The sequence below is a fragment of the Dermacentor variabilis genome, chromosome 2 (assembly GCF_050947875.1).
Source record: "Dermacentor variabilis isolate Ectoservices chromosome 2, ASM5094787v1, whole genome shotgun sequence".
Taxonomy (NCBI): domain Eukaryota; kingdom Metazoa; phylum Arthropoda; class Arachnida; order Ixodida; family Ixodidae; genus Dermacentor; species Dermacentor variabilis.
This window is the reverse complement of record NC_134569.1, coordinates 172,575,551-172,647,639: the sequence shown is the minus strand read 5'-3', so window position 1 is coordinate 172,647,639 and position 72,089 is coordinate 172,575,551. Positions and strand designations below refer to the sequence as shown.

At 49.6% G+C, this 72,089-nt stretch overlaps 1 protein-coding gene across 1 annotated transcript; it reads left to right on the top strand.

The window, feature by feature from the left end:
- The first annotated feature begins 11,948 nt into the window (after positions 1–11,948).
- LOC142571072 (lactosylceramide 4-alpha-galactosyltransferase-like) lies at positions 11,949–55,972 on the top strand. The gene is made up of 2 exons (XM_075679367.1): positions 11,949–12,042; positions 54,949–55,972. Exons 1-2 carry the CDS (start codon positions 11,970–11,972, stop codon positions 55,779–55,781), a joined length of 906 nt encoding a protein of 301 aa, XP_075535482.1. The 5' UTR covers positions 11,949–11,969; the 3' UTR covers positions 55,782–55,972.
- Positions 55,973–72,089: the final 16,117 nt, after the last annotated feature.

Below are 72,089 nucleotides of genomic sequence, written 5' to 3'. Positions count from 1 at the left end.
TGTTAGGTAAATAAGTGATGGCTGAAGCAAAGTCGGCTCGATTGGTTAGGATCAAATCTAAAGTGTTGGCTGTGTTGACAGAGATTCTGGTAGCGTTAGTGACTAATTGGGTAAGTGAAAAAATAGAGCATAAATCAAGAAAATCGCTGGCATCGGATGAAAATGGAGATAGGGTGGGAGGCTGGGTAACCCAAGAAATACTCGGAAAGTTAAAATCACCTAGTAAAAACAAGGAAGCCGATGGAAATCTAGTGTGTATTATGTTAAGTTCGTCATGTAGGTCGTTAATAAACGAGCGTGGAGAAGAAGGAGGACGATAGCATACGCCGAATATTATTTTCTGATGGTCAAGAGTAACTGATGCCCAGACAGTTTCCAAGACGCTATTAGTGTAGATGCATGATGACGGTATGTCTTTCGAAATAGCAAGGAGTACGCCGCCTCCCCGTTGATTAGTTCGGTCAGTGCGATATACTGCGAAGCGGTGTGCGTTGTGAAAGAGTTCATTATCGTGAATTTGAGATGATAGCCAAGTTTCAGTAAGTACGATGATATGCGCAGAACAGGTGTCGATTGCCGATGAAAGAGAAAGAAAAGTTTTCTTATTCAAGATACTTCTGATGTTAGTATACAGAATCGTAACATCAGATGGCGATGATGAATGACCACTGCCCCTCTCGCGCCCCTAGGACGCCCCATGTGACGAAGCGCTTGATCCTTGGGGCGCGTGTTTGGATGGCTGCTCGATTTCATCGATTGTGTCGTTAGAAGGATTGTACATGAAGCATTTGCCGCGTATGTATAGCTTATTGTAGCGAAGGCGAAATTTGGGTGATCCCGGATGGCCAATTCCAAATTCGGTAAGTTTTCGTCTCGCAGTTCGAGTGGCGGGTGAAAAATCTTCGCTTATTGAAATTTTGTGTTCCTTGAAATCATTGCGATGTGATAGGATTAGTTCTTTTATTTTGTAGTTGGTAAACTTCGCAATGATGGGTCTGCATTTATTAGCGGAAAATACCCCTAAACGATGGACACGCTGAAATGGGTCATTTGGTAGCGAGTCAAGAACCTTCGTTAGTGCATTGGTCAGTGCGCTTTCAGTTTGTTGCCAAGTTTCAGATGAATCTGTTAGTCCATGGAAAATCAAATTATCGCGGCGTGATCTGTCCTCCATATCATCTAGGCGCTTTCGTAAAAATTTATTTTGTACAGTTAAGCTTTCAATACATTCTTGCATGCCTACAAACTCATGGCTGAAGGTATCAAGAACTTTCCCTTTCTCTTCTAGTTCATCCAGGCGCTTCTGAACGTTAGTTATTTTTGTTTCGATGCTTTTCTGCCCAGCCTTAATGGATTTAATGTCTGCGGTCAGCTCATGTTGTGCCTTCGAACTTTGTAAGGAGCGGGAGTGAACATCTTTGAGCAGTTGAAAAATTACGGTCATCTGTTCTGCAGGGTCTTCAGGGAGTGATTCAATTTCTAATAGGGATTCGGATCGAGTGGTGGGGCCAGGGTTCGTTTCTATGTCACCGGAGCACAAGAGTAGGAAAGCCATAGAAAAGCAATCATGCACAGTTTCACACAGCACCCCTGGGCACGGGAACAGCAATAAGCAGACGTCGTCGCTTTTCTTAGCGTACAAGGAAAACGTACACACCTGCATCGGAGCAAAGCGAAAATCAGGAGCCATGCTTCTTGCAATGTTCCCGTGCCCACTGAATCCGAGGACGGAGTGGCCACAGCTTAAATTCCTTGCGGGCGATGATGCAGTCGTCGATGGGGTTGAACGGCCGAAGGCGAGCGATTCCATCGGGTGCGCAGGGATGAAATATTTGTTGAAAGGGCCACGGTCAGGCGGTGGCGGTGGTAGCATCTGAGCAGATGGGCATGAGGGAGATAGCGATTCCGGTATCAGCCAGGTGAAGAAGAGCGTCAGTGTAACCTGCATCGGAGCAAAGCGAAAATCAGGAGCCATGCTTCTTGCAATGTTCCCGTGCCCACTGAATCCGAGGACGGAGTGGCCACAGCTTAAATTCCTTGCGGGCGATGATGCAGTCGTCGATGGGGTTGAACGGCCGAAGGCGAGCGATTCCATCGGGTGCGCAGGGATGAAATATTTGTTGAAAGGGCCACGGTCAGGCGGTGGCGGTGGTAGCATCTGAGCAGATGGGCATGAGGGAGATAGCGATTCCGGTATCAGCCAGGTGAAGAAGAGCGTCAGTGTAACCTGCATCGGAGCAAAGCGAAAATCAGGAGCCATGCTTCTTGCAATGTTCCCGTGCCCACTCATGTCTCCATGTCGTTTTTGAATTCTCTCCATTTACTTTGGGAAATACCCGTTGTGGTGTTTTCTCGACTTCGGGGGAATAATGTTGCGCCGCTCAGCACGTGGTCGCAGCGGCCGCATAACGATGAGGGCTATACCTTTAAGCAACCGTGTCCCAGACAATGAGAATGCACGCTAAAAATTAACACGTCGTCACAATTCATTCGAAATTTTCCACGATGTCTTGCCTCATAATCGAATCGTAGTTATAACGCGTAGTACCCAGGAATTTAATTTCATGTTTCATACTTTGGGAAATGAATGGCAGTCTCTAGCACTTTGATCGATTATTTTCTCCAGCTCTATTTGCACCGAAGTATTCCTGCAAACATATGCGCCAAAATACTTGACGGTACTTTTACTCACATCCGCTGTCGCGTTTTTCATCGATGGCTGCTATGGGCTCACTCCTCTTCATCATGCATAGGAGCACAAACAGACCAGGCGTCTGGCTAACATCAGTACCTTACCTCTCAGTCTGGTCCTCCACCAATAGCTGTTTAGATGTTTGGTGATGTCGTCGTTGGAATAGGAAAATCTTTTGCGAGCAAATTGCGCAGGAAGCAAAACTCGCATTGGGTCGTGAGGATTTGAACTTGCAATGAATGACTGAGCTGGCAGTAAACGGCGAAAATTTTCCCGCAGTTGCAATGTGCTTATCCTCCTATTCTCAGGATTTCCGAAAACAAAGCAGGAATACGAATCAAAAGCCGCGGATATTCGCGCCAACAATGATGAAGTAAGCTGTTAGTCGGAATAAAATTTTAAATAAGAAGGTTGAGGCCACTAAAGACAAACCCGTAGTGATGTGGGCAACAAAATTCTGTTAAGGACATTACCATCATCATCATCATCATCATCATCATTACAGTTACGCACGATACAGGATACAAGCATCACCAAAATGCTTTTGTTACTATTGTCTTGAGTCAGTTGACCAAAACCTGTGCATGAGAATCTCCTGATTTCATCGCTTGAACCTAAGCATCGCCATCTTTTCGTATCCATTCACCTCCTCTCAAAGGCCAATGATTATCTCACCTATGCATATGCGACCTTCACTATTGCATTTAGGTATCTCGCTCTATTTGTTATGGAACATCACCAATCACCTTATATTCATTTATTTATTCATTCATTCACTTATTTATCTATAAGGATACCTGAAGTGGGGCCCCGGCCTTGTTCTTTTACGTGAGGAGGGTGAAGTGCTCATAGATACAAACCGACAACTGGACCGGAATGGAAATTATAGGAAATACAAGTATGAATGAGAACGCTAGATGAACAAGAAGCAACAAGTGCTAAATAGAAAAACAAGCACAATTTCTCATATATATATATATATATATATATATATATATATATATATATATATATATATATATATATATATATATATATATATATAACGAGTAGCGCGATAGAAACGTCACGAGTTGTCGGCTTAGGAGAGTGCAGGAGGTGCCGTCGGTCGGCTCACTTCTCTCATTAACACATTTAAGGAACATCTGCATGCGCTTGACGTAGCTTCTTTGCATCAACACTGCTGTGCAGATGTTTCTGAGCTACATATTGCTGCCATCCTCAAACGCAGCCGGTCTTATTCACCACCAATATCTGCAACATTTCTTCTTACAAAGAAGTCTGCGCTATATGGGTTCTCTAAAGATTCCGTGCTTTTTAGTGCTCACCGCGATTTCTGCCATTGCAGTGCTCTTTTGGACTTGCAACGAGAAATACATGAGTTACTCACGTGGTCCGTCAACCGAGTCATTTTGGAAGCAACCGACGCAGAGAGCGAAAGGAAACACAGGTATGTTTAGGGCATGTCCCCAGCGCAGGGAGTGGAGCAAGGAATTCCTGAGTGCTTCGCAAATGAAGTCCGCGATCGGTCTCAAAGTGTAGTCGAGGTGTCAGCCACTCGACAGACGGAGTGGCGGCAAAGGACGAAGTAGTGGGCAGATATGGACAGCACTTGTCATTAGAGGTGTCGCTTATTTGGATAGTCGGCATAAACACGAAAGAGTAGGAGTTTTATTTGCAAACATCTGTAAGGATATCGACACGTTTACTCTTTTGTTTCTCTATTGGCTTATTTTCCCCGGATAGCAAACGTTAAACGTTATCGCTCAGCGTTAGACGCGCCTGCATCTTTTGAAACATGCGCGAATGCTATCTTTTAATCTACTTGTTGTGTATGTCTTCACCAAACCACGTATTGTCACATTGTATGCGCGATATGCCTTGTGTAGTTGTTTCTGGAAACCACGCGGGCACGAGCGATTACACTAGAACCTTCGACAAATGATGTATATATAAAAGCCAAAGCGTTTGACCCGCTGATCAGCTTTCGAACATCGCCGACTGTCGTTTTGCTTTCAGCTTGTAGCGCCCGCCGATGCAGCAACGCGGGCAATCTATAGCCGGCGCTCTCAGCCGGCGCCTTAGTGTCGATTGCGAAAGAAGTGAATAACCTTGGGAGACGTGTGCTGGAGGCGCAACAACGGCACACGCAGTGTCGCTCTAGAAGCCTACCACGTTGGTCGCCGCAGCTACCGCTTGGTTCGCTTCTTTCGCCCGTCTCTCAGAATAAATGTAGGGATGGCGGCCCAAGAGCTGTGCCTTCGTGCCTACATTTACATTGACGATGGCACGACTTGACGACCGCCATCACGTCCTCTTACATGTGTAAGTTGCTTTTGTGGGTAGTGCCGCTCTCTCGACAGCGCCCCTCTCTCGGTAGCGCCACAGTAGCGGCGCTACCGCAAGGCTTCGCCACCGCCATCGATGACGCGAGCTGGGGCCCGGTCTCTCGGTCTGGCGTGGCGTCACACCAGCGAGCGCCCTCTCTAGGTAGCGCCGCAGCAGCGGCGCGTAAGGCTTCGCCTCCACCATCGATGCCACGAGCTGGGGCCACGTCTCTTGGTCTGGCGTGACGTCACACCAGCGAGCGCCCTCTCTCGGTAGCGCCGCAGAAGCGGCGCGCAAGGCTTCGCCTCCACCATCGATGCCGCGAGCTGGGGCCCCGTGTCTCGGCCTGGCGTGACGTCACACGGTCACGTGACGCGCAGCTGTTTAAGGAGGCGCCACGACCACCGATGGGCCGGAAGTGCGAGCAGTATTGCTTTCGCAATGAAAGAAACTGAAAACCTGGTGGAACAGGGAGATACGAGAAGCGATCGCCGAATGACAGAAAGCATCCCGAGGCACAGGCAGCCAAAAAATAAGCGCAGTTGCCGCAGTATGAAGGAGCTAGTAGATGGGAAATATACCTGAAGAAAAAAGGTATGGTTCAAATACTGGTGCAAGCAAAGATAAAAGGTGAAAGTTAACATTGGTAGTTAGAAATACGTGAGAAAAGGAAGGCCGCAGCTAGAACATATTGAGCCACGTAAAATTATTAGACAGAAAGTCTGCAACAATACAACAATTCATAGACGAAGATGGAAACAAACTAGAGGATGAAGCGCCACTAAATTGCATCCTTAAAGTAACAGCCGAATTTTCCGGAGGCAACGAAGACGTTGTGCTTGAAGAAAAAAAGAGCATGAAAGGGAACCAAATGGAAAAGCAGATATGCCGACAAATTTGAACTGGAAGAAAGCCGGTGAAAAAATTACTAATCGCACATGCGCAGGGCTAGACGAGATTTCCATTCAGCTGATTAATGAACAAGGACCAAAAAGAAAGAAAGCTCTGGTGAAAGCAGTGGAAACACCTTTAACATATAGACGAGTACCAGACAATTGGCTACGAAGTAGAATGAATTTAATTTAGAGAAGTAAGGAGGAGAAAGAATTCACTTGTATAGACCGTTGGCCATTATATCAGTGAGATAGTGGTTAGCAGTGCAGGCAATCAAATTAAAGCTGTAAGCATGGGCAGAGAATAATGGCATTTTGGGGGAGCTTCAGAATGGCTTCAGGACACGTATTGATATCGTCAGGCCACAAAAAATCACACCAAGGCCAACATTGGGGAGAACATATACTTAATGATTCAATTAAAGAAATCAAGAATTTAATGGATGAAGTTGATGAAGAAACAACTTTCCCCAGGTGGGGAACGATCCCACATTTGCCTTACGCGTGTGATGCTCTACCAATTGAGCTGCCACGCCGTGGTTCCCCCTACGTTTTTGGATATTTATGTATTACTATTAGAATGAACCCTGCGAGTGTTAGGCAGCGCCACCACTAACGAACATTGGCGGTGGATGTGGAACATCCTTTCTTCCGCAGGCGTTACGAGCACGTGATCCTTTTAGGTGAAGGCAACAGTTCAATAGATCCGCGCATGCTACCTGAAGGCATAAATGTTGCCCGATTCGATACCCTCGTTATGTAATGAATGAGGAAACCCTCGGTTAACCCCTTTCTTCACGTTGAGAATGGGTAGGTGTTTGGATATTTGCTGTTACTCACTGTATTGACATATCAAGAGTGGAGAGCAGACAGACCATTATGTGTGGCCTTTTTAGACATTGCAGGAACATATGACAACATAGACCGCACAACTTGGGGAACATATTGGAAGGGCAAGGCTTAGGCGACGATTGTCTGCAGTGTTTGAGAGAGCTTTACCTAGAAAATACCGTTTGCGCTTAATGGGAAGGGATGAGGAGCGAGGAGAGAGTTGATATCAATAACGAACTGACGCAGAGGTTCTCTTCATCCCCACAGCAGTTTATGACGTACATGGTGAGGATGGAGAGGGCGCTAGAAGGAAGGAATATCCGGTTTAATCTCTCATACAAACAGGCGGGTACAGTAGTAGAGCAGCAACTTCCAGGTTTAATTTACGCGGACGACATTGTGTTGTTAGCTAACAAGCAAAGTGATTTGCAACGGCTGGCTAATATCTGTGCACAGGAAGTTCGAGAACCTAGGTTTGAAATTTAGCATTTGAAAATCAGGCGTTATGGTATACAATGAAAACAACGAACAGACAGTGGCAATACAGGGCCAGAAAATTCCTCGGTTAAAAGAATATAAATTCCGTTGTATATGGATAAACAAAGGCAGCATACATATGGAAACAGAGGAAACAACAATAGCAGTAAAGAGGCCCGGGAAGAGAAAATCAGCCGTAATGAAGCACAGAGCGCTATGATGCTACGATAGGTACGAGGTGCTCCGGGATACTGTGGAAAGGGGTATTGTTTCGAGGCTTACTTTTAGAAGGGCGGTTGTTTGCTTGAAATCAGGGGTACAATCAGGACTCGATGGTAACTAAAGGTCAGTGGAACGGAGCGGATTGGGCGCTCACGGGAAGACTACAAGTGAAGCTGTGCAGGGTGATATGGGCTTGACAAGATTTGAAGTGAGGGAAGCCCACAGTAAAATTGATTATGAACAACGACTGAAAAATATGGAAGAAAGTAAATGGGCTAGGATAGTCATGAGGTATTTGTGCAGGAAAGACATTGATTCATAGTGGAGGAAAAGTACTACAAAGCTTACCAGCTAGTATGCAACCTGTATGGTGAGCAACACGGCAACAAAGAACTTCAAGCGGAAAGTCAGAGAGAATGAGAAAACCTCATGGGTGGCGGCAATGGAAAAGAAGCCTACTATAAGCCACTACTTAAGGGCAAAAAACGAAATCACGAAAGAAACAATTTACGGTATCTCAAAGGGAAGCTCATTACTTTTCGACGCAAGATCAGGATACCTTATAACACACATCTATGAAGCGAGATTTAAGAAGGAAGAAGCATGCGCTTGCTGCGGTAAAGCTAGGGCAACGATGGAGCATGATTTATTAGAATGTGAAGATGTCTGCCCAGAAGTCGGTTTAGGCACCAGCGGCCTTCTTGGCGCCCTTCGGTCCGGCGAGAACAGGCGAAAAGTAAACACGTCCACAATAGAGATTAGCAACTGGTGATGGGAAGATTGGTGGGAAAAAGTAGGAAAACGACGACGAATAAAAAGTCAGAAATTTAGGTTAAAGGAATTCATCGTGGGTTTCCTTTTTCTTTATTTAAACACAGCTAGGACATTAGGCAGCATACGGCAGAAGCTTGGTGGCGCACCCACTCGCCCGGTTACAAAGGGGGCGCTCATATCGTTAATCCATACATCCACCACCACAGGTGCACACAGGAGTGTCCACTCTAGCCGGAGGCAGTCTCCGGCCATTCAGAAAAAAAAAATCAGTTTTGTTCGGCATATTAATGTATCTTTAAGGCTTACACCTCGATTTCGCGCATTGAGTTCGAGCGGTTTCGGAAGGTCACGTCACACACAAGCAAAGTGGTCGCAGCCCAAAAACTTTTGACGAACACCAGAGGGCTAATCGTGAAAAGGTGCCGGATAAGAAATAATAACTTTTCTTTTGTTCGGTTATTCATGCATAATCAGTGCGTACACGCAATACCATATGGGCAGCTATCGCGGTTTCTTGAATGCGCTTCACCGACAGGCGATGTGGGGGTGGCCAGAAAATTTTTTGACCAATTGTAGAGGGCTGATTGCAGAACTGTAGAGAAAAAATTGGAATAGCCTTACGTGATAGCTCCCCTAGGTGCGTATGCTGCTAGTGACACTTGTGATTTGTGCCGATGCCTATTCCCACATTCTCATGTGGCCAAAGCTACCAATATACTATATGGCCGAGGTGGCGCACCTGTTGCATAGGAGTTGAACGTAAGATGTTAGTTTGATGACATCGCATTCGCAGAATTGCGAAGTGAGTGCTTCAGGATAAATGTTTTTCACGTTTTGGGGGGAATCCTGTTGATGTGCCATCACCTAGGGGAACAAACGTGCTATGTAACCCTATCCAGAGAATATCTTCTAAGTCAATGATAGCTGCGCAGTCTTCACGGTGTTGTCAGCGCACCGTACGTATAGGCTTATAGCACTTCACTGTCAAGTTTCTTAATTCATATTACATTGCGTAGGCCTATTATAAACGCTTGCTGCACTGCTGGAACTTCTTTTCTTTTTGCTCCCTGTACACGCAGCAGAACACACCTAACATAGCATAGCACGTCTGACAGTTATACCCTCTTGCGCAGCTTTACGCGAAAAGAGGTCACAGGAGAACTTTTTGTAGAAAGTTCCGTTCCATTTGTATCCATCAGCACCGGCATACGCGTCAATTCCATACATGCTTGCCTGCAGAAGGTTCCTAAGTAAATTCATGCATTGAGTATGCCTGTAGTAGCGAATAAAACGAATAATCTTAAAATAAATACAGTAACAAAGTAAATTAATTTTAAAGTTATGAGGTTTTACGTGCCAAAGCCACAATCTGATTATGAGGCACGCTGTAGTGGGGGACTCCGGAAAACTTCACCACCTGAGGTTCTTTAACGTGCTCCTCAAATTCAAGTACACGGGTGCTTTCCCATTTCTCCACCATCGATAAAGCCGTCGCCGCAGCCAGGATTGAATGTCACGACCTCGTCCGTAGCAGCCCAACATCAAAATAACGAAGGCGGATGTTCATAATTTGAATACAAAAACATTTGAAGAGAATCTATCCACGTAAAGCTGCAGTTAACGTTACCGAAGAAAAAAACATCGGTGGCGCACCCCCTGCTCCCAGTTGAGCGGATTTTCTTAGCAGCAGAGACGGGACAACTGAGAGAAGAAGCTGCCACTGCCAACTGAGAGAAGAAGCTGCCACTGCATGAAGGCCAAATGTCATCAACTTTGAGGGACCAGGGCCTACGGAAACTTCACGAAGATTGACGTCAGTGCTCCCCTTCTGTTTTTCTTTACACGGAATTTAGCATCGGCGCTCTGGCAATTGTAACGTTCGTTTCACGCTGAAAACTATTGTGAATGTGGCTCTCTCCTTCAACGATGAATGGTTTGACGTAGGAACGACACTGCGCGTTGTATTGCCGATTTACGTTCCATTGAGCTCTGGAATTTTACTCGCGTGGTCTTAATGTTTCACACGAGAAAGTATTGGTATTTCTACTCACAGAAAGAGCCATGATAGGGTGCCAACCGCTATGCCGCATTTCACAAGTCACTATCGTAAGTCTTTTGTTGCCTATGAAATCAATAACGCATCACCAATGTGTCCATTTCGTTTTTGAATTCTCTCCATTTACTTTGGGAAATACCCGTTTTGGTGTTTTCTTGACTTCGGGGGAATAATGTTGCGCCGCTCAGCACGTGGTCGCAGCGGCCGCATAACGATGAGTGCTATACCTCTAAGCAACCGTGTCCCAGACAATGAGAATGCACGCTAAAAATCAACACGTCGTCACAATTCATTCGAAGTTTTCCACGATATCTTGCCTCATAATCGAATCGTAGTTATAACACGTAGTACCCAGGAATTTATTTTAATGTTTCATACTTTGGGAAATGAATGGCAGTCTCTAGCACTTAGATCGATTGTTTTGTCCAGCTCTATTTGCACCGAAGTATTCCTGCAAACATATGCGCCAAAATACTTGACGGTACTTTTACTTACATCCGCTGTCGCGTTTTTCCTCAATAGCTGCTATGGGCTCACTCCTCTTCATCATGCATAGGAGAACAAACAGACCAGGCGTCTGGCTAACATCAGTACCTTTCGTCTCAGTCTGGTACTCCACCAATAGCTGTTTTGATGTTTGCTGATGTCGTCGCTGGAATTGGAAAATCTTTTGCGGGCAAATTACCCAGGAAGGAAAATTCGCAATTAGGTCGTGAGGATTTGAACTTCCAATGAATGACTGAGCTGGCAGTGAACAGCGAAAATTTTCCCGCACTTATCTTGTATAATTATTCATAATCGTCATCATCATCTTCACAGTTACCCGCACTACGGGATACAAGCTTCACCAAAATGCTTTTGTTACTATTGTCTTGAGTCAGTTGACCAAATCCTGTGCATGAGAATCTCCGGATTTCATCGCTTGAACCTAAGCATCGCCATTTTTTCGTAGCCATTCACCTCATCTCAAAGGCCAATGATTATCTCACCTATGCATATGCTACCTTCACTATTGCATTTAGGTATCTCGCTCTAATTGTTATGGAACATCACCAATCACCTTATATTTATTTATTTATTTATTCATTCACTTATTTATCTATAAGGATACCTGAAGTGGGGCCCCGGCCTTGTTCTTTTACGTGAGGAGGGTGAAGTGCTCATAGATACAAACGGACAACTGGACCGGAACGGAAAGTATACGAAATACAAGAAGTATGAATCAGAACGCTTGATGAACAAGAAGCAACAAGTGTTAAATAGAAAATCAAGCACAATTTCTCATATATATATGTGTATATATATATATATATATATATATATATATATATATATATATATATATATATATATATATATATATAATGATTAGCGCGATGGAAATGTCACGAATTGTCGCCTTAGCAGAGTGCAGGAGGTGCCGTCGGTCGGCTCACTTCTCTCATTAATGCATTTAAGGAACATGAGCATGCGCTTGACGTAGCTTATTTGCATCAACACTGCTGTGCAGACGTTTCTGAGCTACATATTGCTGCCATCCTCAAACGCAGTCGGTCTTATTCACCACCAATATCTGCAACATTTGTTCTTACAAAGAAGTCTGCCCTATATGGGTTCTCTAAAGCTTCCGTGCTTTTTAGTGCTCACCGCGATTTCTGCCATCGCAGTGCTCTTTTGGACTTGCAACAAGAAATACATGAGTCACTCACGTGTTCCGTCAACTGAGGCATTTTGGAAGCAACCGACGCAGAGAGCGAAAGGAAACACAGGTATGTTTAGGGCATGTCCTCAGCGCAGGGAGTGCTTCGCAAATGAAGTCCGCGATCGCTCTCAGAGTGTAGTCGAGAAGTCAGCTATTCGACAGACGGAGTGACGTCAAGCGACGAGGTAGTGGGCAGATATGGACAACACTTGTCATTACAGGTGTCGTTTATTTGGATAGTCGGCATAAACACTAAAGAGTAGGAGTTTTATTTGCAAACATCTGTAAGGATATCGACACGTTTACTCTTTTGTTTCTCCACTGGCCTATTTTCCCCGGATAGCAAACATTATACGCTATCACTCAGCGCGAGACGCGCCTGCATCTTTTGAAACATGCGCGAATGTTATCCTTCATTCTACTTGTCGTGTATGTCTTCACCAAACCACGTATTGTCAGATTGTATGCGCGATATGCATTGTGTAGTAGTTTCTGGAAACCACGCGGGCACGAGCGATTACACTAGAGCCTTCGACGTATGATGTATATATAAAAGCCAACGCGTTTGACCCGCTGATCAGCTTTCGAAGATCGCCGACTGTCGTTTTGCTTTGAGCTTGTAGCTCTCGCCGATGCAGCAACGCGGGCACTCTATAGGCGGCGCTCTAAGCCGGCGCCTCAGTGTCGATTGCGAAAGAAGTGAATAACCTTGGGAGACGTGTGCTGGAGGCGCAACAACGGCACACGCAGTGTCATTCTAGAAGCCTGCCACGTTGGTCGCCGCAGCTGCCGCTCGGTTCGCTTCTTTCGCCCGTCTGTCAGAGTAAATGTAGGGATGGCGGCCCAAGAGCTTTGCCTTCGTGCCTACATTTACACTGACGATGGCACGACTTGACGATCCCCATCACGTCCTCTTACATGTGTAAGTTGCTTTTGTGGGTACAGATCGCTGAATTCCTAACATATCCTCGTTACCAGCGATTCATATAATCTCTACTATCGATAAAGGTATCTTGCTGTAGCGTTTGCTTAATTCGTTTAGGCAAGACATTTAAAAGATTTTATAAGCGCTTTTCACGATGTTCCCATAGATGGGCACCGCCATGTTTATTCACGTGTTAACGCTGAAGTTGCTTGCTTCCACCGGCCTCTGCTGCCTTTTTCACCATAGCAGCTTATCACATTGGTGCAGGCGCACCTAGCTGCTGTTAGGCTGTGGCCGAAACTGAGTTGATGAAGAATAAACAAAGCTTTGGCCGTTACTTCAGAGGACACAAAACTGCTGCATATCTCTAATTCATTGCTTATTATGCCTTGTCCAAAGGGTGGAACGCGTGCGACATCCGCAGTGCCTATTAAAAAGGAGTGGAAACTGCATTCCAAAACAGAGTTGTGCATACTTTCCAGAGATAAATAACATTGGTAGCACTGTCTTTGGCGGCTGGTTTCTTTTTATTTATTTTTGTTTTGCTTTGTACATGACAACTTCTTCTAGTCACCTTGAGGCGGATTCGACGTATCTCAAATCAAGGTATTTTTTACCACTTCCAGAAAAAAAATTCACCGACAATTACGGTACTCGCTAATGCGAAATTGGAGCGCAGCTGTAAACGTCTTTTCATTTCTAGATGTATTGGTTGTCGTGGGCAACCTTTCTCGTGTGGCCCATTGCAAACGTAGGCGAGTTTGGCGCGACTGCCTTGCTAATCGGGAGATCGCAAGAGGCAGCGCGTGGGTGACGCGGGGGCGCGATTCACAGCAGCCGCCGCAGACATACCTCCGCTCATTCAGCGCTTTGTTTCTACACATGGTATCGACGGCGTCATCGGTGAACACAGGGCACATGCTGCTCTGGCGCCAGCTCTGGGCCATTGTCGCCGCCGAGCCGGTTATGCAATGCACTACGCTTTACTTGTGATGTCTTCGTCAGACCCTCCTCCTCCGTTTTCCTTCTTGCGCTCTCCGCTATCACCATCTTCCATCACCCGCTGAACTCCGCGTTCCCCCTTTTATTCTTAGCTGTGGTCATTGGCTTGGTTAAATAGAAGATGCAGACTCCGACGCTCGCTGCAGGAATGGGCTCCCAAGAGCAGCGTTATAAAATCACTTGTTTAGGTGACTCGTGAATATCGTATGAACACGAAAATGGCATTAAATGATACCTTGTCATAACGATAATGCCTAGCAAGAGCAAGCAGCTACTGATTAAAAAATACGAGTGTAAGCAGCCGTGAACCGGGTGGAACGTTAGTCTATGTGTCGCTGTCGACCTCTGGAGTGCCACCTCCAACTGCCATCTATCGGCCGCTCTGCGTGCCGTGCCCGAGTGCGATTGAATTTAATGCGCTTGTGACCATTTACCTTAATGTGGGTGGAAGCATCACTCGGTTAGCAGTACATAAGCAAGACATGTTTAGAGTATTGGTAGAAAAATAAACATGGGAGAAATTGATAATAACGAATCCGTAGCAAGCGTAGGAAGTGGTGCAAGGTAGATGGAGATGTTTTTAACAATAGAAAAAAAGACTAAAGAGGCGCATACAAAAATACTGGAATCAAAATAATGTATCGCGTACCTTAATAATTCAAGCAGGCTTGGTGACAAAGTGTCCGATGTTTCCAACCCTTATAAATGCTGTAAACTATTAGAGGTTTTTCTTTTCATGAGCCGTACGCAATGCCTTCTGGCATACCTAGGCACATATCATTCACATGAATTTCACACGCCCTAGATAAAAGTCTCTGCCGAAGGCATTCTCTAAGTGTGCAGCCTTTTTTTTCCAGGGTCAACAAATCGCTTGAGACAATTAGGAGCGAGGTCGCCATTGAGCAACATATTATTTTCTCTAGGCATAGGCTATGCATACCATTGGAAATAATTTTTAGTTGGCTAGCTTCTCTTCGAAAAATAACAAATTTTGTCCTGTGCATGTATTTACATATTTTGTGTCCGTGCATGATGTTCGTCATGTCTTGTCTCGCCATGTCGCGAGACCAGACCGCAGCGTCCCCCATCTCGGTTCAATATCCAGCCAACAACCGGTATCGCAGTCCCGAAATCTTCTCTTGCTTGCCTGGTGAGGACGTTGAAGGCTACGTTTGCCACCGCTCAATGTCAATGGGAATGTCAATAAAGCATCATCACCATCATAATCAATTCTGCTTGAACATAGAATGAAGGAAGAGATCAAGAAAGGTGGCAACCAAGTACATGATAATTGAAAATTTACATAGGCAAGTAGGCTAATAGGCAGCAGCTACGGGAGGTGCTCTGGCACCCATGCCCCCTCCAGAGCTTTCCGTGGGGGTGGGGGATCAGAGGCCAAATCCTGCACTCACCTAAAATGTCCTTACCAGAATTGTGTTGCCGACATCACTTCGGGTTTGTTTTTAGTGACCTGAACCATCTCATTTAATATTTTATTCCGACTAACAGCTTACTTCATCATTGCTGGCGCGAATATCCGCGGCTTTTAATTCATATTCTTGCTTTATTTTCAGAAATCCTGAGAATAGGAGGATGAGCACATTACAACATAAGTGGCGGCTACCCCATCGGAATTTCAACTTCAACATTTTTTTTATTTTCCCTGCGAACATCATGCACGGACACAAAATATATAAATGTATGCACAGGACAAAGTTTATTATTTTTCGAAGAGAAGCTAGCCAACTAAAATTTATTTCCAATGGTATGCATAGCCTATGCCTATAGAAAATAATAGGTTGCTCTATGGTAACATCGCTCCTAATTGCTTGAAGTGATTTGTTGACCCTGGAGGAAAAGGCTGCGCACTTAGAGAATGCCTTCGGCAGAGACTTTTATCAAGGGCGTGTGAAATTCATGTGAATGATATGTGTCTAGGTATGGCTTCTGTTTCCAGAAGGTATTGCCTACGGCTCATGAAAAGAAAAACCTCCAATAATTTACAGCATTTATTAGGGTTGGAAGCATCGGCACTTGCATGAACATGTCGTAATTGTGTATAATTCACTTATTAACCGAAATGAGGCCAAGTCGGATTCATGAGAAATCACAATGAATAGCTGTCATGCGCTGCAGCGTTTATACTCGTACTTACAGTAAAACACAACAAAAATTTAAAAAGAGGCTGCCGTTTCACCGGAAATGGAAAGCAGTATAGTGATAGTTGACTATAAGACAATACCACAAAGGAAGATTACATCACCGAAAGCCGCCAGTCTCTTAGTGATGCGAAGCGACTCCGGTTCTAATTTTAATTGTCTCCTACTGTGAGTACTTGTAAATAGGCGGTCATATCAGTGAAAAACTGTTCGAGGTCACAAAGTTTCTTCAAATGAAAATGGTATTGAAGGTGATATTGTAAGCATTTATGCAGACATCATCTTCATCTGTACAAAGTCATGATCAATCAACGGCTTGTGTTCGTTTTTGCATCGGTGCCATTTTTCCTTCTTAGAATAAAGCGTCGTCTCGACCGTGGTATTTCAAGTGGTGGAGGCGCTTTAAGATCCCTTCGACCTCAATCAACTTTAATATCTCTCCTATAGCTACGTTCGGGACGCCGCTTAGGCCAAGAGGCTGCCATGTCGCGAGACCAGACCGCAGCGTCCACCATCTCGGTTCAAGAGCCAGCCAGCCCACTCCCAGCCCAGCCAACAACCGGTGTCGCAATCCTGAAATATTCTCTGGCTTGCCTGGTGAGGACGTTCAAGACTGGCTCGACAACTTCGATCATGTCAGTGAATACAACTGGAACGAGACATCGAGGTTAAACAACGTTCCATTTTACGTCTCTCAAGTAGCCAAGACATGGGTTCCTGAATCACGAGATAGACTTACGTGATTGGTTGTCTTTCAGGGAGCAGCTACGGCGCATTTTGGCACCCCCACGAATTGCTCGGAATTTGCCAAAAAGAGACTGTCTGTGCGCGTCCACCATTATGGCGAGTCGTATACCTCGTACATTGAGGACATCCTCGCGATTTGCCGCCGTGTCTGCAGTGTCATGCCAGAAAGTGACCGCGTGCGACACCTTCTTAAGGGTATAGATTCTACTGCCTTCAACGCACTTGCTCCTCAATACCCCTCAACGGTGTCGGACGTCGCCTCCGTCTGTCAGCGCCTCGACGCCTTGCAATCAATCCGCTTGCAACCGGACTTTTCCGATAACCCCGTGGCAAACAGTATTGAGCTCCGGTATATCATTCGAGCCATAATTCGCGAGGAATTGCAAGCGCATGACTCGCCCCCTTGCAGCAGCGCTCATGTCCAACCTGCTTCTACTGACCTGCGCGGCATTAAGGAGGAATTGGCCTCCCTGCAGAACGCCCACCATACCAACGCTTCTTCTTGCCCACAACCGGCTTCTTACGCCCAAGTTGCAGCAATGCCAGCCTACCTCCAGCCTACCTCAATGACACCACCTGCGTCTGCTCACGAACACTTGGCACCTTTAGTCAACCGAGCTCCCAACCCGCCCTACTACTCTGCCTGGCGTTCGTCGAGGCCTGTCTGCTATTACTGCGGCTTTCGAGGACATATTTCCCGGTTTTGCCGACGCCGCCAGCAAGAGGAACGTCGTGGTTACGCTGCCTTTGAACGCGATGAGCCACCTTCTCGCGTCTACCGCACTTATGACGATAATCCTCCCGTTCGCCGATCTCCATCGCCGGCCGACTTCTCCAACACCGCACACAACACACGTGCCTCTAGACGCCACTCGCCATCGCCGCCATCGCCGCTCCGACGTTCTGTTTCGCCACTTCAACCTGTCTCCCAACTACATGTCCAGCGGCCGGAAAACTTACCAGTGCAGTTTTTGGAGGGAAAACTGCACCGCCGCGAAGTGTTCCAAGTCCTCCTGAACGTCCTTCGAACATGTTATTCGTGTCTGTGGAGGGTGTGCGTTTGTTAGCTCTGATTGACACGGGAGCTACTATATCTCTTATGCGTGCGGACCTGTGCTCTCGTCTGCGGAAAGTGAAGACGCCTTATATTAGATCATCCTTGCTTGGGCCTAATGGAGCAATCATTCGATCATCAGCCCAATGTACAGCACGCGTATTCATTGATGGTATCCTTCGTCACATTAAGTTCGCGAATTTATTCCCGTGTGCTCATGAAGTAATTTTAGGTTGGGACTTTCTCTCGTCAGCCTCCGCTTTAATCTCTTGCTGTCAACGTGTAGTCCATATGACGAAGACACTTCATTGCAGCGGGAGTGCCGATGAGCCACGACTGCGTTTTCTTACTGCTGCCGATTCTGCACTGCCTCCCGGCCACGAGCAAATCATAAGCCTCTCTTCTACGGACCAATGGCAACGTGTTCATCACTCTTTTCGGCCGCTGTCTTGCCCGTGGGATTGACTTCCCTCCCTGCCTGGTGCGGTTCAAAGAAAGCTCTGCATTAATCATCGCTTTAAACGCAACCACTGAGACAATCATCCTGCCTCAAGGCTCCGCAGTGACCTGTTATGTGGATACTCAACCAGTCTGCCTACTTCCTCTTGCCGCCTTGCAAGCTCTTCCTTAACAGTGCAAATGTGCTTCATGTGCCGTTGCTTCCGTGATAAGTCCTGACCTTACTGCTGCTCAGAGTGAAGCGTTGCTAAAATTGCTCACAAAACATCAGGCCTCCTTTGATACGGATATTTCGTCACTCGAACAGACTTCCGTTGCCTTCCATCGTATCGACACCGATGGCCAGACTATTGTACGTCGTCGTTCCTACCGAGTCTCTTTGGCCGAACGCAATATCATCGACGAGGACATCGCCGATATGCTGAAAAGAAACATCATACGTCCCTCCGCGAGTTTTTGGTCATCACCCATCGTTTTAGTGTAGAACGATGGATCAGTACGATTTTGTGTTGACTACCATGCGCTAAACACGATGACCCGTAAGGATGTATATCCGATGACCCGTATCGCTGACGCTCTTGAGTCCTTGCAAGGCGCGCAATACTTTTCCAGCCTTGAGCTTCACTCCGGCTATTGGTAAATTCCAATGAACGAAGTGGACAAAGAAAACACCGCCTTTTGTACTGCGGATGGTGTTTACGAGTTTAACGTATTGCATTTTGGTCTGTGCAATGCTCCCGCCACATTCGAAAGAATGATCGACACTGTTCTTCGCGGCCTCAAGTGGAAAACTTGTCTAGGTTACCTCGACGACATTGTTTTGATTTCCTCGACTTGTACTGACCATCTCCAACGCTTAGATAGCTCACATGCCTTTCTAATGCAGGACTTCAACTAAACACGAGGAAGTGCCGTTTCCCTAGCACAACGATTAAAGTCCTGGGTCATCTCGTTAGCAAAGACGGCATCCAGCCCGATCCGAACAAAATTTCCGTCGTGCTCAACTTTTCGCGCCCACTTCGTGCAAAAGAGCTGCGCGGCTTCGTTGGACTCGCCTCATACTTTCGACGTTTTATCCGGAATTTCGCCAGCATTGCCTCGCCCGTCCACAAGCTCCTTTCTAGTTCCAGTTCCGTCGATTGGAACGATCAGTGTGAAGCCGCGTTCCAAGAACTCAAGCGCGCACTAACATTCCCACGTGTTCTTTGTCATTTTGATGACAAGGCACCCACATTACTGCATACTGACGCCAGTGGTCAAGAAATTGGTGCCGTACTGCTGCAGCGCGACCACGAATTTTGCAGAAAGGTTGTTGCATATGTAAGCCGCGTTCTCACTTCCGCGGAAAAGAAGTACTCGATAACCGAACAAGAGTGTTTGGCTGTTGTCTGGTGCATTCAGAAAGTTCTTCCACATCTCCACGGTCGACATTTCACGGTTGTAACCGACCACCATGCACTATGTTGGTTGCCGACAATCAAAAACTTGGCTGGACGCCTTGGCCGCTAGATACTCCCATTACAAGCATATGATTTCTATGTCATATACAAGTCCGGAAGGAAGCACCAAGATGCCGATGCTCTTTCACGATGCCCATTACCACCCTCATCGGAGCACATCACATCACCTTGTCAAATTGGCCGCACGCAGGACACATCGTCTAACACCGATTTCTTCCTTGATTCCATACACCGCCCTTCAGCGCTTTCCGCTCACCAGCGCGCCGATTCTTATTGCCATGGTATCATCAGTCGCCTTAGCGGTATTTCATCGCTACCCAATGCCAGGCTACGGAAATAGCTCAAACTATTCAAGTTTGAAGACGGCGTGCTCTACCGGTCCATTTTTCACCCGGAAGGCCATCGATGGTTTCCCGTTCTACCGCGCTCTCTTCACGCTGCAGTTCTGCAGGCCTCACACTATGACCCTACGTCAGGCCACTTGGGCTACCACAAAACATACGAGCGCTTACGCAGCCGATTCCTTTGGCCAGGTCCTTCCACTAGCATAGCTAGATATGTTGCCTCGTGCACGCTTTGCCAACATCGTAAGCGACCTACTACTGCTCCGGTCGGGACGCTACAACCACTTCCTTGCGCAGCAGAACTCTTCTCTGTTGTCGGCATTGACCTTTTCAGACCACTCCCGCCTACTCTAGACGGCCACAAACGGATTGTCACTGCTGTTGACCACTTGACCCGGTACGCTAAAACAGCCTCAATACGTTCAGGAGCTGCCTCAGAAGTATAGTGGCCTTCTTCTTGTAGGCTATCTACTTACGTTACGGGGCGCCTCACGTTCTTTTGAGCGACCGAGGCAGGACATTTCTTTCAAGCACTCATAAGTTCCGCAAGCGTCCAACACTGTGCACAAGACAACGTCTAGCTACCACACTGAAACCAACGGCCTAACAGAGCGATTTTCATCGCACGCTGTGCAACATGCTATCCATGTATATTAACCTGACCATGGTAACTGGGATGCGATTATTCCATTTGTAACATTTGCATACAACACGTCTGTTTAACGGACCACCGGATACTCTCCGTTTTTCTTAGTATACGGCCGCCACTCAACATCATCATTCCACGTTTCTTTCTTCTCTGGCCCCGTCAACGCTTCACCATTCATTTGCTACCAGATTATGTCTCATCTTGCCCAATGTCGTCGTCGCGCACGTATGAACATTGAAGCCAGCCAAGACGATCGCAAACATCGGTACGTTGCCTATCACCGCGTCACTTCCTACCGCCCTGGGGACGATGTGCTCCTATGGACTCCTGCATGAACACCCGGTTTATGTGAGAAAATTGAGTCTCGATATATTGGCCTCAACAAAGTCATAGAGCAGACCTCGCCGGTGAACTACCACGTTACACCTGTTGATGCCACAACTGACCGACGCTGCCGCGGAACAGAGATCGTGCACATCTCCCGCCTGAAACCCTTTTACCTTCGTTCCACCATCAAATGTGTGGCCAGATTGGCCGCTTCGGTCAACGGGGGAAATTACTGTAAGCACTTGTGCAGACTTCATCTTCATCTGTACAAAGTCCTCATCAATCATCGGCTAGTGTTCGTTTTTGCATCGGCGCCATTTTTCCTCCTTGGAATAAAGCGTCGTCTCGACCATGGTATTTCAATATTTTTTTGCTGATGACGGGACCCTGCCTCCACGGTCGCTAGCGTCTGTACCTGCCTTCGCTTCTATTGATTCCGGCGGTTCATTTGATGCCATCGTTTAACCACTGACCGATTTCTGTGCTAAGGCGGACATAGTAGTGCCTAGTAAAACTATGTCCCTGGCCAATAGAACCACATCTATGTTGGCACTGAAGCGCTATGTCGTTCCCATACAACTTTCGAAACACATGAAGCTCGCTGCCTTCGAAGAAATCACGCACAGTTCTGTTGCGGGCGTCACCGACGAGACCGATCACCCAAACTAACAAAATATATGCCGGCTTGAACTAAAAATTTGGCACATATGTTACTGTTCACGTGAACGTGACGTCTTAGTACAAGTGACATCCCGACAAACTTCAGTGCTTGACTTCTGGCAAGGTGAAAACCGCACCACTCTTCCATCTTTGCTCACTCGCCATCGGATTGACAACTGTACAGCTTACCCTATCCAGCTGCAGCCTTATGGGCTGTCTTCATCGGAACGGAAGATTATTGCTGAGCAAGTGCATAAGATTTCAAAGAAAAAGGTCATGCAAGAGCCCTCGAGCCCGTGGGTAGCACCGGTTATCTTGGCGAAGAAAGGTATAGGTGCCCTTCCACTCTGTCAAGATGGATGACCACCAAAGCTGTGTATGCGGGCCCCTCAACGCCAACTTCACCTTCGCCGCGGGTCGGGCTGGTATTTCACTATCTCCAGGATCGGCCTACGTATGCGGAGAGCTCAACGGCTGCTTCATCTCCACCACCGGTCGGGCAGGTATTGCACTATCTTCGGGATCGGCCTACGTATGGGTAGTGCTTAACGCCTGCTGCACCTGCCCCGCGGGTCGGCCCGTTAAGGCACTATATTCGCGATCGGCCTACGTATGGAGAATGTCTAACGCCTGCTTCACCTCCGCCGTGGCTCGGCCTGGCATTGCACTCTCTTCGGGGTCGGCCCGCGTATGTGGAGTGCTTAACGCTTGCTTCATCTACGCCGTGTGTCGGCCCGGAATTGCACTAACTTCGGTATCGGTCCACGATGAGGAGTGCTTAACGCTTGCTTTACCCCAACCGCGTGTCTGCCCGGCATAGTACAATCTTCGGGATCAATCCACGTACGGGAAGTGCTTAACGTCTCTTTCACCTCCGCCGAGCGTAGGGCCGGTATTGCACTAACTTCGGGATCAGGCCACGTACGGGGAATGCTTAACGCCTCTTCACCTGCGCCGCGGGACGGGGTGGTATCGCACTGTCTTCGGAATCTGCCTACGTATGGGGACTGCTTAACGCCTGCTTCACCTCCACCGCGGCACGGCCCGGCCATGCACTATCTTCGGCATCGGTCCACGTACTGGGAGTGCTCAACGGCTGCTTCACCTCCGCCGTGCGTAGGGCCGGTATTGAACAATCTTCGGGATCGGCCTACGTATCAGGAGTGCTTAACGCTTGCTTCACCTCCGCCGCTTGTTGGCACGGCATTGCACTAACTTCGGGATCAGTCCACGTACGGGCAGTGCTTAACGTCTGCGTCATCTCCGCCGCGCATAGGGCCGGTATTGCACCACCTTTGAGATCGGGCCACGTATGGGGAGTGCTTAACGCCTACTTCAACTCCGCCGTGGGTCGTCCCGGCATCACGCCATTTTCGGGATCGGCGCACGTATGTGGTGTGCTTAACGTTATCTTCAACTCCGCCGCGTGTCGGCCCGGCGTTGCACCATCTTCGGGATTGGTGCAGTTACGGGGAGTGCTTAAAGCTTGCTTCACCTCCGCCTCCTGTCGGCCCGGTATTTCACTATCTTCGGTATCGGCCCACGTATGGGGAGTGCTTAACGCCTACTTCTCCGCCGTGGGTCAGCCCTGTATTGCACTTGCTGCATGATAGGCCCACGTATGGGCAGTGCTTAATGCTTGCTTTACCTCCGCCGCTGGTGAGCCCGATATGGCACTATCTTCGGGGTCGGCCCACGTACGGGGGCGCTTAACGCTTGCTTCTGCTCCACCGAGTGTCGCCCCGGCATCGCACAAGCTTCGGGATCGGTCCACGTACGGGGAATCCTTAACGTCGGCTTCACTTCCACCGCGTGTCGGCCAGGCATTGTACTATCTTCTGGATCAGTCTACGTATTGGATCGTCTCAAGTATGGGGAGTGTTTTTGCTTACCACGCCAATAGCGACGCGAAAATTTCCTTGGACGGTAAAGGTATACTGCTTCGTTGTAAAAAAAAAAGATGGCTCTTGGAGGTGTTGGATTGATTACAGGCAGCTAAACGTGCTCGCAAAGAAAGGCGTGTGCCTACTCGCACAAATTGATGACGTTCTAGACCGCCTGCATTCTGTCCGCTTCTTTTTGTCATTCCATGTAAGCTCAGTGGCGCGATCGGATACCTTTGTTCGATACGCATTCTGTTCGGTTGCTGCAACGTCACAAAGTGGCTGATGGAAAATTTGTGAGAAAGGGGCGGAGAGATCAGGCAGTCGGCAAGTGGTGGTGGCTGTACAAACTTTATTTAGTGAAGGCCAAAGATGAAAATAAAAAATATATCATGTGCCGTTTCGTGAGTGGCCGTCAGGCTGCCGGTCTTGGCCTCCAGATCATGTCTGGGGGCGACTTCCGCTGCCCAGATTGTTAGCCGTAGCTGGACATCCGGCTCCGAGCTGGCCAAAGCTGCCTCCCACATCTGCAGACTAGACACATCCCAAGAGGCAGGGGCAGATTGTTTCAGACATGAATGGAGAATATGAGCAAAGTCTGCTTGTGGGTATCTGGAGAGCGTGTATTCGGGTTAGAATGTACCGGGCTGAATAAAGGCAACTCGGGCATGAGAGCGGAAAGTTTGGACCTGTAAATGGCGCCACATGCTCTGTTGGAGCTTAGACAGGAATGCCTGCGGGGAGAGAGGGACAGGCGATAGTTGCGGTATGAAGAGCGATGTCATGGAAGGTGACGGTGGAGTCACGCGTGTCTATCGTGGAGTGGAGGGCGCCAGCTCGGTCTGTCATCTCGCGAGCGATGGAATTTTCTGCCTCGTTGCCAGGGTACCCCGCGTGAGCCGGAACCCAGAGGAGTTGGATACAACGAGAAGGGTGAGGGGAATGCTCCAGGATGCTGAGCGCACAGGAAGAGATGCGACCCTTCGCAAAGTTGTGGTGTGGAGCTTTGGAGTTCCTGAATATGAAACAGGCCGGGGTAGCGGCAGTGGCGAGCGCCATAGCTCCTTCTTCTGCGGTAGTGAAGTTGGGGGCTAGTACAGTAGCAACTTTGAGAGGAGAAAGTGTATGGGAAGTGGTGGCAAGGGCATAATTTGGGTGGAAATTGTATGGCGCCGCACTGGCATACACAGCGTTGAACTGTGTGACGTACTGGTGCCAGAGGGTGGAGGCGCGGGCAGAGGGGCGTGCGGCGTGGATCTCAGGGTGCATGTCCTTGGGAAGAGGGTAGACAGTGAGCATGGCAGATACAGAGGAGGGTAGAGGGTGGGTCACACAGGCAGCGGACGCAGGCATCAGACGGAGGGAAGAGAGAAAAGCTCTGCCAGAGGGGTGCGAGAAGTTGTGCCATGCGGTGGGCCCCCACAAGCTCTGAAAGCTCTGAGTGTTGTGAACGCCCTTCGCCAGCAGACGAGAACTGAGCCTTCCTCGCCTTCCTCGCCGCAAAAGAGAAAGATATATGGGAGGGAGTAGACTAAGCAGCGGAGGACGAAGGCCTGGATAAGACGACGGATGTCGTACTCGCGCATGCCTTGGTGCCGGTTAGCGACATGTCGAATAAATCGGACCGTCTGGTGGACGGTGGTAGGCGGGAAAGGACAGCAGTCTGTTGCCTTTGGATTGGAGGAGAATACCAAAATTGGGAGGCAGGAGACAGAAGGGACGGGGTGCGCGTCAATAATGACGCTAAGTTTGAGGGACAAGAAGGGGGCCGTGCCTTGAGCCGCGAGAAGCACAAGCTCCTACTTTGATGCGGAGCAGGGCAGCCCGGCTGCGCGAGCATGACCGGCGACAACGTGCGCGCCCTCCTGGAGGACGGCCTCCTTCTTTCCAATATTTCTGGTGGTCACTCAGAGGATGATATCATCGGCATAGAAAGCATGGGACAGGTTAGGAATGGTAGTGAGAGCGCGTGCCATGGGAAAAAGGGTGGCGTTGAAGAAAAGGGTCGAGAGGACGGAAGCCTGGGGGTGCCCTGATTTCCAAGAGTGAAATTTGGAGAAGAGAAAGGGCCGAATGACAGCTTAGGCTTGCGCCAGGATATGAAATCCGTGATATAACCATGGATACGATGACACGTTAAGGGTGGAAAGAGCGTCTAGGATGGCGCAATGGAGGACGTTGTCAAAGGCTCTCGTCAGGTCCACTGCCAAGGCCGCACGAGTGCACTTGGCGTGAAAAGAGTAAAGAACCTCTTAGGAGAGCTGGAGCATTAGGTCATGGCTAGAAAGGGAAGCGCGAAAGCCGAACATCAGTTCAGGGAAAAGGTTGTTGTCTACAAAGTTCTGCAAGCGATCGAGAACAACGTGCTCCATGAGGTTGCCGAGGCAAGAGGTGAGGGAAATGGGGTGGAGATTTTGGATGTCTATTTGTTTTCCAGGTTTGGGGATGAAAGTTACCATGGCGTGGGCCCACTGGGAAGACAGTGTGCTTTCATGCCAATGTTTGTTAAAGATGTCAGTGATGGCCTCGAGCGATGGGGTGTCCAGATTACGGAGGACCTTGTTAGAGATTTGGTGGGCCCCTGACGTGCAGGTGGTGCGGAGCTTATGCAGCGCGGCGTGAATATCTCCTCCATCTCCGGAGTGGGGACAGGCTTGTTGGAGGAGCGCCTCTTATGTGGAGGGCTGTGGCAGGAGGAGGCGGCACGACAAGACGGGGCCGAAGAGGAGGCGGACATAAGGGGGGGGGGGGCAGTGGTGGCGTGGGTGGGCGAGCGGTGGGTTGTATGGCTTGGTGAGGAGAAGAGGCCAAGGAGTGAGGGCGTGCGCGCAGCACCCGCAGCTGTTCCTTCAGTTAGGCAATCTCCTTGCTCTGGGCTGCGATTTGAGCTTTGAACTCTTCTTTTTCGTGGTCGGGGGTGGGAGCCTGTGATCCCCAGCTCAAGTGGGAAGCTGTCGATGGGGTGTCTTACCGCGGTAGCGGTGGAAATTAGACGGAGCGGCGGCAGGGGCTGCGGTACCGGCCTCATCGCGAGCTGGACCATTGACGGCGGTGGGATGAGCGGGAGCCCTTGGCGGATGGTGTTGACTACACTGAGTTGGGTAGCGTTGACTTGGGACTGGATGTGAGTGGGAGCGACCTCCCCGGCTGGAAGCAGAACTATCACGGGCGGGACCCCGTGACATGTGTGCTGCTGCACAAGATGCATTTAGGAATGCAGTCAGCGCGGTTCCGTGCCACGTGAACAGTTCCACAGCGTGGCAAGCGTCCGGGCCTGGGCTTGGTACATAAATCGGAGCGGTGACCCCGACTCGAACAATTGACACGAGCTTCAGCCTTGGCGCGGAAGGGGTGGCAGATGAACAGGCTGTAGTTGAACACCACGGTACAAGGAACTTCTTTCGTGCCGACAAAGGTGATCAAGATGGAGCGGGTGCGACCCATCTGCCTTGAGTCGGCGATGGCGTAAGTGCTGCTGGGACTCATAGCCTGCAGGTCCTTGATGACCGCCTCTTCGTTTTGATTGTCCACGGTGTTGTAGATTACGCCGTGGAGGGCTTTGTCCGGTGCGGCCACATAAGCGCGCAGTCGGCACAGCTGGCTGGAGCGATGTAACGCAGAGGTATGCACATACTGCCGAGTGCGTTGCTCCCAGGGCGTACTGACGGTGAAAGAGTTATATGGTTTTATTCGTACGCGGTCCTCCGTAAGGGCGGCGGCGTACCAAGCGCTGGCGCTGGAACAGAGTGAGGCAAGGAGGGCCCAATTGGTGGCTGTGCGGAGGTCGAGGCCACCCCCGGATGGAGGACGATCTTGTACCTTCCGCTGGGAGTCGAGGCAGCGGGACGTGGCGGCGTAGGCGGTGAGTCTTCAGCGATGACGGGGGTGCCATGGCGGGCTTGAGGTGGGTGTTCGTGGCTGAAACGGCTTTTTTTGGATAGGCCGCACGATGGGCTTGGAGCATTTGGAACTACCGGAGGTCGTTATCAAATTCTTGTCTGGAAATGGGTGTACCCTCGACAATACATTTCATAAAGGCGGCTTCGAAGCAACGGGAGCAAGTGGCGGCGCAGCGGAGGGCGGTGAGACGCTAGGTGTAGCTAAGCACTGCGGGCGAGGTTGCGTTGCACCGAGCGTTGGGCTTGGCTTGGAGGCCCCGTGGCTGGTCAAAGATGAGGTCCTGGTGAAGTGGTGGTCGGCGGGTCCGGGCAAATGAGGTGTCAGGAAGGTCCTAACCCTTTTGCGTGCTCGGTAGCATAAACTGGAGGATATACCGAGCGAGATGCGAAAGCCAGGAGCAGAAATCACGGAGCCCATACGAGGCACGTGCGAAGAACGCCGGGCGTCACGGCGGTTTTCTTGGCAAGCGCTGAACTCCCCGAAAATTTATTTCTCTCGTTTGTCTTCTGCTTGCAGACAGTATACCACAAAACGAAATGTTTCTCGTCTTCGAATGAATGAAATATTTTTCTAAAAAATGTATCTATTTAGCATAAACGCGTTTTCAAATAAGAATACGCGTGACTAATACAATTTACAACTATTATTTTATCAGCATCGTCCCTTGCGCAGGACCGAAGAAATAAAGAAACGACGGGAACGGTGGTGCGATTTTCAGGAGGCAACAACATTCTAGTGGCTCGCTGGCACCCGATGATGGGGTGGCGTTCGACGCACATCCAACGCACTATTTGTTTCCAGAAACTAAAGCGACACCGGAATTCGTTTTCTGCCATTTCATTAAAAGGCGTTTCGCACCTCCAGTGTTCTCCTCCCTCCTCCAGCAACGCCAATGCAACAACCGAAGTTTCCATCGCAAGCGCCATTTTCTCGAATTAAACTATGGATCGGATCTGAGCGTGCCATTCCGCGACAGAAGCGGCCGTTTAGATGCAGCCCAAACCACAACACGCACCATGCGAAGTCGGTCTCGTACGAGCGTGTGATCGCTCCAGCCTTCCCAACTCATGTCACGTTCGGCGCCTACCAGACGACGTGCTCGGTTGCAAGATGATTCACAGGAGCGTGTCGTCATTTTGACGTCACCGAAAACGTGGCCGCGCCCCGAAGCCGACGAGGTCTGCGCGGAGTTAGCCAATCGCGCAAGCCGGTAACTGAACGAACGCGCCGATCAACGATCTTCGATCGCACCAGTTATTGGCAGATAGCTCGACAGAAAGAAGACTGGCCTTGTGACACCGGGTGGTTTATTGAAAAGTTACATATGCCGCTAGGGCTTTGTAACGTGCCCGAGACGTTTCACAAATTGGTGGATACAAATTTCATGGATTAAAGTAGAAGATGTGTCTGTTTTACCTCAATGATGCTGTAATCTTCGGCCGTACGCTTGATGGGCACAACACTCGCCTTAGCCTGGTTTTTGATTGCCTTGAGAAAGATGGCTTGAATCCCAACTCCGGAAAGTGTCGGTTCTGTGAGCGCCAAATATTGGTTCTCGGCCACCTCATGAGCAGTAATGGAGTTCGACGTGACCCACGGAAGGTAGAGGCATCAGCACCTTCAAGCCACTACAGTCTCCACGAGAGCTTCGTAGTTTCCTTCGAATGTGCTCATCTTTCTGCCGATTTATTCCGAGATTTGCTCAATTGTGCATCTATTCGGGCGACTGTTGCGAAAAGATGGTCTTCTATTGGACACTGGAATGTCAGTTGTTATTCGGTCAAATCGAGTTTCTGCTTACGTCAGACACAATAATGCATCACTTCCACCGTTATTCACCCACCGAAATCCATACTGCCACCAGAGGGATAGGCGTCGAAGCTGTGCTCATACGACGATAGGATGACGCAGAACATGTAGTTTATGCCAGTCGTTGCCTCCGCAATTCTGAGGGAAATTACAATGCCATGGAACGAGAATGCGCCGGGGCAGTTCCTTCTGTTCAGAAATTTCGCTGTTATATCGACGGTCGCCCATTCAAGATCACCGACCACCGTCATTTACGCTGTCTAGTAAGTTTTTGAAAACCATCGGAACGCACAGGTCGCCTGTTAGCTCCTGTGCTTTTTTTTCTTTAACCTGAGAAAATTTCCTCAGGTTAACATGTCAGTCGTAAAGTGGTATGAATACACACTTCGTGTTTTCAGCCTTGAGAAAGGTAGGTCGACACTGCAAACTGTAGTATTTGAAGAAGTTTCTCAACGTTTCCATGATCCATATATATATATATATATATATATATATATATATATATATATATATATATATATATATATATATATATATATATATATATATATGTTGCTACACGCGTGTGCGATTTGATTGTTTGAACGAGGCGCGTGGGCGCAATCACTCGAGAAAAGAGGAGAAAGAGCGAACTGGGCTCGCGCTGTGAATCTAACCGGACAGCGCTTCAACCGCTGGCGTAAATATCACCTGTAAATAGTTGCTCGCCTTACTGACTCGTCCTTTGCGTAACGTTGTGGTGCCGTTCGCCATCCTCGACACGGAGCTCCGCAGCGGCCGCCCCATCCCGCTTTCCGACATGGCTCCCTGTGACGACACCTCGTCTCCTTCTAATCCAGCGACCCCGACAACAACTTCGCTGCGATTACAAACCCCCGCGATCCTGGCATGTTCTCTGGCCAAGATAACTTCGACGTTGATGACTGGCTCAACCTGTATGAGGGTGCTAGCCAAAACAACCGCTGGGACCCAACCATTATGCTAGCCAATGTCCTATCCTATTTTGGCGGAACTCCTTGTGTCTCATTCCGGACACACGAGGGCGAGATCTCTCGCTGGGATGCTTTCAAGGAGAAGCTCGTCGACCTCTTTGGAAATCCTACCGGTCGGCAGCTGGCTGCTAGGAAAGAGCTTGCTACCCGACTTCAGTCTTCTACTGAATCGTATTTCTCGTACATACAAGACGTGCTGGCTCTTTGCCGAAGTGTCGACGAGAAAATGGCTGAGATTGACAGTCAGCCACGTGCCTAAAGGGATCGCGGACGACGCCTTCAACTTGTTAGTCTTCAACTATGTGTCCATCACCGACGTCATTGCCAAGGAATGCCGCCGCTTTGAGCTCGCCAATAGCCGCCGCGTCATTCCACAGTTGTCCCGGCTCCCTAACACGGCTGCGGCGACGTCTTGCGTTGACCTTACCGCTTCACCACCTTTATATGAGCAGGTCACACGCATTGCTCGCCGCGAACTCGAGACTACAAGTCCTGCGCCGTACCATTCACGCCCACTTGAACCCACTATTGACCCGCCAGCCCTAGTGATATACCTCATTGAGGCAGTTGTACTTCAAGAATTTAAATAAGATAAATTATGGGGTTTTACTTGCCAAAACCACTTTCTCGTTATGAGGTACGCCGTAGTGGAGAACTCCGGAGATTTCGACCACCTGGGCTTATTTAACGTGCACCAAAATCTAAGTACACGGGGGTTTTCACATTTCGCCCCCATCAAAATGCGGCCGCCGTGGCCGGGATTCGATCCCGCGACCTCGTGCTCAGCAGCCCAACATCATAGCACCTGAGCAACCATGGTGGGTGCCAAGAATATGCAAACCTAGGTTTTCCTGCTGCCTGGTCAGTCTCCCGACCTGACGCCCGAACGATGCAGACTGCTCGGCCTCACCGCGATCTGTATTCCCCTCCTAGATACCGCGTCCCTGCCAAGTGGAGAACTCCGGAGGACAAGTTCATTTGCTTCCGTCGCTTCCGCATTGGCCACGTCGCTCGCCACGGCCGAACCTCCTGGACGTCGCCGTATTCGAGCTTCGTATCCCCGTCTCCTCACCCCATATGCAGATCCGCGCCGTTACTCGCCTCGCCATATGCCTCCTACCTCTGACGTACCCGTCAATGTCAGTCGTCCTGCTCGCTCGCCATCACCTCAGCGCCATCGCTCGCTGTCGCCCCAGCCAAGCCGCTATTCGTCGCCGACCAATTATGGGCCATCCCGGGCGGAAAACTAGACATGTAGCTCTGGGCGGTAGCGCTGCATTACGTTCGTCCTATCCAAATCCTCCGTTGATGCCCTTCACAAACATGAACCGAATTGAAGTAGACGTAGATGGTGTTCGGTGTACGGTATTGTATGGATACTGGAGCCCAAGTGTCCTTAATGAGCGCTAACCTATGCCGTCGCCTCAAAAATGTTCTTACGCTTGCCATCACTCGAGCCAAAGGCGCCACTGTTGCCGTCAGGGGTATGTGCACTGCTCGCATAGGAATTGCTAGACGCCAAGTTCCAGTCCGGTTCACCGTGCTGACCAGTTGCCCTCATGACCTAATTTTCCGGCACCACTTTCCGATGACGCACTTTGCCCTCAGCGACTGTGCCACCGGTACGCTGTGCCTCGAGCTTCCTCTTCTTTCAGACGTTCGCCCCGAAAAATTGAACAACCTCTGCACTACAACGTCTGTTCGTTTGCCTCCAAAAGCCCTAACCTTCGTCGAAGTGGCCTCAACGGCAACCGTGCCTGATGGGGACTACGTCGTCGCATCTATTCGTGATGTGTTCCTGGCGCGCGACATCTCTGTGCCACACTCCCTCGTAACCCTTGCTGCTAATCGGATGTCTCTCCCCGTTATCAATTTTCGCTTGACGAAACAAGCGTTACCTGAAGGCATAGCGGTGGCCACGCTCCGGTCAGTGACAGAAGACAATGTCACTGCTTTTGCAGCCGACGCCTCTCCAGATCCTCCGGATTACCAGCAGGATGCCTTGAACCTCGACGGCCCATTACGTCCCATGGTCGCTCCGGACTTCACACTTGGCCAAGCAGCCGCCCTATATCGCCTTCTGCTTTCCTAACGCGACATTTTTGACACTGACAATCGACCACTTGGTCAGACGTTCCTTAACCGTCGGATAAACACTGGTGATGCTGTTCCCATTCACCGCCGACTATATCGAGTGTCTACGGCAGATCGGCAAGTTATTCCAAAGGAAGTAAAAAAGATGCTCGCCAGAGGTATTTTTGATCCCTCGTCGAGTCCTTGGGCGTCGCCGGTCCTGGTCGTCAAAAAGAAAGATGGGACACCGCGTTTCTACTTTGATTACCGCCACCTAAACCGAATTACTAAAGAAACGTTTACCCTTTGCCACGAATCGACCACGCTCTTGAGTGTCTTCATGGTGCCAAATACTTTTCGTCCATCAACCTTCGTTCTGGTTATTGGCAGATTTCAGTCGATGAGCAAGACAAAGAAAATACCGCTTTCGTCACGCCAGATGGTCTCTACATATTCAGGGTCATGCCGTTCGGTTTATGCAATGCCCCCGCCACGTTCGAACGGATGATGGACTCTTTGCTTCAAAGTTTCAAATGGTCAACTTGCCTTTCTTACCTCGACGACGTCCTTGTGTTTTCTCCTACATTTCAGACGCACCTTGAGCGCGTCGCAGCTATCCTTGACGTTTTCCACAAGGCTGGGCTCCAATGAAACTCATCGAAATGCCACTTCGGGCGCCAACAGATTACAGTGCCAGGCCATCTAGTCGACGCTCCCGGAGTACAACCCGACCCGGAGAAGGTTCGGGCAGTAACGGCTTTTCCTGCACCTCACACTGCCAAAGACGTCTGGAGCTTTGTGGGGTTCTGTTCTTATTTCCGACGGTTCGCGAAAGATTTCGCTGCAATTGCTCGACCACTCACAGAACTTCTGAAGAAAGACGTACCTTTCACGTGGGGCTCCACTCAGGCTTCAGCATTTTCACGCCTTATCCCGATTTTCACCAATCCAGCGGTCTTGGCCCACTTTGACCCGTCCGCACCTAGAGAGGCCCGAACCGATGCCAGTGGTTATGGGATCGGCGCCGTCTTATCACAACGCCAACACGAACACGACCGCCTTATAGCCTACGCTAGCCGGGTCCTGACACCTGCAGAGCGCAACTATTCGATCACCGAGCACGAATGTCTTGCTCTCGTTTGGGCTGTTTCAAATTTCCGCCCATACTTATATGGCAACCCTTCTCAATAATCACAAGCCATCATGCGCTCTGTTGGCTTTCGTCGCTCAAGGATCCTACTGGCCGGTACGATCGTTGCGCCCTCCGACTACAAGAATATCCCTACACAGTGACTTGCAAGTCGGGACGTGAACAACCGGATGCAGATTGCTTCTCTCGCTACCCAATCGAAGACGCGACCTCTACCTCCGATACTGACCCTGACGCCAGTGTTCTCTCTGTTTTTTCAGTGCTCCATGTCACCGACGAGCAGCGCCGTGACCCGTCCTTGCGTATCATCATTGACCACCTGTAATCGTCACTTGCCGATGGTTCCCTTTGCTTATTCACGCTTCAAGATGGCGTACTCTACCGCCACAACGTTCACCTCGACGGCCGGGCATTTCTCCTTGGGATCCCTAAACAGCTTGGCTCGGCTGTTGTCCACGAGCTACACGAACTCCCCACTGCCGGTCACCTGGGACCTACGACCGAATCCGCCGACGCTCCTTTCGGCTAGGCCTCGCTCGCTCCGTTTAAAGATACGTAGCTGCGTGTGAGAAATGCCACCGACGCAAGACACCATCTGCGCTCTCTGCTGGCTACGTTGAACCACTCGACATTTCTGCGGAAACATTCTTTCGGATTGGTTTGGACTTACTTGGCCCTTTTCCTCTTTCTACTTCTGGGAACAGGTGGATCCCTGTGACCACGGATTACGCCACGTGCTATGCCATCACCCGAGCGCTTCCTACAAGCTGCGCCACAGATGTCGCCGATTTTCTTCTACGCGACGTGATTTTATTACATGGAGCTCCGCGACAACTTCTCACAGGCCGGACCAAACATTCCTATCAAAAGTTATTGCGGACATCCTGCAGTCCTGTGCCACGAAGCACAAGCTATCCACGTCATACCATCCATAAACAAATGGCGTCACGGAGTGTCTCAATCGCACTTTCGCAGACATGCTCGCGAAATATGTCTCTTCAGACCACACTGACTGGGACCTTGCTCTACCGTTCATCACATTTGCTTAAAATTCATTGCGCCAGGACGCCGCCGGTTATTCCCCATTTTTCCTTCTCTTCGGCCGAGAAGCAGCACTGCCCCTCGACACAACCCTCCCTGTTCACGCGGCACCTGCCAGTGAATATTCACTTGACGCCATCGCCTTATGTGCCTACGCAAGGGATATTGCCCGTGGCCGCCTTCTGAAATCCCAAGAGAGTCAAAGACGTTCGTACGACCGGCGATACCGGTCTATGGTCTCCGTCGCGTCAGGCCGGCCTGTCAGAAAAACTGCTTTCTCCTTACACAGGCCCATACCGAGTGCTTCGTGCCGTGATACCCGTTACCTACGAGATCGCTTGTGACGCGCCATGTGCTTCCCAGTCCAGTGATATTGCGCACGTTGCACGACTGAAGCAGTATCATTCTTCCAGTGATGACAGTTAGACGCTCCGGGACGTCGCTTCTGCCGCCGGGGGATTATGCTACACGAGTGTGATATTCGATTGTTTGAACGAGTTACGTGGGCTCCATCACTCGCGAAGAGAGGAGGAATAGCGACCTGGGCTCGCGCTCTGAATTAAGAGGTCAGCGCTGCAACCGCTATTGAAAATATAACGTGTAAATAGTTGCCTGTCTTAGTGACCCGTCCTTCGCGTAACAATATATATATATATATATATATATATATATATATATATATATATATATATATATGTATATCTGTGTGTGTGTGTGTGTGCGTGTGTGTGTGTGTGTGTATGTATATCGCATATGCCGGCGCAACATATCTTGCAATCTACTAGGCTCCATAAATGATGACCCTAAGCTACTGCATTACGGTACACGACAGCGCTTTCCCGACGCATCGTGAACTGCATTCAGCCTCTCAGCGGTCACTCTACGCTCATCGGTGGCACAAGAAACACGCGCCGGCTTGCGGGCCAATTATCTCTGTGGAATCGTTACATCAAAGTACATAGCTCATGCAGTGACAAAAAGAAAAAAAATTCAAGCGAGGCTCCGAATCACAGTCAGCCCTTCCCCCACGAAGCGGCTCCAAGATTACTGTCAATCGCGTCACACTGTAAGCATAGGCTGAAATTCGTAGAAAAAATCGGGCTCCTCTCACGGCAATGTGTTGCGTGCTCTCAAACTCCGCCTTTCCGAAGTAAATTTTTACTACATGAGCGTGACTCGCCAGTCGCCAAACAAAAAGAAAACAAAGGCACCCTTTGAACCACGGGGCTCCTTACAGCGATCGAAAGGGTCAAAGAGATCAGTCCCGCGAGCTGAGTTGCTCGTTCGCTCAATGCCACCTGGCAGTACCAGCGGCGCTAATGTGAAACGTGTTGGGCTCTGCTGACCGCTTCAATTCTAAACTAACTAATTCATAGAGTGGTATTGAAAACCTAAAAAGCTAAAAGCTACACTTTATCTGCATGGGAAAACATTGACTAAAAACTTTAATTTGCAAACGCGCTTCAGCATATAAAAATTTCTGCAATGGTAACCCTTATGGCACCTACTCTATAAGCATGAAAAAACCGAGCAATGATTAATCTTTACAAACCTCCAATTTCGACGGTTGTCTACAAAATTGGCGCAACCAGGAGTCACTACTGTCGCAAAACCTGCTTCGTATTTTTATTCTCGTAATTGGCTCGTACAACAAAACATAACAATTGAATAACATTTCAATTGAAAAATAACAATTGAAAAACATAACGCTATTATTCACTAACAAAAGAAAAAAAGCGTCGCGCACTAATTACAAACAAATTCTTGAATGCGCGCAGATCTACAAATCCTCTGTGTTGATGCGCCCTCGACTGTGTCGCCGATTGACAGCCTCTGGGCCTCGCAGAGCATACAGGATTGCAAGACCTGCATTTCCATCCGGAGTCACCTGCCCCTCCGGATGCTCGCACCTCCATGTCTCCTTCCTGCAGGGGAGGCCGCTAACGCAATCAGAATAGCCACTCTCCCTCTGTCCTCACTCTCGCCTCGCATTCGACTTCCACGACTGTTCGACTGGTCCGGATCCGACGCGCATGTCTCAGCCAGGTTTACGATCTCGGTCGCACCCTTACTCGCATAGACGCGCCCTTTCCAGTCGTAGTCAGCGTTTCGCGACGCCTTCCTTTTCTGAATCGCGACAATGAACTCTTTCCGGTTGTGCGTGATAGCCTGTTCCTCTGTCTTGCGTGCTGCGATATGGCGTTTTTCGCTAGTTTTGGATGCGCCGAATACTTCGCTCTTTTGACGCTGGTACGTCTGAAACAATTTCGCCCTGCCATGTGGCCACCGAATGTGCCGCTAAATACCCCGAGCGTCGGGTTCGTGCCCTACCTGGCCGCCATAAAATTTCCTCGTTTTGGCGATTCCGAAAAATCGCTCAACTTCGCAGGTACGAGGAACGCTTTCAGCGCCTCCTGTACACTGTTGTGGTTAATGATACAAGCCTCGTCGCCGCAAGGAAGGCCTTTCTGAATATGCGCTGTGTCGATTTATTTTTCTTAACTCGGCAATACCAGAGTCACTCAAGTACTGGGGCACGAGGAAGGTATCCAGCCCTACGCTGACCCTAATATGCTTGCTGGACCAAGCCTCGTGCCCGCAAGGTGGGCTCTCCAGGATGGCTGCTGGCTCGGTTTCGGTGTGCGCCTGCATAGCGCAGTTACTGAAGCTCGAATCCTTATCGATATCCGCTCCGTTTTGCTACGTCGGGTCCTTTCTCAGATCGGCCACCACCGTATCCTGGTCTGTCCTAGGCGATTCCGGAAAGTCGCCCGTGTGCTACGTTACGAGGCGGGTCACCAGCGCCTCCTTAGCGTTGTCATGGCTACTGGATCAAGCCGCATCCTCGCAAGTGACGCTCTCCGGAATGGCCCATGTTTGTACAGCGGCAACGACTTCGCTCTCCTCCCGCTCTGTCTCTGTCCCTAAGGGTATCGCCCCCTGGTACTTTCCGTGCATTCCATTAACGGACGCAACCTCAGTCTCTTCCAGAAAACGAACTCTGCACTCGTCATTACGTCCTTCCCTCTCGCGACCAACAGGGATACCAAAATGCCGGAATAACTCACTCATAGCCTCATCGTAATTCCGGAAGTCCTCGTCGGAAAGACGAGCTAAGCAACAAAACACGTCAGAGAGAATTGCCCCCACAGAACTAAGCGGCCGAATGTCGCGGTCTAGAAAAAGGGCAGTAAACATTCAGTGCTTTCACCGCACCTGAAATGACGCAGACTAAACCATGCCTGCTGCACCCTGAGCTGCTGTGCTTCCTTTCCATTTTTTTTTCATTTCCCTTTCGTACTCTCTGTGCCGCCTTATGCGTTCATCCTGCTCTTGCTTTCTGTGCTGCTGGATATCATCCCAAGCTGAAACGATCTCGCTGTCATCTCTGCCACTTGCCTCTATTGCATTGATAACCTTCGCTTGGTTTATTTGCTTCCCACGATCGATCCCGTATTCCCCGCATATCGCGCTGAGGTCCGTCCAGGGCAATTTCCTCCAATCAATAGCTACCTTTCTTTTGCCGACAAGTTTCTCAAGAAATTAGGTATAGAAGTAAGGTATCTTTCAACAAGGCTTCCAACACCCAAGTCACCAGGAAGAACCGCGTTAAGCCTGGCAATTCTCAAGGAGAAAAGGTCGTGCACTCACCATGCCGAAGTCGAAGTGCGCGCAGAATATAATTCCGCGGCCATCCAATGTTGCGACTGGGGGTCCGAAATTGTGTGGCATCCATTCAGCTTGGAGGAGTAGAGGAACGTGGGGCTGGGTCCGATATTCAAGAAGTTTAAGTACGCACGTTTGTATCACAATATGTACAAGAGTTTTGGAAGATGCACATAAAATAAGGTCATGATCAAGCTCTAGCAGCCGCTGTCTCCAAGCGTCCGTCTCCCTTTTTAACCCCCGCGTTGTCATTGTCTAGTCGCCTTGCCCCAATCGGGCGCTAGGAGACGGGTGATGTCATGTCCCACCAATCCGGAGGTTGGTAGCCCTTTCCGTCTGAAGCAAGCTACATATATCGCTGTACACGAACCAGCAATGTGGGAGGGAGAACACAGTGACCCTTTCTCCGGCACGGAAGCAGCTGTGTGGGCAGAGAACAGGTGATGTCAAGGATGTCTCCTCCTGACATAGCTACTACTGGTTGAAGACATCTTGGCAGACCCTCCCGTCTTCGCAGAGCCACTCCTGACAGACCTACCCCTGGTTGGACCCGTCTTGGCAGATCCTCCTGCCTTCGTAGAACCTCGCATTGGAAGACCTCACTTGTGGCCAATTATCCCTGTTGAAGATGGCTTTGACGATACCGCAGGCCCCTTTCCTGTTACCATGTTATCCATGACCGATGGTTGTCACGGGATAAATGGCCGGTCACAATAGGGCAAAGGTACGCCGCAGCTAGAAGCTGGAGACCACTCAGCACATTCCAATGGAAAGCGAAGGGATCCAACCGTTGAGAACCGTAGGTAACGTACACCTGCCAGAAGCGCTTGCATTTAGAGTGGACGGAAACATCCATGGGTCAGCAGCCTAGATAAACTTGGACATTTAGTGCATTGATATAGAAAAGGAGAGAAGCGGTTGATACGACTGAATCAATTTCAGGCACAGGTAGCAGTACATGACGATACAGAAGTTTATAGGAAGCGATAAAATGATTAATGGCATGCATACAAAAACGCAAGATGAAAAACATGTGTAGCATACCTGAATACATCAAAGAAGCTTGGTGACTATAGGTCAGCCGCCCGTCTCGAATGGGATGCCAATAAATCACCATCATCAGCATGGGGACGGCCGAACCTACGAAACTGGCCGGCTCACTAGTAATCCATTCCTTGCTTCGGTACCTACCTGCGTCTGGTATTGTCATTTTCGGCCACCGACCCGGACAGCCCTTCTCTTTGTTTCGAAGCTGTCGTTGATGGCGGCCGCACCGAGAACACAGCTAGTAATTGAAAAAAATATATTGACATCTACAGCTTCTTCTTATCCCAAGATATTAGGGCTCATACTTCTTATAGTGGACTCGCCAGGACTCAGCTGGATAAGTCAGGTTATATAGTCGTTAATCAGCACAAGATAATAACCGCTCTCTTCGTCTTCTACTTCACTTGCGTACAGCGCAGCCCCTGAGAACATGTAGACTGGGTTGTGCAGCAATATGGGCCAAGCGATGCGAAGCTTTGTTGTTCAGAAGAAATGAAGGAGACGTCGGGAAAGCAAAATAATTTCGTGCCTCAATTTCACATTCCCGAATCGTGGCCAAGTCCTAATTGCGGTTACGTGTGAGTATTACACAACCATCTACCTCTACATCTGACGATGTTGATTGAAAGCTGTTGTTATAGAGCCTACCCTCTAATGGGGATAGGGCAAATAATCAGGCGGCAGTAGGTAGCTCAAGAAAATTCTTGTTTGAAAAGAAGGTAACCAAAGTGAAAGCAAAAATAAAAGGAGATACTGGAATGGCAACGCCATCGAGAAGCTATGCGAGTACACCAGCGCGTGTTGGAAGGAGGGCCGAACTCCGCAAGAGGGGAAGACCGCGGATGTTATACTCATACCAAAGCCGGGCAAACCGCTAGAGGTCCAAAATATGAGGCCGATCTCCCTCACGTCCTGCGTCGGCGAAATGATAGAGCATGCCTGCCTCAACAGCGTGACGACGCTCCTCGAGGAGGAGGACGCCTTCGGCACCAACATCATCGGTTTCCGGAAATGACTTTCCACGCAGGACGCCCTGCTGCAGATCAAGGAACAGGTCGTCAACGCTCCGAGCATGCACGTGCGCGCCCTCCTCGGGCTAGACCTCAAGAGCACCTTCGACACTGTGAAGCGCATGGCCATACTGGACAAGATCAGCCGACTCGATCTGGGGTCGAGGTTCCACCGATATGTCAAGACTTTCCTGAGTGGGCGCGAGGCGATGGTCAAGATCGACGAGGCCCCGCCGCGAACGGTCCTAACGGATGGTGCGGGAACTCCGCAGGGCTCCGTACTCTCCCCCATGCTTTTCAACCTCGTCATGATCTGCCTGCCGGAGCATCTCGACGCGATAGAGGGCATCAATCACACGATCTACGCAGATGACGTGAAAGTATGGGCTACGGAGAACACGAGCATCGCCGAAATGCAAGAGCGGCTGCAGCGGGCCGTGCGGAAGGTGGAGCGGCACCTCGAACGCACGGGACTCGTCTGCTCACCCGACAAGTCGGAGATCCTGCTGCACAGACCGCGCAAGAAAGGACCCCTCCCGCAGAGCGTGCTAGACACCCATCATTTGGGGTCCGCATCACGACGAGGGAGGGCACCCGAATGCCGACGTTGTCCAAGTTGCAAGTGCTCGGCCTGTGGCTGGAAGAGAACGATGCCAACCGCGAGCTGGTTGCCTGACTGCAGAAGAAAGTGGCCGCCGCCCCAAACCTCGGAATGAAGGAAGACAACGTTAGGAGGCTGATACAGGCGTACGCGCTGAGCCACATAGCGTCCATCGCCGTGTAGGCCGACTGGAACAGGAGCGAAAGCGCAAGCTGAACGTGGCGATCCGCAAGGCGTTCAAGACCTCCCTGGGAGTACCCCAGTACACGCCAACCCACAGGCTCCTCGAGCTGGCTGTACACAACACGCTCGAGCCGTTCACCGATGCGCCGAGAATCGCGCAGGTGGAGAGGCTGTCGAACACCAGAACAGCACCATGAATCCTAGACCTGCTCGCGATTCAATATGACGAGGCGCGTGGACAGAGGGAAACACTGCTACCGGAAGTCAGGGACGCCATACCATGACGGTAAACATGCCGAAGAACATGCACCCGGGACATGACGTGCAAAAGGTAAACGCAGGGCGGTAGCAATCCTCGATGAGCACGGTAGACGAGAAGGCGCCCTCTTCGTCGGCGCAGCCACGCATTCGCGGCCAGCCGGTGACTGTGATGGCGACGAGGGACGACGGCCATCACCGCCGGTACAACGGAATGTGCGAGACGAATCGTATTCACCAACACCACCATCACTACTACTACTACGACAAAAACGGCAGCAGCAACAGCGGCAAGATCGACACGGCCGGCTGACGGTGGCGGCCCCCGCCTTCTCCATGGCAGTCGTAGGTACGAAGGGAAGGGTCAGAGTCACGGCATCAGCGAGGCTGCCATCGGCCGAAGGAGCGGATAAGATGGCCATAGCCCTCGCGGCACTCCATGGAGGTGCGGAGGATAGCCTGATTATTAGCGAATCCACGTCAGCGATTCGGAACTACACCAAAGGTTGGGTGTCCGCGGATGTGGAGCGCATGCTCAACGCCGGCGCCGGAGACTTCGGGTCCGGCACAATTTCAAATAAGTCATTCGAGTGGTTCCGCGCGCACGTCCGTTAGGTCGGCACTAACAAGAGCAACAGCCGAGACAACGACGACAACACTTCTAACGGCCGACGACACACAGACACCCCACCCAACCACAACGAGCTGGCCCACCTCGTCGCGAGGCAGCTTACCCGCCGCGACGTGGTCACCCAGAGGGCGGCCGCTGCCGTTTTTGTGCGGGACCCCAGCGGAGGAGTGATGGCCGTGGCGGCAGCCACCCCGTCCGGCGTCACCACTGTCGTTAACAACACAACCAAATCGTGGCGGACGGAGCAGGGGCAACGGGGATGCCGACAGCGATGTCGAGGAGTTTCCGGCCACGTACCGCGAGGCGCTTGGTCATTACAGGAAGAAACGAAGGAAATACCCACAACGCCACGAGCTTATGTAAATCATATCCAGTTCCATGTGTTTTCAGGTATCGTAATTAGCTTCATGGACCGACTTGTTTAGCTGGACTGAATTATGTCCCTTGATAGGCCGAGCTGTGAAATCACTTCGTTGACATCGTTCGTCCGTCTCCTGCACAAACACGATCACCTCTAGGAAGCCGATGTGTTAATAACCTTGGAACAACGCCAACATGAGTTTTCTAGTGTTTGAAGACTGAAAAAGTGGTGCACTTATTCGTCGTGGATGGGTACTGGTACGATATTCGTAGTGACCGGCGAGCACCAATAAGCGTGTCCGATATTCCGGTATTCGAAGGCGTATTAAGAAGATTGCCGGTTTAGCGGAGGCCTAAATGTGAGCAGCTGGAGTGGTAGCCCCACTTGGTTGCGCACAAAGACAAATACAGAGATAATACTGATGTAGCCGGCTATTGTAACTGTTGTTGGTGCAAATCTTCGGCAGCAGCATAAACGTGTTCACGAATACGCAAAGGAAGTTACGCTAAGGAAAGTGGTTGAACATACTTATCAAGCCTGCATAGTTCCTCGGTGGCATTTCCGTGGCACCTTTGATGGCCGGTGCACGCTCTGACGTTAGAGGCCATGACGTCACTTCTGCTGTTACGATAGGTTGTACGACGCAGTCACTTGTGCCCCATGTGCACAGCGTGCTGAGGCGTCGTTTCCGTGGTAACAACATTTTTCTCATACCTATGAGATACTCACGCGATGCTTAATATGGCTGTATAACATAATGTCGTGATTATTTCAGTACTCGCAATATAACTCGATCGTAAATTGTGCACTCAAGTGTTAACCCTTTAGCGTAGCCCCACACATTGACGTCACATCCGTCACCCAAAGTACACAGAATCGCATCATCGTGATGCTTATATCAATGCCTACTGTGGTGAAGAGAAAGACGAAGAAGGCGCTCTTGTGTCGGCTGTGCGCATGATCAGCGTTCATCTACTGCCAGTGCTACTAGACTGTGCCTAGTGCCTCGTCATAAATCATCTTATTACATTTGGTGGAAGGTGCTGCACTCCCCGACCTCACCCTGGAACTTCGCAGCCGCACTTTAACATCTGCTCCAGCCGCTACTCTGAACGCCGCTCCCAACAATCCGCTTGGCGCATCTGCCGCTCCTGTCATGTGCCACGCCGTGCAACGGCAGCGGGACCCTCCTGTTTTTAGCGGCTCAGGTGCGACTGACGTAGAAGATTGGCTCTCGACCTACGAGCGCGTCAGTGAACACAACCAGTGGGATGACCCGACGAAGCTCCGTAGCGTCATCTTCTATCTTGCTGACGTTGCGAACCTCTGGTTCCACAATCACGAACGGGAGCTGCAAACCTGGTCCGCTTTCAAAACTGCATTCGCGGAAGTCTTCGGTCGCCCAGCCTTGCGAAAAGTCCGTGCTGAACAACGCCTCCGCCAGCGCGCTCAACAGCCCGGCGAGACTTATACTAGTTACATAGAGGATGTCGTTGATATTTGCGCCCGCGTCGATTCCACCATGACTGAAGAAGACAAGGTGAAGCACATCCTCAAGGGCATCGAGGACGACGCCTTTCAAATGCTCCTGGCGCGGAACCCTACTTCTGTCGCAGCTGTCGTCACTCTTTGCCAGAGCTTCGATGAGCTGTGTCGACAAAGGGTCCTTGCGCGCAGCGCTCTCGCTCCTGGCGACTCTCTCTCGGGCCTCACGCTTCGCTCAAACACCACGCCAGCAGCATCGCTCTCTGTTGAGATAAAGAATTTCATTCGGGAGGAGGTGGCGCGCCAATTGTCTATGCTGCCTCTCAACGATGGACCTCCCCTGCCTGACACATCTCTGGCTGCTCCCATTAGGCGGGCCATTCGCGAGGAACTTGCTGGGTCTTTACCTTTCGCCCAACCCTGCCCTCCCGTGGCTGCACCTCTGACTTATGCCGAAGTCGCCGCGCGACCTGCGCCGCCGACGTTCTCGTTTCCGGCGCCAATGCGACTTCCTGCTGCACCTCCTCCCGCGTCGCCTCCCGTTCCATCTCGACGCCCAGTTCAGACCTCTTGGCGCACACGCGACAACCGACCCATATGCTTCGCTTGCGGTGTCGCCGGCCACGTTGCGCGCTTCTGCCATCGTCGTCTGCCAGCTGCTAACGCTCCTGTCGCACCACCTGGATATGCCTATTCCCACGATACCGCCGGGCATGCGACGCTTCCCGACCACGAGTTTTCGCCGCCTCCTCGACGCCCTGTCGGCACCCATCGTTCGCCATCGCCACGTCGTCGCTCACTTTCCCCCTTACGTCGCCGCCAGTCCCCTAGCGAGGGAAACTAGTTGCTGCAGTTCCGCAGGCACGAACTGCAAGCTTCGCGACTTCTACAAGGCCTGCACAGTCGCCACGCAATTTATTGGACGTTTTGGTCGAAGGAACCGCCGCAATTGCGCTTATTGATACTGGGGCTGCAGTTTCTGTTATCGACGAAAAGCTTTGTCGCAGCCTCCATAAGGTCACAACGCCGTTGTCTGGTATGCTTCTACGCACCGCGACTGCGCAGCATATAGCCCCGGTCGCTCAATGTACTGCAAGGGTGGTCATCGAAGGCATTGTCTACGTTGTTGAATTTCTCGTGTTGTCATCATGTTCACATGACATTATACTCGGCTGGGACTTCTTGTCTCACCATCGTGCCATCATCGACTGCGCCCGGGCCAAAGTAGCGCTTTTCCCGCTTGCCGATGCCCCGCTGCCTGACCCTTCTGAACAAAAAGCCTCCAAGCTCACTATTGTGTCCGATACGGACATACCACCCGACATGTGTGTGCTTGTGCCCGTCTCTTGCTCTACCGCGCCAGACGCTACAGTACTTTTTACACCGTCGCCAATTTTTCTACGTCGCAAGGCCCTACCTCTCCCATTTGCCGTCCTCACCACTGTGTCTGGATTATCCTCAATGCTTGTGTGTAACCCGTCTCACTACCATGTGTCGTTACTGCGCGGCGAATCACTCGGTCGTGTTCAGCCCCTTGACCCGCTTCACATTCTCGATGTTTCCGACGACACTGCCTGTTATGAACTCGACGCCCTCACTTCTCCTGTGCCGTGCACATCATCATCATCATTGTCGTCGTCGTCGTCAAACGTTCTTGAATCTGTCGTAGACGCCGATCTGCCGCCTCCATATCGCCAGCAAGTCTTCGCGCTTCTTCAGAATTTTCGCTCGTCGTTTGACTGTGACCAACCATCTCTGGGGCGTACGGCAACCGTCACTCACAGCGTACACACTGGTTCCCATCCTCCGTTACGCCAGCGACCATACCGCGTGTCGGCAGCCGAGCGGAAGATCATTAACGAGCAGGTCGACGACATGCTGCACCGTGGCGTCATTCGCCCTTCCCACAGTCCTTGGGCGTCTCCTGTAGTATTAGTACGCAAGAAGGACGGGTCAATACGCTTCTGTGTGGATTACCGTCGACTCAATAAGATCACTCGTAAAGATGTCTATCCGCTGCCTCGGATAGATGACGCCCTCGACTCCTTGCAAGGCGCAGAGTACTTCTCATCTTTGGATCTTCGCTCCGGCTATTGGCAAGTGCCGATGGCAGATGATGACTGTGAGAAGACAGCTTTCATCACGCCCGATGGCTTGTACGAATTTACCGTAATGCCATTCGGGCTATGCAACGCGCCCGCTACTTTCGAGCGTATGATGGACACCATCCTTCGCAACTACAAGTGGAAAACATGTCTGTGCTACCTTGATGATATCGTGGTGTTTTCGCCAGATTTCCCGACGCACCTCGTTCGCTTGCGTGAGATACTGACCTGCCTCACCTCTGCTGGCCTCCAACTTAACATCAAAAAGTGCCGTTTTGCTGCTCGCAAGTTAACAATATTGGGTCACGTTGTATCGAAGGACGGCGTGCTCCCTGACCCAGCCAAGCTTCGCGCGGTCGCAGAGTTTCCGACGCCCACTACTCTTAAGGCGCTCCGCAGCTTCATAGGGCTCTGCTCTTACTTTCGGCGTTTTGTGCGCAATTTCGCGACTATCATCGCACCACTGACCAATTTGCTTACCGCTACCAACGGCATCTCCGCGTGGTCAACTTCCTGTGACGAAGCCTTCCAGCAACTACGTCGCCTACTTACTTCGCCACCGATTCTTCGACACTACGATCCCACAGCGCCTACAGAGGTACATACGGACGCCAGCGGTATCGGACTTGGTGCAGTCCTCGCACAACGGAAAGACGGCTATGACGAGTACGTCGTCGCGTATGCGAGCCGAACTTTAAAGAAGGCAGAAGCCAACTACTCAGTAACCGAAAAGGAGTGCTTGGCCATTATTTGGGCGCTCGTCAAATTTCGTCCATACCTATATGGTCGCCCTTTTGACATTGTCACCGACCACCATTCACTTTGCTGGCTGTCCTCGTTGAAGGATCCGTCAGGTCGCCTAGGGCGATGGGCACTCCGCTTACAAGAATATGATATCCGCGTTGTCTACCGATCGGGCAGAAAGCACTCTGACGCCGATGCGCTTTCCCGATCGCCGCTACCTTGTGATGTGGCTTCAGTGTCTCCGCTCTTCGCATCCATGTCAGCCTTCAACGTCGCTGATATGCCGGACGAGCAGCGTCAGGATCCCCTGCTTTCAACTATGCTGAATTTCCTCCACGACCCATCCGCCACTTCCTCTTCTCGAACACTTCGTCGCCAAGCCGCTCACTTTACTGTCCGCGACAACGTTCTTTACCGCAGAAATTATTTGCCTGATGGTCGCAAATGGCTCCTGGTGATACCACGACACATGCGCTCTGACATATGCGCTTATTTTCATGCTGCTCCTCATAATGGTCACGCAGGTGTTCTGAACACGTATACTCGGCTAAGGCAGCGTTTCTACTGGCACGGCATGTATCACTTCGTGCGCCAGTACGTACGCGCTTGCACGGCGTGCCAACGGCGTAAAATTCCACCTCGCCCTCCTGGTGAGCTACAGCCGCTACCCTGCCCGGCTCGGCCCTTCGATCGCGTCGGCATAGACCTATACGGGCCACTTCCCTGCAGTTCCGCGGGTAACCGATGGATAATTGTAGGTGTCGACCACTTGACGCGCTACGCCGAGACTGCCGCACTCCCGGCAGCCTCTGCGCGCGAAGTTGCGTTCTTCATCTTGCGGAACTTCGTTCTTCGACATGGCGCACCACGCGAACTGCTCAGCGACAGGGGACGTGTCTTCTTGTCCGAAGTCATCCAAGCCCTTCTCGCTGCATGCAGCATCGTTCACCACAAGTCTACAGCCTACCACCCGCAAACGAATGGCTTGACAGAGAGGTTCAACCGCACACTCGGTGACATGTTGACTATGTACGTCGCCTCGGATCACAGTAACTGGGACACTGTTTTGCCGTTCGTCACGTATGCCTATAATACGGCCACACAAGCTACCACTGGCTTTTCGCCTTTTTTTCTGCTGTATGGACGAGAGCCCTCGTGTACTTTGGACACAATGCTCCCATACCGACCCGATGCTTCCGAATGCACGCCTGTGTCTGAAGCCGCCAAATACGCCGAGGACTGTAGGCAGCTCGCGCGAACCCTTACGACCGCTGCTCAAGGTCGTCAAAAGCTGCGGCGTGACAGTGACGCGCTTACACCAGTTTTCCCGACTGGTTCTCTTGTTTGGTTGTGGGTCCCGCCTCACAGTCCTGGCCTTTCGACCAAACTCCTTGCACGCTATGATGGCCCCTACCGCGTCATAGACCGTCCCTCCGCTGTCACCTATGTTGTAGAACCTGTGACACCTTCACCCGACCATAGGCATCGCGGGCGTGACACGGTTCATGTCAACCGACTTAAGCCGTACTATGACCCCCTCATCCTACCTACGCCGTAAGTCGCCAGGATGGCTCCTCTTCTCTCCCGGGGGCCATTGTGGTGAAGAGAAAGACGAAGAAGGCGCTCTTGTGTCGGCTGTGCGCATGATCAGCGTTCATCTACTGCCAGTGCTACTAGACTGTGCCTAGTGCCTCGTCATAAATCATCTTATTACACTACAAACAAGTTGTCTTCTAACTGTTGCAAGATCCTTTTGGACTGGCCGAGGAAAAGTTAACCGACCACGTCTAGCACCCTTCACGCTGCGGGATAACCTGTCACTGGAGCTAAGTCCTCCTGACGACGTCACTAACGAGAAGGTGCCACGCAATATTTTGGGGGTTAATAGGTATTAAGCATTGACTAATTTAGCGCTGTGTTGAGGTGCGCCAAAATGAAAAGTACGGTCTCCCTCCTTCGACGAAAAACAACACCAGCGCATTTTTAAAGGCAAGCAAAATGCATAGTTATCATACTTGGCGCTATGCAGGCACCTTTTGTACCCACGAAGGCTGATGAAGTGTACAGATCCCTTGGCCTTGAAACGTCACGGGTACCGATCTCAAACGCAACAGAAGCGTGGGAACCAAGTCGGACAAGAGCATGTTGCACGACTTAGGTTTCATCTCTGATTCATATTACTGAGTGTGAGATATAAATGGGCACCTTTTACACCAACATAATCTGACGAAGTGTACACGTCTATTTGCCATCAAACGTCAGAAACGTCAAGGGCACTGACCTACGACACTACAGAAGCTAAGAGACCCAGTATAACGTGGGCATGTAGCACGACTATCTAGGTTTCCTTTCTGATTCAAATTAGTGTGTTTGAAATGTACAGGGGCACCTTTTAGACTCACACCAGCTTATGAAGTGTACGCATCTTTTGGCCTTGAAATGGCAAGGGCACTGACCCGCAACACAACAGTAGCTTGGAAACCCAGTAGTTCATTGGCACGGAGCACGACTCTCTAGGTTTCACCTCAGATTGAAATTATCATTCAGCGGTCCCTCTCTTTTGTTCGCATTACATTTGTACATGGTACACAAAGAATGTATGTTGTAATGGTTCTGAAACACCCGGCAAGGTGAGGGGAAGTAATTAAAAAAGGAAAAATGAGACATTCACCCAAACGTAACTAAGTTCTACATCATCATTTGCCCGGGACCAGGACGACTTTTTCAACTGCGAGGATGCAATGAGGCACCCGTATGGGTTTCCTTTGTAGCACTTAGCTACCTTTGGCTGGATGCCACATTTTCCCTTTATTAATAGTTCTTATGTGTTTCGCCATACAAGTGTTTCAGATATATGTACAATATTTTAAGAATACGCTATGAAATCACGATAGGAATGAGTTGACAAAGGCGGGGATCAATCGCACATACATTAGGGTCATTCCAGGCTGAGTGTCCCGGAGGTATCGCTCAACCATCCATGATTTTGCTAGTAAAATTGCGTTGATTGGCTAGCTTACTCCGATTTAATTCAAAATATATACATATTAAAAGAATTCCGTCATGTTTATAAATGTAAAGATTTAAGAAATCTTGAGGGGTCTGAAAACCTTTTTTTTCGTTTTTTTTTCAGAAATATACAAAAAAATTGAAACAAGACTTTTGCACACACAGCGATGAAAAACCTGACACATTTATTTCTGTAAGAATGAAAAAAATATAGTTGTTACATTATTCCATCATAAAAAGGCAAGCAAGCTTCCGGGTTCAAAATCTAGGCACTACTTCACGTCAAGGCATCGATTTCCCATGAAAACGTTAAGACCGCCCTTTGTACTGATCTGTGTCCGGTTAATTTTCGTTTGACGCGTCAAGGCTTCGCTGTGAAATGGATGAAGCCTTCCGGACATTGAGGTTTGAATTGCGCGCACGCAAGCTTTTGCACGCCATCCCCTAGGAGCCTTGACCCTTGCGCCACAAAACACCACATTCATCAACCCCTAGGAGCCTGTTGCCTAGCTTGGTATGCAAATTTTCAAACTTTTACCAGCTTCTTTGAGATTTCGCGGAAGAAGGCGAAATTAACAGTACTCGACAGGCGAGGGGGCTCAAGGGTTGGTTGATGCAAAGTCCTTGCCACCACGTGGATGGATCCAGCTACTTCGCCGACTCCCAAACTCCAACATTTGGCCAAACACTGAGATACGTCGAAAGTTCTCGCATCGCAACAGAATAATTCTGCGGAGAAGCTTTCCTTCTTTTTTTAGCTTCGTCCTGGTTAAAAGAAACGAAATAACTTTTTTCCAAAATTTTTAATGTTTTTTATTCAACCTCCTACATCTCTAATCAGTTTCCGCGCTTTGAAAGTTTGCTCAAGCACGCCAAACACGAATTTTGCAACAAACACCAATATAAGAGTCATATTTGTTCCCAATTCTTCACAACTTCGCTAGTAAAATTACTATTCATTTCATTATTGTAAATAGTTGACCAGTGTCCTATACCTATAGGAAACTAAAAATATTAGGCGCCAATACATTGAAATATCATGGCAAACTTGCAAAAATTTGGATTTTGGTTCAGAGTCATTCCCGATTTTTGCAGTGATGTACTCCTAAAAGCATAAAAAAAGTTCATTAGACGTGCCTGCGTATTGCCATATGCATAATTATGTTATTTTGGGTTCCGTTTTAGGTGACGTATGAATTATTGAATTTGGAATCTCCGCCACCTCAGCATAGTTCCTTGCTAACACGTTACCGCAAAGCGCAGTGGCTGTCTTTTGTGAGGTGATTGGCGCGCACAGTTTGGTATTATAACGCAACCTACCTCTGCACGTGAGAGCCCCAGTACGTTGCCCACTCCCATTAACTGCTAAAAAATTCTGTTTGTTTTCTTGTCGTTCCTCCTAAAGTATGCCGGGAGCCAAGAGACCAGGCGAGAACTCTGAAAGAATATTTGTATTTTTTTTATCCCGTCTTGTATTTTTTCTTGCATTTCAATTTAAGAAGAACGGTCTGAGAATTCTTAAAACACACATTTAGAGCGCATGACCAAGAAGCTTTCAGGCCGACTCCAGGCTTAAAGCCGCACTCCCTGACTGGGTGCTGGCTTGAAGCCATGGCCCCGTGCCATATTTGGGCCCGGTTAATAAAGGGCCTCAGTCGTGCCTTTTCGAGCACACGCGAACATCATGTCATGCGTGGTTCAATGCATTCTGTTCAAGCTGAACTGACACGTCCAAAGACCTGGCTCTTAGTATACCATAGCAAAGGAAATAGAAAAGCAGATAAATTTCAAGTTTTTTTTTCTTTTCCACAAGAACCAACATTGCTTTCGCGCAATGTAAAATAAACTATAAAAAGCACTTCAAACAATTTTCCTGTTATAACTTTTTTCCGATGATGGTATTGCAACTCTTTATACTATTATGGTATGTTGGCGCTAACGTGATGGGTGTCTCATTCTACTAGTGCGCTTATTTTATACTGTATGCTCGTGAATTCGCATGTTTCTATGTATAGACATACATATATTCGCATGCTAAATGACGTCATACGACCAAATCACACCATCAAGGTGCGCACCAGCGGAAAAAGAGCACCACAGGCAATGGGCCAGATCACTTATTTTTCCCTGGGAAAAACAAAGATGTCGGTCTTTTAGAGCTTATACACTGTAGCTGATTAGACCCCAAAAATGTGAGGCTGACACGCGCGGTAGAATCTGTACATAAAAAAAAAACTACATTTTGTTATATACAGGCCGAGCCTGGTCCTGCGCACGTGGGCCTTGGCTAAGTTTCCTATATATACCGCCCGGACCCGGGCGTTCCATTGGGAATCACATTATTTATCCATTTAGGAATCGATATCTCTTTGTAGTCACGCCATCATCACATCTCATTTGTAGTTTTATCCATGTCCTTTTTTTGTCATTCGTCCGTCGTCACTGCGTCGTTGTCATACAGTTGTCGTAAATCTTGGTAAGCGAGTGCCTTGCCAGAGTGGCCACGACACCGGCGCATGTCGCTTATAGATGACGCAACTGAAGTGCTATAATGACCACAAGATATGTTAAATAATATCACTTGAGGAATTCGGTGTGTCGCTACGTCACGCAAATGCTAATCGCATTCAAATCGACAGTCATTGTGAATTACTTCTGCCATAATTTTTAATACGACTAGCAGCCGTTGCGTAATTCAGCCACGTTTTAATGCGGAAGCATTCTATCACGAGTACCCCATCAACATCTGTCTATCACGCGAAAAGTGTGATGTCTTCTATTTGCACGAACATGCGTATTTTGCGAAGATGTTTCAACGTCATAATAGTGTAAATGCAGATGACTGGTAGCTTTATAAGCAATAAGGACAACTGAAACCCGGTACATTAATGAGAGAAAATACCCATATGATCAGAATAATGCCCACCTATAGGGATACGTACGGCTCTGTAGAAAACGCAGGGGGAAGCCCGTAGTAGTTGTTGGCCAAATTTGAAATTAGGAGTAGGCGAACTTGAAATTTGGAGTTGGCCGATATGAAATTTGAGGGTGGACCAAGTTAAACTTGGAAGTGGGCCAATTTATATTTGGCGGTGGGCCAACTTGAAATTGAAGGATGGGCGAACTTGAAATTTAAAGGTGGGCCGGTGTGAAATTTGTGGGTATGCTTATGCATACTTGGACAAATCCACTCAGGTTTCTCCATAGACTTAATCTATCTATCTATCTATCTATCTATCTATCTATCTATCTATCTATCTATCTATCTATCTGTCTATCTATCTATCTATCTATCTATCTATCTATCTGTCTATCTATCTGTCTCTCTCTCTCTCTCTCTCTCTCTCTCTCTCTCTCTCTGTCTGTCTGTCTGTCTGTCTGTCTGTCTGTCTGTCTGTCTGTCTGTCTGTCTGTCTGTCTGTCTGTCTGTCTGTCTGTCTGTCTGTCTGTCTGTCTGTCTGTCTGTCTGTCTGTCTGTCTGTCTGTCTGTCTGTCTGTCTGTCTGTCTGTCTGTCTGTCTGTCTGTCTGTCTGTCTGTCTGTCTGTCTGTCTGTCTGTCTGTCTGTCTGTCTGTCTGTCTGTCTGTCTGTCTGTCTGTCTGTCTGTCTGTCTGTCTGTCTGTCTGTCTGTCTGTCTGTCTGTCTGTCTGTCTGTCTGTCTGTCTGTCTGTCTGTCTGTCTGTCTGTCTGTCTGTCTGTCTGTCTGTCTGTCTGTCTGTCTGTCTGTCTGTCTGTCTGTCTGTCTGTCTGTCTGTCTGTCTGTCTGTCTGTCTGTCTGTCTGTCTGTCTGTCTGTCTGTCTGTCTGTCTGTCTGTCTGTCTGTCTGTCTGTCTGTCTGTCTGTCTGTCTGTCTGTCTGTCTGTCTGTCTGTCTGTCTGTCTGTCTGTCTGTCTGTCTGTCTGTCTGTCTGTCTGTCTGTCTGTCTGTCTGTCTGTCTGTCTGTCTGTCTGTCTGTCTGTCTGTCTGTCTGTCTGTCTGTCTGTCTGTCTGTCTGTCTGTCTGTCTGTCTGTCTGTCTGTCTGTCTGTCTGTCTGTCTGTCTGTCTGTCTGTCTGTCTGTCTGTCTGTCTGTCTGTCTGTCTGTCTGTCTGTCTGTCTGTCTGTCTGTCTGTCTGTCTGTCTGTCTGTCTGTCTGTCTGTCTGTCTGTCTGTCTGTCTGTCTGTCTGTCTGTCTGTCTGTCTGTCTGTCTGTCTGTCTGTCTGTCTGTCTGTCTGTCTGTCTGTCTGTCTGTCTGTCTGTCTGTCTGTCTGTCTGTTCTTTTGCGCTATGTGAGCCAACGGACAACATGGCCAGAATTAGTACATGACCGGGGTAGTTGGAGAAGTATGGGACACGCCTTTGTCCTGCACTGGGCGTAACCAGGGTAATGATGATGATGATGATGAGCCAAGTTGTACAGTAACGAATGGTGACGTAGTCTTTCCATCGGCACTATCATCGTGACCTCGTTGTACTCATGCCGTTCTCATAACGCTGTCCTAATATCGTCATCATCTCAGAAATGTCATCAGATTCTCTTCAAGACGCTGTCAGGTCGGTTTCGTCATTCCACCAATGTCATTCCTTATTCGTCACTGAGGTTTTTAGCGCACTCGCCACTGTCTTTCGTCCCTTCTCGTGCGCTAAAAAACCTCAGTTATGGAATACCAACACGCCCTAACCTACGCTCTTATTTGTCAGTTTATCGTAGTCAAGCTGTATTGATTCAATCGAGAATAAGCCGCCGTGGTCATGTCATAATCGTCAGTTCTTCGTCCTTATAAAGTCATCATCATATATTTGTTCTCATACCGCGGTCGTGTTGTTGTCATGCCAGCTTCGTCATGCAATTCTCGTCAAACCATTGTCGTCACAACACGGTCGTCGTCCTACCGCTGTCGTGACGCCACCGCTGTCACGCTGTTGTCCTACCATTGTCACCATTTGAGAAACGTTATCTCAATATCGCCATGCCGTCATAATATCGCTTTCGTCGTTCCATCGATGGCATTCTTCGTATTTCCTTCTTCATGACAACATTGTGGGCATATAGTCGTCGTCCTATAGAATTACTGCAATTTTCGCAAGTCAGAATGAACTCATTTTAACTATGCTGCATTGCGTCTTTTTGTCATTTCCCTGCGTATGTGTGAACTAGTGCGAACGTATTTTCAGTCAGAGGAACCCGTCCGTTCATTAGGAATTTATTACGCATCAAAAAATAACCTGTGCCTCTGGCTTTCTTTTCAATTACCTTACAGAATCAGCGAAGAACGACCAAGACCACATATGGTTCCTCGAAACGTCCTATAAACAGAAACTGCTCGCCAGGGAAGCCTGTAGCATTGAGTCAGCCTGCCGGAGCAATGCCGACTTCACGGTGCATCTGCTGTCTACCGGGAACATCAGCTCCTCTGGCTGCCCTTACCATCGGCTACTTTCAAAACTTCCCAACTTTCGGTCCGCGGGGCTGAACGCAGGCTTAGAACTCGCGGGCACTTCGCTGGAACCGCTGTATAACATAGGAGGAGCGCTACATGAAAGCGCGGGCAAAGTGGAACATCTCAGTGACTTTCTGCGCTACATCCTGCTTTGGAAGCATGGCGGTGTATATTTGGACACGGACGTGATCGTGATGAAGTCACTGAAAGGAATAAGCAATAGCGTCTTCTATGAGTCCGAAAATAAGGAACGTGTCCTGACTAACAGTATACTATTCTTCGACAAGCAGCATCCCGTGCTCAGATGGCTTATTAATGAGTGCGCAAGCGTATACGATCCTCATTTGTGGACCGTTTGCGGGCCTGCCTTGATGTCTCGGCTGCCTTCAGACGGTAAACTTTCTCGACGCGTGAAGTTCCTCGGCAATTCATATTTCTTCAGGGTTCCATACGCAAGCTGGCAGAACCTGTTCAGTTCTACAATGGCGCCAGGAGTGCTTAGGACGATAAACGGCAGCTACGGTGTCCATTTTTGGAACAAACTTAGCAAGGGAAAACGAGTGGTGCCCGGATCTGGTTGCGCAATTGACGTTCTCGCTCGCGCCTACTGCCCCGAAACGTACAGATTAGCCATTTCCGCGGGATACTTTTGAATGCTTCGTCAGTCGTAACGACAGCCGTCTTTGCTTGCAATACCAATGAGTTTATTGCTATACTCTGCCGTAACTAATGCCTTGACCTGGTCGTAGGGGAGTATGGCCAATGACGAGCTCTTCTGGCTCGACACGAGCGATTGTAGAGACAAAATCTGAGTGTTAAAAGAAGGTAATCAATCAGCCGCTAATAAATTGTCTTTCGTGTTCACAAGCCCCGCCTATAATGAATGTGCATTTATTGTTGTTTGTGCTGCACCAAATACCAAATAAAAGAAATATTCTAATGCGTTTGAATGCGCCAGTGAATGCGTTTGAGTTATTCACCATGTACAAATACAGTGGCTCCACTAAGGCACTTCCGAAAGCGTTGTAGGTGGTAGAAGCATTACACTTAAGGCTGGTTGATTCATAACTTAAATAAATCTGCTTTCATGTCGCATAGACATTTGCACTCGCCTTGATACAAGTTTACGCCGTGGTTGCTCAGTGGCTATGGTGTTAGGCTGCTGAGCACAAACTCGCGGGACCGAATCCTGGCCATGGCTGCGGCATTACAATGAAGGCTAAACACGAAAAAAAAACGTATACGTAGATTTAGGTGCAAGTCAAAAAACCCCAGGTGGTCGAAATTTTCGGAGTCCTCCACTACGGCGTGCATCATATTGAGAAAGTAAGTGGTTTTCGCACGTAAAACTCCATAATTTCATTTAATACAGGTTTACCATACGGAGCAAGCTGCCATTTCCATTGTGGCAGGCAAAAGAAAATAAATTTCTGCATTGCTTTAGCAACAGTTTGCCCTGCGTGCTCGCAAGGACACAAAGTGGTCTCTTCCGTCGCAAACGTCTATAAGAGGCTGTAAGACAGTTTCTCTTGGGTCATTGACCTAATGTAAACAGCGCCGCTGTAATCACAAGTGCCGCTACAGCCTTTGTGCAGGCCACTGCGTTAGGCGTCCGGCTTTAGAGATGCCACATCATGGTCAACCTGTATATAAGTACCACGTCGTGATATCATCTTTCATCAGGCCTTTTCCTCTCCATCTCTTTTCTCCAGTGTAGTGCAGCAGCCCAGAACAAGCTATAACTCACACCGACTTCTCTGCTTTCGTATAAAGGAACTATTTTCTCTCTCTTTAGCAATAGTTTATGACTTCATTGCGTAACAGCGAGCAATGTCAATTGTAAATTTCTTAAGATGAGGACAAGAAAGCAGTGCAAAGCACAGAGATGGAATAACTTTCTATGGAAGAAGCAGCTAGCTATATCATAGACATTGTTTTTAAAAAAGGTCCCGTTGAATATTTTTCTTTCGCTGTCTCACTCTATCTTGTGTTTCACAAGGTGGCAAAGTTAGCATGCTTAATGTCGAAGGTGCAGCGGTGGCGTAGAGGTAGAACACCCGCCTCGCGTGCAAGAGGTCCGTGGCTCGAATCCCGGTGCCACGCAATTGTCCACCAGATAAAAGAAAAGAAGACAATATCCGCGTGTTGATGAAATTGCATAAACAGGTCTGGAGTGTGGCCTGATCCCGGTGACCAGAACCGGTAACGCACTCCCTCACCAGAGCAGGATTGGCCACCCTGGTGCAGTACTTGGCCACAACCTCCTATATGAACACAACAATCAAACCCCGGCCCTCAGTCCCCAGCAGCTGCGAAGCAACTGACACGGCGGCGGTCAGACCTGCGACGCAGCAGAGGGTGCTAAGTATCCCTGGCTCCAGACAGGCCGCCCTTGGAATATGACCCTGGCAACGTTTAAGGCTAGAACTTCATCAAGTGAGGCGAGTCTGGCAGTGCTACTGGAGGAATTAGAGGACAGTAAATGGGATATAATAGGGCTCAGTGAAGTTAAGAGGCCAAAAGTAGCATATAAAATGCTAAAAAGCGGGCACGTCCTGTGCAACCGGGGCTTAGCGAAAAGACAGGAACCAGGAGTCGGATTCCTCATTAACGAAAATATAGCTGGTAACAAAAAGAAATTCTATAGCATTAACGAGAGAGTGGCAGTTCTAGTGAAACTTAATAAGAGGTACAAAATGAAAGTTGTACAGGTCTACGCCCCTACATCCAGTCATGATGACCAGGAAGTCGAAAGCTTCTATGAAGACGTGGAATCGGCGATGGGTAGAGTGAAAACAAAATACACTATACTGATGGGCGACTTCAATGCCAAGGTAGGCAAGAAGCAGGCTGGAGACAAGGCAGTGGGGGAATATGTCATAGGCACTAGGAATAGCAGGGGAGAGTTATTATTAGAGTTTGCGGAACAGAATAATATGCGGATAATGAATACCTTCTCCGCAAGCGGGATAGCCGAAAGTTGACGTGGAGGAGCCCGAACCGCGAGACTAGAAATGAAATAGACCTCATACTCTGCGCGAACCCTGGCATCATACAAGATGTGGACGTGCTCAGCAAGGTGCGCTGCAGTGAACATAGAATGGTAAGAACTCGAACTAGCCTACACTTGAGGAAGCAACGGAAGAAACTGGTACATAAGAAGCCGATCAATCAGTTAGCGGTAAGAGGGAAAATAGACGAATTCCAGATCAAGCTACAGAACAAGTATTCGGCTTTAACTCAGGAAGAGGACCTTAGTGTTGAAGAAATGAACGACAATCTTGTGGGCATCAATAAGGAGTGTGCAATAGAAGTCGGTGGTAACTCCGTTAGGCAAGATACCAGCAAAATATCGCAGGAGACGAAAGATGTGATCAAGAAACGCCAATGTATGAAAGCCTCTAACCCTACAGCTAGAATAGAACTGGCAGAACTTTCAAAGTTAATCAACAAGCGTAAGACAGCTGACATAAGGAAGTATAATATGGATAGAATTGAACATGCTCTTAGGAACGGAGGAAGCCTTAAAGAAGTGAAGGAGAATCTAGGAACTGGCAAGAATGAGATATATGCGTTAAGAGACAAAGCCGGTAATATCATTACTAATATGGATGAGATAGTTCAAGTGGCTGAGGAGTTCTGTAGAGATTTCTACAGTACCAGCGGCCCCCACGACTACAATGAAAGAGAATAGTCTAGAGGAATTCGAAATCCCACAGGTAACGCCGGAAGAAGTAAAGAAAGCCTTAGGAGCTATGCAAAGGGGGAAGGCAGCTGGGGAGGATCAGGTAACAGCAGATTTGTTGAAGGATGGTGGACAGATTGTTCTAGAGAAACTGGCCACCCTGTATACGCAATGCCTCATGACCTCGAGCGTACCGGAATCATAGAAGAACGCTAACATAATACTAATCCATAAGAAAGGGGACGCCAAAGACTTAAAAAAATATAGACCGATCAGCCTACTGTCAGTTGCCTACAAACTATTTACTAAGGTAGTCGCAAATAGAATCAGGAACACCTTATACTTTTGACATCCAAAGGACCAGGCAGGATTCCGTAAAGGCTACTCAACAATAGACCATATTCACACTATCAATGAGGTGATAGAGAAATGTGCGGAATATAACCAGCCCTTATACATAGGTTCCATTGATTACGAGAAAGCATTTGATTCTGTCAAAACCTCAGCAGTCATGGAGGCATTACGGAATCAGGGTGTAGATGAGCCGTATGTAAAAATACTGAAAGATATCTATAGCGGCTCCACAGCCACCTTAGTCCTCTATAAAGAAACCAACAAAATCCCAATACAGTAAGGCGTCAGGCAGGGAGATACGATCTCTCCAATGCTATTCACACCGTGTATACAGGAGGTATTCTGAGACCTGGATTGGGAGGAATTGGGGATAAATGTTAATGGAGAATACCTTAGTAACTTGCCATTCGGTGATGATATTGCCTTGCTTAGTAACTCAGGGGACCAAGTGCAATGCACGCTCACTGTCCTGGAGAGCCAAAGCAGAAGAGTGGGCCTAAAAATTAATCTGTAGAAAACAAAAGTAATGTTTAACAGTCTCGGAAGAGAACAGAAGTTTACGATAGGTAGCGAGGCACTGGAAGTGGTAAGGGAATACATCTACTTAGGGCAGGTAGGGACCACGGATCCGGATCAGGAGACTGAAATAATCAGAAGAATGGGCTGGGGTGCATTTGGCAGGCATTCTCAGATCATGAACAGCAGGTTGCCATTATCCCTCAAGAGAAAAGTGTATAATAGCTGCGTCTTACCAGTACTCACCTACAGGGCAGAAACCTGGGGGCTTACGAAAAGGGTTCTACCTAAATTGAGGACGACGCAACAACCTATGGAAAGAAGAATGATGGGTGTAACGTTAAGGGATAAGAAAAGAGCAGATTGGGTGAGAGAACAAACGTGAGTTAATGGCATCTTAGTTGAAATCAAGAAAAATAAGTGGGGGCATGGGCAGGACATGTAATGAGGAGGGAAGATAACCGATGGTCATTAAGGGTTACGGACTGGATTCCAAGAGAAGGGAAGCGTAGCAGGGGGCGACAGAAAGTTAGGTGGACGGATGAGATTAAGAAGTTTGCAGGGACGACATGGCCACAATTAGTACATGACCGGGGTTGTCGGAGAAGTATGGGAGAGGCCTTTGCCCTGCAGTGGGCGTAACCAGGCTGACGATGATGATGATGATGAATGTCGGATAGGCAATAAGGATCAGCAAGAATGCGACGCATGACCTAAAGGTTTCTGAAATGAGAGCGCTGACCTACACATAGGAAGTCAGAATAAACAAAGATTGATTTTGACAGTCAATACTGTCATTACGTCACCTACCGCTTTGTGTCTCATTTTTTTCAATTATCAGTGGGGACGGACCAGATGCTCTACTTATCAACGAGGGCGCACTTGAATGAGGTTTGAAATCCGTCGCTGCTCCTTCGTTTGAAATCCGTCGTTTTTTTGGGGGGAAACACTTTAAGATAAGAGCAGTATACATGGTTTTATTGTTATTTCGGGAAGGCATATTTCTAATGGAGAAACTTCAAGGCAATGGATACGATCCTGCTGCAAAAAAGCAGGCAGATGTTATCAATCGTTTAAGCATACTTAAACACTGCCGCAAAAGCACCGTTTGTACATTCCGCGAACCTTCGGTGCACCATATGAACATTGTTACGTTTCGCCTACGACGCGCGGTTTAGCCGGCGCGGCTGCAACAAAGCGGCAGACATTTTGGCCCGTTCGGCGCCGCCGCTACGCCTCCCCGCCAAGTGCGTCCAGGCATGTTCCGATGCCACGTGTCTTCATGTGCGTGTGTGAGTGTATGTGCATATTGGTGCCCACGCTTGTCGAAGCGCGGCAGCCGGGGAGAGGAGCTCCCAACAACTGTGAAGCAAGGGGGTCCGAGTGGCGCCGACACGACGCTGCGCCACCTTATCCCATTGTGCCCGAGCGGCACCGTCACGTGCTCGTCTATAGAGGGGTTCCTTCTTGCCCTCAACTGCGAGAGTATAAAAGCAGCTGCCCCCGGACGCCAAAAGGGGGCTCCTATTTCTTCTGTTGAGTAACGTGCTCTCCCGTCTCTCTACTTCGGTCAACCTGACCGCCAACTCTTTGCGATGTTAGAATAAACCAGTTGTTTTGTTGTTACCAGTCGACTCATGCTTTGCCGGGACCTTCGGATGCTTCCAGTTCTACCCCAGGCCGCCAGGCCAACGCTACCCTTGGGGCTTGCGACCCAGGTGCAACAACGGGCGTCAGCGCCGAGTTCCCAACAACTCGTACCAGCGGTGCGATTACAACAACTGTCTGCCAGCGGTGAGATCGCGACAACGGAGGCCAGCAGCGAAGAGATGCAGTTGACTGTATGCTGAGCAGCTCAACGACCATCCGGGAGCAGTGCAACGAGCCCTGTGTGATGACTGGTTGCCTGCAGCGGAACGACTGCGCTGAATTCTTGGCTGTGAGGTTTGGTGAGTGCGGGACTTTCTTCTTCTGAGCTTTGCCAGGCTTTTGTTAGTGTCAGAAACAGAGCTGGTAATTGTGGTTGTCGTTGCTGCCGGGTTAGTTTGCGGCAAGACAATAATAGGCAGTAGAGAAAGCAGCATTCAGAGCAGCCATGGCTTTGAAGTCGTTGCGCAAACCGAAATTGCTGGAGCTTGAAAGAATTGGGTCTGGATGTCTCAGACAAACTCAGAAAACCAGAACTGCTAAAGGCTATTCTTGAGTTAGAGGCTGAGGATGACGAGCTGTCGGAATGCCTTGAGACTATTGAGGAGAGGTCGAAAAGACACGAGCGCGAACTTAAAGAGCAAAAAGAGAAACAGGAGCGCGAACTTAAAGAACAAAAAGAGCGAGAGCAACAAGAGAAAAAAGAAGAGCGCGAACACGCTTTGGAAATGAAGCGTCTCGAGGTAGAGATGGAACGCGCTCGTAATGGAAGTCAGGCACACGGTGCAGGAGAACGCGTATTGTTCAAAATGACTGACCTGATGCGGCCGTTTAAGCTTGGAGAGGACATTGGTTTGTTCCTGGTTAACTTTGAGCGAACGTGCGAGAAGCAGGGGTTCTCTCGGGAAACGTGGCCACAGCGCTTGCTCACTTTGTTACCCGGCGAGGCGGCCGACGTAGTCGCTCGCTTGAAGAGAGAGGAGGCAGAGGATTTCGACAAAGTGAAATCGAGTCTGCTAAAAAAGTACAGACTGTCAGCGGAGGCGTTCCGTCGGAAGTTTCGGGAAAATGAGAAAGGCAGAAGTGAGTCATATACAGAGTTTGCGTACAGGCTTATGTCAAACATGCAGGAGTGGCTCAAAGAAGAGAAAGCGTTTGGTGACCACGAGAAAGTTCTGCAGTGTTTCGGGCTAGAACAGTTTTATAGTCGGTTACCGGAGTACGTGCGGTACTGGGTCTTGGATAGGCCAGACGTTTGTACGGTGGCTAAAGCCGCTGAGCTAGCCGAGGAGTTTGTGACGCGTCGGGCTCGCGGAGCTAAGGACGGTCAAAAGGGTGAATTTGGCTCCAAGTTTGAAAGGCCGAAGTTCACGCCCATGAGATTAAAGGGGGACACACGTAGTGCGGATGCGAGTGAAAGCAGTCCGACAGAACGTAAGGAGACGGCGGCAGCCAAACGCAGAAAGCGGTTCGAGATGAGGCAAGCGCGCTTGTGTTATACGTGCCAGAAGCCGGGTCACTTTTCGGCGCAGTGTCCGGAAACAAAACCAAAAGTTGTGTTTTTGTCAATATGCAGCACTGACGAGAACATGAAGCTTCTCGAGCCTTACATGCGAGACCTCCTCGTGAACGGGAAAGAGTGCCGAGTACTTCGCTATTCCGCAGCTACGATGGATGTAGTTCACCCGTCCTACGTAGAACCCGATATGTTCACGGGCGAGTGCGCATGGATCAAGCAAGCCGTGGAAGCTCATAGCAAAAGTGCTTATTGAAGGACCTTTCGGAGCACTTGAAACGGAGGCCGCAGTGTCATCTATGCTGCCCCCTCAGTACCCGTACCTATTTTCGAACAGGTCCGATCACCTCCTGCGCGAGAAGGGGCTTTTGTTTGGTGAGGCTAGCGTTCAGGCATTAACCAGATCGAAGGTTCGGGAGCTCGCTGCAAAGGCGGTAGTTGCGGGGCCGACGTTATCAAACAATGAAAAAGGGTCAGAGGCGCAGCAAGCCGATATTCAGAGCACGCCTGAACTGAATAAAATTGAGTATGTAACGTTAAAGGCACCAGATACTGGAGAGGAAAATCCCGATGCGGGAAAGTTAGAAGAGCTATCTGCAGATTTGCTCATCGCGCCTACGTCAGATGGACTTAATAGGTTGCTAAAAGTCAGCCGGTCGGCTTTGATAGCCGAGCAAAAGAAGGATGGCAGCCTAGAAAACATACGCTGCATTGTCAAGGAAGGTATCGCCAGGAAAAATGCGCGTTTTGTGGAAAGAGGTGGAGTCCTGTACCGGAAGTATCTAGACCGCAGAGGAGTGGAGTTCGATCAGCTGATCGTGCCTCAATGCTATCGTCAGGATCTGTTGCGCTTGTCGCACGGGGGTTCGTGGTCCGGACACCTAGGAGTTAAGAAAACTAAGGACCGTCTCTTGCAAGAGTACTATTGGCCAGGGTGTTTTCGGGACGCAGACCATTTCGTAAGGACATGTGACACCTGTCAGTGGGTGGGCAAACCAGGGGACAAATCAAGGGCGCCGTTGAGATTGGTACCTATCATTACGGAGCCTTTTAGACGGCTCGTTATTGATACAGTGGGACCTCTGCCGGTAACAGCCACGGGGTACAGACACATTTTGACTGTGATCTGCCCAGCGACAAAGTTCCCTGAAGCAGTGCCGCTTAAAGAACTCAGCTCAGTTGAGATAGTCAATGCACTACTGTCCATATTTGCGCGAGTTGGTTTTCCTGCGGAAATCCAATCAGATCAGGGCACAGTGTTTACTAGCGCTTTGACGACAACTTTTCTCGAAAGGTGTGGGGTAAAGCTGTTACACAGCTCAGTGTACCACCCACAGTCGAATTCCGTTGAGAAGCTCCACTCCGTCATGAAGCGCGTGTTGAGAGCATTGTGTTTTGAACATCAAACTGACTGGGAGCTGTGTCTGCCTGGGGTGATGTTTGCATTACGGACCGCGCCGCATGCGGCTACGGGGTTTTCGCCAGCTGAGCTGGTGTACGGTCGCTCGCTCCGGTCTCCGCTTCGCATGCTTCGAGAATCGTGGGAAGGCAGGGGCGACGACCCAGTCGTGGTGGAGTACGTGCTTAAGCTCCTCGAACGCTTAAGAAGGGCACAGGAGTTGTCAGGTGAAGCAATGGCAAAAGCCCAGCAGAGGGCCAAGGTTTATTATGATCGGACCGCCAGGGCCCGTCGTTTTGAGGTGGGCGATGAGGTCATGATATTGCGCACATCGCTAAACAACAAACTAGACGTGCAGTGGGAAGGCCCAGCACAAATTGTTCAGAAACTGTCGGACGTTAACTACGTGGTGAGTCTGCCAGGAAAGCGGAAAGCACAGCAAGTTTACCACTGTAATCTGCTCAAACCTTATAGAGAAAGGGAAGCAGTAGTGTGCATGATGGTAAACGTTCCTGAAGAGCTTCCGGTCGAGCTTCCGGGACTAGGCTCAGTGACGAACAGGGAAGACACCGGTCAAGTCATTAGTGACTTAATCAGTAAAGCATCGCTGTCGCCTGAGCAGAAAACCGAACTACACCAGCTCTTACAAGAGTTTCAAGGTCTGTTCTCTGAGAGGCCTGGTAGGACTTCTGTACTTACTCATGATATAGAACTTACCTCCCCAGAGCCAGTACGATCCAAGGCGTATCGGGTGTCACCCCGCCAGAGCGATATTAGGGAGGCTGAGGTAAAGAAAATGCTACAGCTCGGTGTTATTGAGGCAGGTGAGAGTGATTATACCTCCCCTTTGATTTTAGTTGAGGTACCGGGCAAGGAACCTCGTCCTTGCGTCGACTACCGCAGGCTTAATTCCATCACTAAGGATCAAATTTATCCGATCCCTAACATCGAGGAGCGCCTTGAGAAAGTTAGTAGCGCTCAGTTTATTTCCACCCTAGATCTTGTCAGGGGTTATTGGCAGGTTCCACTTACAGAAGAGGCTAGTAGGTATGCGGCGTTCATTTCACCAATGGGAACATTCCGTCCTAAAGTGTTGAGTTTTGGTTTGAAGAACGCGCCATACTGTTTTTCAAGCCTCATGGATAAAGTGTTGCGGGGACAGCAAGAATTCGCTTTACCGTATCTAGACGACGTAGCGATATTCTCCGCATCCTGGTCTGAGCATATGGCACACTTGCGGGCAGTGCTAACCCGCCTGCGCGAAGCGGGCTTGACAGTCAAGGCTCCCAAGTGCCAGTTAGCACAGGCCGAGGTTGTCTACCTCGGTCACGTGATTGGTCAGGGTCGTCGCCGCCCCTCTGAAATAAAGGTGGCCGCTGTGCGAGACTTCCCGCAACCGCGCACGAAGACCGATATTCGGTCGTTCTTAGGTGTCGCCGGCTACTATCAGAGGTACATCCCCAGGTACTCTGATATCGCGGCTCCCCTGACGGATGCTCTAAGAAAGACAGAGCCGCAAACAGTCGTCTGGGACGAGACAAAGGAAAGAGCTTTTAGCGCCCTAAAGAGCGCCCTAACAAACCAGCCTGTGCTACGATCGCCAGACTACACAAAAGGGTTCGTAGTTCAGTGCGATGCTAGTGAGCGAGGCATGGGCGTTGTACTGTGCCAACGGGAAAATGGAGAAGTAGAACACCCCGTCCTGTATGCTAGTCGTAAGCTGACCAGTCGTGAGCAGGCGTATAGCGCCACCGAGAAAGAGTGTGCGTGTCTCGTGTGGGCCGCTCAGAAATTGTCATGCTATCTAGCCGGCTCGAGGTTTATCATTGAGACGGATCACTGCCCTCTCCAATGGCTGCAGACCATCTCTCCCAAAAATGGCCGCCTCCTGCGCTGGAGCCTCGCTTTGCAACAATATTCCTTTGAGGTGCGTTACAAAAAGGGGAGTCTCAACGGTAACGCCGATGGCTTAAGTCGAAGCCCCTAACGTAGGAATCAGCCTCAAAATTGTTTGTTACTGATGTTTTTCTTCCTGAGGCAGGATTTTTAACATATTGCTTTTGTTTAGTGTTTCAAAGTGATGACATGCTTTCTAGTGCAATTTTCCAATTTGTGGACGCGTTCTGAGTGCTGCTAGACTACTGTAAGGAACTAGGCAGTGGTATAAAAGGGGAAAGAGCCTGGCAGGGCTTAGTGAGGGTTGTGCCGTGCTTGCTGACTGAGCGGTTGAGTTTCAGCGTAGTTCTAACGCTTGCCGGGAACGAGAACAAAAATGTGAACTCTCCCGAAGTCACTTTGCAGTGTCCCGTGCGAACCTGAACGGGAGAACGAGGCCTTCTCTGTGCGCTGCGCTAAAGAAACGTCGAGGGACGCCCGACTTCGGTTGTGAGCATCATCGAGCGACATCCCTCCGGACAGCGGATGCAGTCCCCTGACCATCGGGATCTCCTTCCCCCGGCGGGGCGGTCTGTTACGTTTCGCCTACGACGCGCGGTTTAGCCGGCGCGGCTGCAACAAAGCGGCAGACATTTTGGCCCGTTCGGCGCCGCCGCTACGCCTCCCCGCCAAGCGCGTCCAGGCATGTTCCGATGCCACGTGTCTTCATGTGCGTGTGTGAGTGTATGTGCATATTGGTGCCCACGCTTGTCGAAGCGCGGCAGCCGGGGAGAGGAGCTCCCAACAACTGTGAAGCAAGGGGGTCCGAGCGGCGCCGACACGACGGCTGCTCCTCCTTCTCTTCCCATTGTGCCCACGCTTGTCGAAGCGCGGCAGCCGGGGAGAGGAGCTCCCAACAACTGTGAAGCAAGGGGGGTCCGAGTGGCGCCGACACGACGCTGCGCCACCTTATCCCATTGTTCTCGAGCGGCACCGTCACGTGCTCGTCTATAGAGGGGTTCCTTCTTGCCCTCAACTGCGAGAGTATAAAAGCAGCTGCCCCCGTACGCCAAAAGGGGGCTCCGATTTCTTCTGTTGAGTAACGTGCTCTCCCGTCTCTCTACTTCGGTCAACCTGACCGCCAACTCTTTGCGATGTTAGAATAAACCAGTTGTTTTGTTGTTACCAGTCGACTCATGCTTTGCCGGGACCTTCGGATGCTTCCAGTTGTACCCCAGGCCGCCAGGCCAACGCTACCCTTGGGGCTTGCGACCCAGGTGCAACAACGGGCGTCAGCGCCGAGTTCCCAACAACTCGTACCAGCGGTGCGATTACAACAACATGAAACCGCCAACAGATCTTCACGCTATAGGCGACGGACCATAGAAAGGTGAGCGTCCACATCACAAGTTCACAACAAACTATTAAAAATGGCCTTTATTAATTGATTTCATCTGCTAATGATAGTTTTGTGAAAATAGGGGAGTCAATTCTGTGCTAGTATGTCAAACATGGCATATATGTATATAGTGTGATACAGCAGTTATCACGACGTTTATTACGCGTCGTAGATGCGGCGAACCGACAACGCCCAAAGCACGCATCACACAAGAGCGAGCCCCACAAGCGATGGTGAAGAAGAACGCCATATGAACCCCACATGATGATGGTCATGTACATGTGACAAAGTATAGCTTATAAATGCCCACACTAATGTCCCCTCGCGTGAGAGCGGCCATCCCGGCCACAATTCAAAGGGGCGGCGAACGCCTCGTGAAAGGCTTCATACGGGAAACGTGGACAACCTCAGCAGCACGGCCGCGGCGGTCATTTGGAACAATAACTGGTGCCCCGCGATAGTTAACCGAAGAGGTCTGCTCCAAGACTTTGTAGGGGCCAATGAACCGAAGCTGAACCTTGTCACACAAGCCAGGAGTACGAACTGGTGTCCGGAGTAGCACTTCCTTGCCAGGCCGGAAGCACACGACGCGGTGAACGGCGTCGTAATGCTGCTTGCCGCCCTGTTGCCATGCTTCGGTGTTGATGCGGCTGAGCTGGCGACAACGCAGAATGCGGGACACATATTCTTCACAGGAGGATGGGCATCGATTGACAGTTGGCGCATAGAAAGAGACGTCAATACAGGAGGAGGGCGAACGACCATAGACAAGATAAAATGGCGAGTAACCGGTCGTGCGCTGAACGGCGGTATTGTACGCAAACGTCACGAATGGCAAAATTGCGTCCCAGTTTCTGTGATCTGGTTCGATGTACATAGTTAGCGTGTCTGACAGCGTGCGATAAATTCGCTCTGTTAGACCGTTGGTTTGCGGATGGTAACTGGAGGTAGTCTTATGGGTGGCGCCGGAGGCTCCGAGTACTTCGTCTACTATTTGCGAGAGGAATGGTTTTCCACGGTCGCTCAGGAGGACGCGAGGAGCACCGTGACGCAGTATTAAGGCTTGAAGTACGAATGCAGCAACTTCAGACGCTGAGGCAGAACTCACACAAGCTGTTTCGGCATAGCGTGTCAAGTGGTCAATGCCTGTCACAATCCGTCGTTTACCGGTGAGAGTCCCAGGAAGAGGACCATACAGGCCAATGCCAACGACTTCAAATGGTTGCGACGGACACGGAACCGGTTGCAGTTGTCCGCTTGGAGCTGATGTAGGGAGCAGTCGACGCTGAAGTAGGATCAGGAAGCGACATACCTCGCTACACTGGCGGAAAAGCCAGGCCAGTAGAAGCGACCTTTGATGCGATCATAGGTTTTCTGGAAACCAAGGTGACCAGCAGTCATGCCTTCGTGAGAAGCCTGCAGGACATGAGCACGTAGAGAGCGTGGCAGGTCAGGAACCCAGCGTTGACCTTCACGGTGATAGACATGACGGTACAGGACGCGGTTGTCAATCTTAAATTGCGTCAGCTGTCGACGAAGGCGGGCGTTAGGCGGGCGCAAAGCTCCTTGAACGTAGTCTATGATGCTCCGACAGTAAGAGTCGGCAAGTTGATGAGATTGGAAGAATCTGTAGTCGTGCGTAGGCATCTCGTCTACAGTGGCCAACGAGAAAGGATGTGAAGAGGGGTCGTGGAAAAGCTTGTCACGGATGGTAGTTGGAAGTTCATTGCATGGTGTCGTCTGAAGCGAACAGCGAGAAAGCGCTTCTGCATCCTGTTGTTTTTTTCTGTACTTGTAGGTAATAGTAAAGTCGTATTCTTGCAGACGAAAGATCCACCGACCAAGTCGTCCAGACAAGTTCTTCAGCGTCGAAAGCTAGCGCAATGCATGATGGTCTGTAACGATGGTGAAATGACGGCAGTGAAGATAAAAACTTCTCCGCAGACCAAACGATAGCTAGGCATTCCTGCTCCGTTAGGGTGTAATTCTTTCCGACGTTTGTGAGAACGCGACTTGCATTATGCGACGACCCTCTCACCTAAAGTGTCGTCTCGCTGTAGTAGAATGCCACCAATGCCGTGATTACTCGCATCCGTATGCAGGAGGGCAGGAGCAGCTTCATCAAAATGGCGAAGTACTGGTTCAGATGTGAGAGCGCGCTTTAGATGGCCCAACGCTGATTCACATTCGGGAGACCACACAAACGGAACATTAGAACCCAGTAATTTGTGCAGAGGTGACGCTATTGAGGCGAAGTCTCGTATGAATCGGCGAAAATAGAAAGCGAGGCCTAGGAAACTGCGCAAATCTTTGGTCTTTTTGGGATGAGGGAAGTGCCGAACTGCCGAAACCTTGTCAGGATCTGGATAAATGCCGTCTTTGCTCACAATGTGACCTAATACTTTGATCGTCTTGCTCACAAAATACCATTTCTTGGTTTTTAGCTAAGTCCAGCGTTGGCAAGACACGTGAGAACTTCATCCAGACGTTTCAGGTGCTGAGAGAAGGTTGCCGAGAAAACAACAATATTGTCCAGATAGCAGAAGCAAGTCTTCCACTTCAGGCCACGAAGAACGGTGTCAATCATTCGCTCGAACGCTGCAGGCGCATTTCAGAGGCGGAGAGGCATGACATTAAAGTCGTAGAGCCCATCTGGTGTCGAAAACGCTGTTTTCTCTTTATCGTCCTCATGCATAGGTATCTACCAGTAGCCGGAATGCAGATCGACACTGGGGAAGTACTCGGCACCCTGTAGGGAATGCATGGCGTCGTCTATTCGCAGCATATGGTATACATCCTTGCGTGTGATCTTGTTAGTGCTCGGTAGTCGATAGAAAATCGAACAGAGCTTTCTTTTTTACGAACCAAAACAACGGGGGATGACCAAGGGCTAGCAGAGGGGCGTATTATGTTTCGTTGGAGCATGTCGGTGACGTTCTCGTCAATGATTTTCCTCTCGGCTAGCGATACGCGATACGGTCTACGGCGCACGATGGATGTGCCATCTGTCTCTCACCGATGCCTCGTAATCGAAGTTTTTCCCAACGAAGATGAATGGGCGTCAAACGAAGCTTCATGTTTTTGGAGCAAAGCAAGCAACTGTTGTGACTGCGACGGTGTCAGGTCGGAATTGATGGCAGCTGCAAGAGCTGAAGGAGATGCGCCCTGTCCAGTACAAGTAACGTCAGAGGAAGCTGCTTTAAAGGAAACAACAGAGATAGACTCCGATTCAGTGGCGCAATGTAGTGCCTTTAGGGATTAGAATCTTTTCGGATGTCGGGTGTGTAACGCAGAGAAGTGCAGAGCCATGCTCAAACCAAACCAGCCCTGATGCAAAGGTTATCCCTCTTGCGAGACAGCCTGCACATGGTAATACGAGCACGTCACCGCAGTCAATGACATCAGACGTGATAGTAACAATGCTTTGATGGCGTGGTGGTAGCACGGTATCTTCTGCAGCAAGCAAGTGAAGTGGTGCGCCATCTGCATCAAGTGAATAGGTCGTGTCGGTCATGTGGAGAACACGTTGCCCGCAGCAGATGGAGGCGGAAGCCGTAGAAAGAAAATCTCATCCCACTATGAGCTGCTGGGCACACGAACTTAGCACTGTAAATTGCACGTAATGCAGAAGTCCATCAATGGAAATACGAGCGGTGCACATGGCGGTAGGTCGAATGGTGGCCCCTTGAGCAGCCAGTAGCCTAGGTCCATCATAAGGGGTCGTAACTTTCCGGAGTCGCGAACACAATTCACGGTGAATAACTGAAACACTAGCACCAGTGTCTAATAAAGCTTCTACTTGTACACCTTCTACTACAACCAATATCATATTGCACGGACGCGATGAAGGAATTTCTGTCCTGTCGTCCGATGCAGATTTTCCTCCAAAAGCTGCATAATTCAGTTTTCCGGACGACGCCCGGCGAATTGAGAAGCAGGTCTCAGTGGGGACGTGGAGCGGCGAAAGGGTGACGGCGAGTGGCGTCTCGCAGGACGGTACGTCGGAACCGGCTCGAATGCTACAGTAGGTGATGGAGAGCGGCCGCGCGGTGGAGCATAAGGACAGCGTTGTTCATGCAGGTCTCCTAAACGTTGGAATGTAGCTCCGGGCGAAAAGTCATCCCGTTCGTATGCGTCATATCCGCGACGCTCTTGCTGGCGGCTTGCGGCAAAAACGTGCTACGTGGCCACGATAGTCGCAGTAGTAGCAGATGGGACGAGGAGGGCGCCACTGTGGATAGCGGGTTCCGGTAGCTGCACTGGTAGTCATGGAAGCCATCCCAGGCGGCACGTCAGGTTGGGCCAACGTTGGAAACATATTGGCACTTCCTGGCCCAATGACGGCCTAAGATTAACAGCGTGGTTCCAATATTGGCAGCGCCATTCTGAATCCTGGCCCAATGACGGGCCAAGGTTAACAGCGTGGCGCCAATATTGGCTGTGCCAGTCTGATAGAGATCCAATGTTGGCCCACATTACACAGCCAGTAAACAATATTGGCTGTGCCATTCTGATAGAGATCCAACGTTGGCCCACTTTACACAGTCAGTAAACAATATTGGCACTGCCG

Bases quoted from the DNA above. Each gene is read 5' to 3' on its own strand.
- LOC142571072 (XM_075679367.1), top strand. From the start codon at position 11,970: ATGAGTCACTCACGTGTTCCGTCAACTGAGGCATTTTGGAAGCAACCG. The intron at 12,043-54,948 runs GTATGTTTAGGG...ATTACCTTACAG, and splicing joins GAGAGCGAAAGGAAACACAG to AATCAGCGAAGAACGACCAA.